This window comes from Medicago sativa, chromosome 3, assembly GCF_051527215.1.
Source record: "Medicago sativa cultivar Bolivia chromosome 3, Bolivia_mono, whole genome shotgun sequence".
Lineage (NCBI taxonomy): Eukaryota > Viridiplantae > Streptophyta > Magnoliopsida > Fabales > Fabaceae > Medicago > Medicago sativa.
The window spans coordinates 60,622,956-60,695,044 of NC_140751.1; the positions used below are offsets into that span (position 1 = coordinate 60,622,956).

At 34.3% G+C, this 72,089-nt stretch overlaps 2 protein-coding genes and 2 long non-coding RNA genes across 4 annotated transcripts; 3 read left to right on the forward strand and 1 right to left on the reverse strand.

Annotated features, from left to right (window-relative positions):
* Nucleotides 1-11,076: 11,076 nt before the first annotated feature.
* LOC146938814 (uncharacterized) lies at nt 11,077-13,123 on the forward strand. The gene is made up of 3 exons (XM_085749689.1): nt 11,077-11,572; nt 11,866-13,050; nt 13,119-13,123. Exons 1-3 carry the CDS (start codon nt 11,077-11,079, stop codon nt 13,121-13,123), a joined length of 1,686 nt encoding a protein of 561 aa, XP_085605815.1.
* Nucleotides 13,124-13,142: 19 nt separating this feature from the next.
* On the forward strand, nt 13,143-28,468 carry LOC146938815 (uncharacterized). The gene is made up of 2 exons (XR_015031423.1): nt 13,143-13,518; nt 28,191-28,468. It is a non-coding gene; the product is annotated as an uncharacterized LOC146938815 (long non-coding RNA).
* A 19,765-nt stretch (nt 28,469-48,233) lies between these two features.
* On the reverse strand, nt 48,234-51,021 carry LOC146938816 (uncharacterized). The gene is made up of 2 exons (XR_015031424.1): nt 50,299-51,021; nt 48,234-48,548 (listed from the first exon to the last, which is right to left on the reverse strand). It is a non-coding gene; the product is annotated as an uncharacterized LOC146938816 (long non-coding RNA).
* Nucleotides 51,022-64,007: 12,986 nt separating this feature from the next.
* LOC146938817 (uncharacterized) lies at nt 64,008-65,894 on the forward strand. The gene is made up of 4 exons (XM_085752719.1): nt 64,008-64,115; nt 64,265-64,345; nt 64,709-65,051; nt 65,254-65,894. The coding sequence occupies exons 2-4, from the start codon at nt 64,316-64,318 to the stop codon at nt 65,691-65,693; spliced, it is 813 nt and encodes a 270-aa protein (XP_085608845.1). The 5' UTR covers nt 64,008-64,115; nt 64,265-64,315; the 3' UTR covers nt 65,694-65,894.
* Nucleotides 65,895-72,089: the final 6,195 nt, after the last annotated feature.

Consider the following 72,089-nt stretch of genomic DNA (forward strand, 5'->3'; position numbering starts at 1 on the left):
AAATTTATTCTAACGGTCAGGATCTAATGATGAAAAAGCTGTTACAAGGTGTTATTTTAGTGGTGTAAGTTGGGACATTATATTTGGTTGTGTAAACTAAATGGCACCTATAAAAAGTTGTTGGGATGCATTAATCAAATAGTGGAGAACAAACTTTTTTACATCGGATATCAACCAATAAAAAAGAGTTTACATTGGATATTGTTTTTTGCACTAATGTAAAAATGTTACTATTCGTAAGTTTAACTCGGTTAATAGGAGTATTGTATAATATATACCGAAATTGGGGCTCACATCCTAAATATCTTATTTATTCATTTTAAAAGATAAATTTTTGGAATAATTCTTGAGTGGACACAAAGATTTGGACCCTCTATTTGGTCACACACAAAAAAAAGTGAACATGCTAAAATCATTTGAAAATTAATGATTATTTAATTGTTATTTTTTCTACTTTTTCCTTTTTATGTGTGTGTGACTAAATAAGGGGTCCAAATCTTTGTGTCCATTTCTCAAATTTTTGACCATTAACCTACTTGATTGCAAATTTCAAAATGCTTTCCTCAACAAAAAAAAAATCAAAATGGTAATATACCAAAAATTCAAAGATCAATAAATTAATTTAAAGTAAGTTCATTAAAAGGGGGGTGGCAAACGCCACCGGGGGGGTAAGTTAAGTAAGCTGTGATAAAAGTGGAAACTGAAAAGTGGGAAGCTTGCGTGGAAGCCATTAAAGGTGGAGCAAAGTGAAACATACCTTTTGTGTTATTTACAAAGACATCCATTATAGGAGGCATAGTGTTTCTTTGTTCAACTTTGTTATTTGATTCATCACTTTTGAAATGTCACATTACAAATGACACGGCAAAGAATCTTATATTTGATACCTGCGACTGCTACGTGATAAATATCATACTTGTACTTGATGTTAGACAAGTTACAATATGATATGTCCATATGCATCTTACAAATTATATAATATATGTGTCTGATGAAAAATATTTGGAATATACTTTTCATATTAACACTGCATATGCTCCATGGTCCACCATTAGTCAAGCTAGATTATTCGTTTTTATGTTTTGATAAAAAAAAAAATCGTTTTTATGCAAAACAGAAAAGTTGAGAATGATTGTGCAATATTCCATTCAACGCAAACAAAGAATCATGTTTTCAACCGAACACTTTTTTATGAAGGGAAAAGAAATAGGCACCATGCCACCGTCCAACATACATAAAGTCAATTTGCATACTTTAAACTGTGGTTTTATTATTTATTTTTTGCAATTGTGGATTAAATTATCTAAATTTCGATACTCTAAAATATATATTCAACACTATTTTCATCCTTAGATGAGTAAACATATTATCAGGGCTGGACCCTGGGGTGCAAGCAGCGCTATAGCACCGAGCCTCCCCAGGATATGGGCCTCAAAAAAATAATTATAGTCTAGTACCCCCCAATAAACCGTGCGGGTGTATATAGCAAGAACTGGATTTTTGGGGGTTTATATAGTAAAATATACCTACAGACAGGCCCAAAACATTGGCATTAAAGACTGGGCTGAAGTCTGTTATTGTTTTGGCCCTTTTGATGCAATTTGTTATATATACCCCATATAAAACCAAGCTTTCTATTTACACCCTCCCAAATATATCTTTCAAAAAATTTAAATAGAACATTGTTCTTTTAAAAAAATATACATCTTTATTTTACTACGGGCCTCATTTTACTTCCAGCACCGAGCCTCCATATTCGTAGGAACGGCCCTGCATATTATGACTAATCTTCTTTGGCATTTGATTTTGAACTTTCCGTTGTTATAGATGTGACTTTTCTTCTTCGAAAAAGCGGCATGCATGGAAGTGGTGTCGAGGAAGATTGAGTCGACTTTTCTCTCTTGATTGTGATGGTGAATAGCTAGGGAACTGAAGCAAAAAATATTGATATAGAAAAAACAAAACGGCAATTAGGTTTTGGAAGAGCTACACAAAATAAGGGTTAATTGGAGTAATGAAATAAGAATTAAGCATGTGCAAGGGAGCCATAATAACAAGAGATGTAGAATTAGAGAATTTTCGAAAAGTAATTAACCAAAAGAAAAAAGAATAAATTCTCAAGCATGAGCATTAATGAATTTATGGAAACCGTTAGATTAAAATTATATTAATGACTAGAATTTAGTGTCAAATTTAATTTGACACTTTGGAATCATTTGAAATTAGCAAGAAGCACGCGTTAGACAAAATTACCCTTGTGTTTAAATTAAAATAACATTACATTGGGGTAGGAATGTAATTTTGTTGTGTTCTCTCACAACTCCATCTTCCTCGGTACAACACATTTGAGTTAAAATCCTCTCCATTTACTAAAAATAAACGGACAATGTCATTTGGTGAGAGATAAATACGAAAAAGTATGTAGTAGGTCTTACTACTAAGTGGATCCCATCACTATCAATTATTTTCAAACTGTTTTGTGTCTTTATCTCTCTAAATGGAGGAAATGAAAATGATCTTGACTCGGCACATTTGACTTGTGAAGACAAAACAAAATTGTCTTTCGCCATAACAATTTTATGAAACATCCCCATCTTCCTTGGTGCAATATTTCACCACCAAAAAAACTTAAATTACATTCCTACCCACCAATTTTATTTTATTTTAATTTAAACATAGGGTTTTTGTGTCCAACTCAAAAAGGTGCATCTTGATAATATACACCTTCATAACATTAAGTGGGTGTGCACTAACATTTCGAAAACTTTCTTCACATTTCGCATTCTGCCCGAAGAGTTGATCCTTTCTCGTCAAATGAGTCAAAGGTTATGTGAGCTCTTATTAGAAACTTTGAAGGGTGGCATCCCTTGATGGTACATGAATCTGCATCGCCACCCTATCTTGGGATAGATGGATTTTTCTCAAAAGTTGATCCACTAATATTCAGGAAGTAAACACTAGAAAGTGACCATGACGAGCCTCTTCAACATTCATCAAGGCCACTCTAAGTCATTAAGATGGTATATCTTGATAATTTCAATGAAGTAACCATCTGCGTTTCAAACCCACACAAAGAGATGTTTGTGGAAACATTCCAGAATGGCTTGAGATAAATATGATTAACTTACTCATGATCTTCTGTCATGTAATTTTTGTTGTTGTTGATAGTGGTGGAAGCGTAGTGCTGAGATAATGGTAATGATGATAAATATGATGATGTTTGTAACACCCTGTTTTCCCAACATAAAAATTTCACATATAAATCAGAGTCATTCAACATAAACGGAATGCTACACTTCTTAAAAATCATAAATGGAATAAATAACAATTCATCCTTCATAAATTGGTCAACATAAATATTCAAAAACTTCGCAGCGGATTTTAATTCAACAACTTAATTAGTCTTGGCACGAAGGCCTCATCAAAACATCTCGTAATAATCCAAAAACTAAATCATAGTCATGTAAAATCATAAGCAGTACGTAAGGAATAGAAAATAGCCACAAAAGTTCCCATCCCGTTATGTATCAGAGCACCTAAAGACAAAGTGAGAGATAGCCACTCTTGACAACAATCAACAGCTACTTATTCTCGATCGCCTGCAAGTTACTCATACGAAGAGCAACATTTCCAAGCAGAAGGGGTGAGATTCACAAACAATAATGTTAAGCAAATAATTCAACAATTAAATTTAATAACATAAACATCATCAACATATCATAACAATGGTCATGTAGCATCATTATCATCATCATAATCAACTTCATAATCAACATCAATATCAACTTCATAAATCAACTTAACAACTTGACTCGACAATGCAACTTAACTCGACTATGCAACTCTATCATTTTACTTATGCATGTGGTACCATTCTAGGGCATAAGCCCTCGTCGCTTTTGAGCATAAATATACTCCAAGGGCATGTGCCCTCGTCGCTATTGAGCAAAAGCTCCTAGGGCATGAGCCCTCGTCTCTGATCGAGCATAAGCTCCAGGGCATAAGCCCTCGTCTTTAGGGGAGAATGACTAGCATTCCAGGGCATGAGCCCTCTTCTCTGACAATGATGATGCATGGACTCAACAACAATACTTGACGACCAACGACTTCGACGACATCGACAAACAACTTACTGTTGAGGCAAAATCCCTAATTAATTTTAAAGATAATAAACCAATATGATTAAAGAATTAATGGACTTTGATTATTTCCTTGGTATTTAACTTGTGCTCTTGAGTGTTTTACTAAGACAGGAACAAGGCTTAAATCATACCAAGAATCAAGTAATCAAAGGACATTTGATTTCAAGATCTAACACTGAGATCAGAAAGTTAGATCAGAATGTTGCTCAGAGATCAGAATGTTCGCACAAGAGATCAGAAGGTTGCTTCTATACAAGCCCAGAATCTCAAGAACATAGATCAAGGTCATGCAAGGCACATGTGACATAAATAAATGTCAAGAGAAGTACTTCTGCATGGATCAAGCAATAAAGGCATCTATGATGATTAAAAGATTAATGGACTTTGATAGTTCTTGGTATTTGTGCATTCTTGAGTGATTAACCAAGACACAAACAAAGTTTAAATCATACCAAGATACAAGAAATCAAAGTACATTTGAATTCATGAACTAACTCTGAAGTTCAGAAAGTTAGTTCAGAATGTTGATCAGAAAGTTGATCAGAACGTTCTGATGATAGTCCAGAAGGTTGTTCATAAGCAAACCCAGATTCATCAAGAACGTGAAGAACATGCAAGCACACTTGACATGAATTAAAGGTCCAGAAAGGTACATCTGCATGGATCTATCAACAATAAAGGCATGAACAAAGATTTATGTCAAAAGGATCTTTAATGTTCATCCAAGACTATGAACATTAAAGTACTAGGATTATTCCAATGAGAATATTATCCTAGATGTTGCATTCACTGCACTTCAGTCGTGTCTCTACTATTAGGATTGATTACATCAAACGTAGTCTTACAAATCATCCTTAAGTGAGCACAAATGAAACATTCTGATGATCAGAATGTTCACTTCTGCACATGCTTCCAGCCATGAACAGTGTAGTTGGTAAAAAGAAGAAAAAGGTAACAAAAGGAGATCTTGCATCAGAGATAACTTGTACTCTGAACAAAATTAAGCAAATCTCCTAGAAGCATGGGCCTGAAGCTGCAGACCACTATCCTCTCTTTCCTGCACAAAGTCCAAGACAGATTTGGTTCACTTTATCCTACTTTTCCAGCAACTTTTGAACATATGGAGAAGCTACTTTTTGGAGGATAAAACTCAAACAAATCTCACATCACGTGCTGGGCAAGGCCAGAAATTCATCCAACATTCATCCATGATGAACCCAGATGAAGAACATCATGAATTTCCAACATTCTGATGAAGAACACAGCAACATTCTGATGTTCATCCTGGGAACGCAACAACATTCTGATGGTCAGAATGTTCACCCAGATTTTCAAGTAAAAGCTTGGGGGGCCCAGGACACGTGGCATAACACCATTGGACACCCTACAACGGCTATTTGAGCCCAAAGACTCTATAAATACAGATCAAAGGCTCAACAAAACTTGCACCTTGCCAGAAGCATTCAAAAACAACTTGAAGATTGTTTAAAAGCTCTTGCAACAGAAATTGATCAATGGCTAAGGCTTTCATTTACTTAGTGCACATCAATACTCTTTGTTATCTCTTGCAAGGATAACTTCTCTTCCCCCTCCTCTGTTTGATTCTCAAACATTCAAACTCCACACCAATGCAAAGCATACAAGAAAACATCTCAAATATGTTTGAAGCTTTAGCATTCGAATTGGTCATCACTGAAGGCTCCTTCTACCTTCTTTGTAGTGTAAACCAATTCTTCCTTATCTTGTTACAGATAAGTTCTCCCTCCTTTCTTCTCTGAATTGATCATCACTGAAGGGTCTTTATACCTTCTTTGTAGTGTAAATCAATTCTTTTTGTTATCTCTTCTAAAGATAACTTCTTTTTCTCCCTCTTCTGTTTGTTCCTCAAACATTCAACCTCCAAACATCTTGTAAAGTCTCATCTAGCTTTAGGGGTACTAAAGTGTTAGTTTGGGCAAAAGGTGTAAAAGTCTAAGTGGGTAACTTAGCAAGAAGAAAAGAAAGTCTCATCTAGCTTTAGGGGTACTAAAGTGTTAGTTTGGGCAAAAGGTGTAAAAGTCTAAGTGGGTAACTTAGTAAGAAGAAAAGAAAGTCTCATCTAGCTTTAAGGGTACTAAAGTGTTAGTTTGAGCAAAGGTTGTAAAAGTCTAAGTGGGTAACTTAGCAACAAGGTGCAAGCCTGTTGAGGCTTAGAGAATACAGAGATGTAAGTGTTCAGGTGAACACAGATTGTAAGGTGCAGGATTTGAGATGTTATCTCAAGCATCATAGTGGAAACTCTCACAAGATTGTGAGGAGTGGACTAACCCACATTGGGTGAACCACTATAAACTTCTGTGTGTTGATTCTCTCTTCTCTATACTCTTTACTTACTGCAAACACAAACACACACAAACACATTTACTTTGTTAAACTGTTTTTGCACTCAGACACCAGAACATTCTGAAGTTTGCTTTAAACTGTTTTTGCACTCAGACATCAGAACGTTCTGAAGTCTGCTATTAACTTAACTATTCCAAGTTTCCACTTGAGAATCATTTTTTAAGTTGCAGGATAATTTTTAAAGGGTCACAATTCAAACCCCCCCTTTCTTGTGACTATTTTATCCACTTCAATTGGCATCAGAGCCTGCCTCTATGGTTTGAGCACTTAACAGTGTATGAGGAAAAGATCCAGAAAGAAGTGATGTCAAAGCCTGCAAATCAAAGTGCATATCACATATGCAACAATGTGGGATACTTCAAAACTGAATGCTCTCTGAAGAAGAAGATGCAAAGTTGGCAACTAGAGATGATCTTGAAGAAAAAGAAGAAGTCAGCACATGAGTAAAGACAAACACCAGAAGTGAAGAGGTAAGAAATTCTAATCCTTATCTTTTATATAAAGTGTTTAAAAATATCTCATATGACTCATGCATTTTATCTTAAAAGTATGAACTTTTGAAATAAAAACTTTTCTTGTATAAAGAAAGAAAATGTGACTCATGCATTTTAAAATATTTGAGAAACATAAGATCCTCAATATGCAAAAATTTGGAAGACTTAGAAAAGTCTGAATTTTTGAAACAAAATGATATTTCTAAAAGGGAAGTAAAATTTTGAAAAAGGACATATTCAACTTTATAAAGTCTGTTAAGACCTTTCAAAAAAAAGGCTGGTTTAGGTTTCATAACTTATCACTAACAAAAGTGAGAAGGTAAATAAAAATGATCATTTTGAAAAAGAATTCAATCATTTCAAAAAGACATTTTTATCCTAAATTAGATTGGTCTCAAAAGGTTGAGATTGGTAAAACATGATGTTCTTATTACAACAAATCTGATTATCTTAAATCAGAATGTGGTCATAAGAAAGAATCTCTCAAAAAGAGAAACACTAACCTTCAAGGACCCAAAGTAATATGGGTACCAAAAGCTTTGTCAATCTGTGATGCAGGAATATTTGCTTCCAAGATTATATGTGGAGAAAATGTTCAATCACTAGAAGACAAGCAAATGGAATTTGCAACTAGTTTTGATCACAACACAGATGATCTAAAACTCAGACTTATGTATTTCAAGATGCTGGGAAATACAGTTCAGAATGTTCAAGAAACATCTGAAACTGAAGATCAGAATGTTCAGGTGTCTGCAGATCAGAATATTCAGGAAAATTATCCTAATGCTGAAGCTACTCAATCCAAAAAAAATTGAAAGCTTCAAAGTGCATCCCTCTGTTTTCAAGCAAGACATCCCTGAAGAAACCTTCCAAGAAGTTGCAGACATTGCTAAGGAAGCTGGTCAGAAAGTTGATAAAGCTAAGAATGTTGAAGAACTTCAAAAGGAAGTTGATGTTGCTGAGAATGAAAGTTAGCAAGCTGAAGCAATACCTCAAATATTGAGATTGCAGCCAATAAGGTTCAGGAAGCTGATGCAACTACTGAAACATGAATTCAGAAAAGTTGATACAGCTACTAAAAAATGGAACTCAAAAAGTTGATGAAGTTCCTGCATAACAACTTCAGAAGGTTAATGAAATTAAAGAAGCTTCTGAAAAATACCTCAGAAAGCTAACAAAGCTGGAAGTCTTTACTGGAGAAGGATCCTTTAAATCTTCTACTGCTGAAACAATTTCAAAATTTGAAGTGATGTTACAAACATCATGTGTGAACCCAAGATTGATGAACAAGAAATTGTTCTAGAATCTGATATGGGAAATGATCCTGTGTCATTAAAGGATCAAGATATGCATGATGTTGCTAAAGCTCTAGCCACACACATGCTTAGTGAAAACACTACCAGAGGAATCTGATGAGGATGAGCTAGCTGGAAATCAAGCTGGTTTTGATCTGAATATAGAGGAATTCAGCTCAAACCTCAATGCAAGTGTCTTTGAGGACTCTCAGATGAAAAATGATGGAACAACTCCTTCAAATCAAGTTCAGAATGTTCAAGGAAACATTCTTCATGAACAAAGCATTTCATTTGTTGATCATATGTCTAAAACATCTGGATATGTTAAAAGACAGTCAGATTAGAAAGTTGGAAAGACTAAGAAGAAGAGAAGGCTACTGATGATCAAACTGCTTCAGAAGGACATCTTTATTGATGCTTGGAGTTCTCCATCCAAATGAAAAAGTATTTCAAAGAAAGAGAAGCAAGCTCTCTTCATTGAATCTCAAAGTAAGGAACATCATCCTATAAGGTACACATTTATTTGCACTATAATAAATATGATGATTGAATGCATGTTTAATATGTGCGTATATCAAATGTTTAAACTTAAATGCAATAATTGTTTCATACTTTGTTCATACTCCTTTCATGATGGAATGATACTCATTTACAACTACACAAGTCATAATTGATGTTTAAAATTAAAATCATTACATGATGTCTTATGTTTTAAATATGTTACATCAATTTGTGAATACTTATCTTTTCACATTTGAAATAAATGATTTTGATGCATTTCTATCTGAGTTATTGACATGAGTTGCAAACTAAATCATCATTGTTGATAGGGAGATTTATGTTTGATCATTAATGTTAAATCATGATTGTTCATTGATTTAAAACATAAAAAATGTTTAAATTTGTCAAACTTCAGAATAATCTGAAACAAGAAGATACTCACTTGTTTTTGATATGGTTTATGAAAATACCATTCTTCAGACATAATCCCAAAAGAATCTTATGTTTGAAATTCTCATTAGAAGATTTTTTATATACTTGATCTTCATGTTGATGCTGTGTATGATCTTGTTATAATCTTCAAATATTACTCTAAGGTTTGCATATTTTAAACTTATATTGGCCTTGCTTTGAGCATAAAAGTTTGTTTAATTATCTTACTTTAATTGCCAAAATTGAAGACAAAGATAAAAGTGCAAACATCAATATGTGTTGGATTTCAAACATGTGCAAAAGAATCTTATTTAACTCCAGTTAAAAGGATTTTTTGAAATCTAGTAGGTACTACTGATCTTGGTCTTTGGTATAGAAAAGGTTCTTGTTTTGATCTTGTAGATGCTAATTATGCTGGAGACAAAGTTGAGAACAAGAGTACAAGTGGCTCCTGTCAATTCTTGGGATAAGCATTAATTGAATGGTTTTGACACCATTGCATTCTCCACAACTGAAGTTGAGTATGTATCTGCAGCTAGTTGTTGCTCTCAAATTTTGTGGGTAAGAAATCAGTTGGAAAATTACTCACTAAGGTACACAAGTACTCCTATTTTTTTGTGATAATACAAGTGCAATTAATCTTTCTAAGAATCCTATTCAACATTCTAGGTCTAAACATATTGAAATAAAACATTATTTCATTAGAGACCATGATTAAGAAAAAATATTGCATTAAGCTTTGTTGATACTGAAAATCAACTAGCTGACTTTTTCACAAAATCCCTTGTTGAGGATAGATTCAATTTTCTTAAAGAAAAATTGTTAATCATGAAAAATCCCAATAAAGATTGATTACAGATCACTAAGGGCCTTAGATTAAACCCCTTGATGTCATCTGATGCAAATCAGATAGATCTATCTCAATCTGGACATCCATCAGAATGTTCCTGAGTTCAGAATGTTCGTCAGGTCAGAATGTTCATGAATATCAGAATGTTCAAAACCTGAAATCTGGGTCAGAAATCTCATGCGTGAGATTTTGTGTTGATTTTCTCCAGAAATATTTCTATAATCTTAAGCATTTAATGCTTGGTTATAAGAAGTTACATTTAAGGTTTAACCACCATGTAAAACCTTAACTATCAAATCAACCAATCCCCTTTCACTTATCAAAACGGCTACTTTCTTCTCTCTCTCCTGTTCGTTCCAACTTTTCCTCCTTCCCAATGTAACTACTACTTTTTCTTCTTTCTTTTCACGTTTGGTCTATATAATCAGTAACAACTCTGATTATTTCACATCTACTTCAAATCCAAACTTCTTTCTTCTCATTTCCAAAATTTCAAATCACTCTGTTCTTCATTTTTTCGAAGAAACATGGCCAGAACCAAAACCACTCCAAAGTTCACTGATGATGAAACAAATCAAGTGGAACGTTCTCAATCACCACCACCAAATGCCGCTGCTGGTCAATCTTCTGATCAACAACCTTTGAGTGAAACTCCTTTGCACATTGTTCTTCCAGATGTGATTATCCCTGCTTTTGATCCACCCAAATCTTCAAAATCAAAATCTTCTAAGAAACCCATTACCAAACCTAGACCCATTCCTACGAGACGATCAACTAAGATGAAGAAATCCTCAAAGGAACCAAAGGTCTCTCATGTGAATCTAGTCTCTGATGAAGAGAAGAAGACAGATTCAAGTGATGATGAAAAGGTAGAAGATTCTGAAGAGGAAATTGAAGAAGATCCTGAGGAAGAAATGGAAGTCCCTGAAGAGGAAGATGAAGAGAAAGTATAAGAGGACTCTGAACAAACTCTCATTGAAATGGTTAAGGCTGCAAGAAAAACCTATAAGAAGGAAAAGAAAGTTGCTTCTCCTTCAGAGGAAAAACCTTCATCTCAGCATGATGGTGAAAATGCTGCAGAAGTAGATGAAGAAGATGTAGAGGCTGATGAAGATGAAGCTTCTTCTAAAAATCATGGCAAAGAAAAGGATTTTGCTAAGGTTGCTGCAGTTATAAGGGCTCAAAGAGCAGAGAAGATTGCTCTCAGACCAATGAGCAGAACAAAATATTTTGAGTTTGGGAGTTTGGAAACAAAGGGGTGGAATCTGAAGGAGTTCACTGATCCACATGGATGGACAAACTTTGTATCTTTGCAAGAACACACATATGAAGATCTGGTTAGAGAGTTCTACACCAACTTGACTGTGAAACAGAAGATGAATGAAAATGAGAACTTTCTCATCTCATCTGTCAAGGGTATTCAGATCACTGTAACTCAAGACTCTCTCTCTCAAGCCTTGAAAATCCCAAATGAAGGTAATAAGCTGTTTTCTTGTTCATGGTACAACTATGTTAGAGTTAACCGTAATCAACTCATAGTCAAGTACACCAAAGAAAATCACACCTTTAACTCCACAAATCTAGAGGATGTCCCAAAAATCCTTCACAACATGGTTAGACATACCCTAGTACCCAAGTGTGGATCTTTTGATGTTGTCTCTGATATGGACATATGCATCATCTACCACCTCATGAACAAACCAAGCTGAACCTTTGCTTCATCATCATTCAACATATGATTGATTCCTGTTTGGCCTACAAACAAACAGTTGCTAGGTTACCCTATGGAATGCACCTAACCCCCATCTTTCAGAAAGCACAAGTGCCTCTTGAGGGAGAAAAACGTAAGCTTGACTTCATGAAGTTCACATCAAAGACTTTAGGTCAACTTCGCATCACCACCTCTAACATGCCATCCTTCACAACTTCTGGAACTTCTGGGTCTGCTAAGAGGATTTCTAATATGAATGTTCAAAAAACCAGAAAGAAGAGAAAGGTGGAGGAAATCAGAGATGAATCTCCTAAGATTGAAGAAACCATACCTCCCTCTTCACCAGAGTTGGAGAAATTCTCTGAAATCTCCAAGCTTGCAAAGGAGATTGCTGAAGAAGGAAGCTCTCATTTCAAAGCTTTGCCTGGAGAGTCACTAACTGAAGATGATGCTCAGAAGGATAATGATGCATCTCTTCAAAAGGTAGCTGAGAATGTTAAGCAAGCTATTGAGGCTCATAAAGGTATACCTCAAGCTGCTGATGGAAACTCTGTTGATCCAAATCAAAGAATTGAAGAAAATACTGAGAAAGAAACTCAGAATGTAGATGAAGATACTCAGGAAGTGGCTGAGATCTTAGCGTCAAACATGTCAATTGAGGGAGATGTTCAATTTGAACAAATGGAGTTCTCAACTGGGTTTGACCTTAACATTGAAGATGTCAATACTGACTTCAACAATGAAGTATTTCAAGATGGTCAGGAATCAACTGTGGCTCAGGAAGTTGTAATTCCTGAAGCTCAGAATGTTGAAGTCTCTGCAGCTCAGAAGGTTGAAGTTTCTGCTGCTGAACCAGGAGTTCAGAATGTGCAAGTTGCTGAACCTATTCAAGTTGATGAAAATTGTCCCTTTGTGGAAGTTGCTCCAACTGCTGAAGAAGCACAAACAGTTGATCAGAATGCTCAAGGTGCTGAGCTGAATCAACTTTTTGCTGATCAACACATTGATCAAAATGCTTCAAATGAGCCTGCTATGTCAGCAGATCCAATGCCTTTGGCCTCTGGATCTTTACCATCTGAAGAAGTTCAACGTATGGCTCAGACAGCTCAGAATGTTAACCTCTCTTCTTCTACTATAGGGTCTGTTGCTGGTGCAAGCAACTTTTTGGTCTCTGATCTCCCCACTCCAAACACCATTCCCTCAAACACTCCACCACCACCACCAATGAAAACCACCACTACAAGCAAGCTTCCCAACATAGCTGCTCTCTTTGGCTCACTCAATACCTTTGTGACTGCCAACAAAGAGAAGGCTGAAGCTTCTGGTGCTGCTCCATGTAACACCCGTCGTAATTATTTTATTTAATTGAATAATTGTGATGTGTTATATGTGCTTTTATGTGATTAATTATTTCTGTGTGTATTTCTAGTTGGGAATTATTAGAATTTGGTGTTAGAAGAGTAATTAATTAGACATTTTACCGTTAAGTGAGTAGACCTGTTATGAGTGGACTATATTATTTTATAGAAAGAATAGAATATAATAATAATATAAGAAATAATAAGAGAGGAAAGAGAAGGAAAAGAAAGAAAGAAACAGAGAGAAGAAGAAAGAAATCGTGAGAGAAGAAGAGAAGAGGAGAAGAAGAGGAAAAGAGGAAGAGAAGAGGGGGAAACTTGAAGATCTTTTGCTAGGATTGTTATCATTTGAGGTAAGGGGGTTAGATTTCAATCATAATCTATTTTGTTTTTAAACTTATAAGTGCTTATTTTGAAAAGTGATTAATTGTGAATTTATATGGTAAAATTCGTGCTTGTATTTTGATGTAATTTTGGGTATATGAAATTGATGTTAAATATGTTGTTGTTGATTTTACATACTTGAATTGTGGTTATATGAAACATTGTTGACTTTTGTTTAATTTGATGAAAAATGATGTTGTGGTTGTTGAATGATGGTTAAATTATGTGTATATGATGTAGTTGTTGTTGTGTTATGATGTTCTCATCAATTTATGCTATGGGTGTTAGAGATTACATGAGTTTATTCATGATTGGTTGTTATTGTTGTTGTTGATTGAGGTTGTTGAATTGTATATATTGTTGTTGATTGTGATGAATTTATATTCAATTGAGGTTGTTGTTGTGTGTTGTTGCTGGTGTGTTGTTGTGTGTTGTTGATGGTGTGTTGTGGTGTGTTGTTGATGGTGTGTTGTTGTTGTGTGTTGTTGATGGTGTGTGGTTGTTGTGTGTTGTTGAGTTTTGATGAATTGAATTGAATTTATGATTGGTGTGTTGTTGTTGTGTGTTGTTGAGTTTTGATGAATTGTGATGAATTATGATTGATTGTTGTTGTTGATGTTGTGAGGTGTTGTTGTTGATGAATGGAAATTTGGGTACTCATAATCCTTGAGCTTGTGATGATTTGTGTTGTTTATATTTGAAGTTTTATGAAAATGGTGATTTTGTTTAGAGGATGTTTTGGAGCAAGTTTTATATGATTTTGAGTGTCTTTTCATGTTTAGAAATGTTTAAACAAACCTTGGGATCAAATTTAAGCTTTGGGAAGTCAAAATTCGGTTTTTGGGTTGAAAATGAGGTTTTTCCCGAGACTGGACTGTCATAACTCGCAATGGCGAGTGATTTACTCGCAGTTGCGAGCTACGCAGTGACAGCACTTTCTGTTTCGCTTTCTTGCGTCTTTTTCGCATGTTTCTGTTTTGAATTGGCTTTCGGTGTAAACATGAAAGTTGTAGAGAATTTCGTTAGCTTTCCAATGGCGTTGGTTTGACGTGCAAATGATGTAGAGATTTTGAGTTATGATGAAAATACTCCAAGTAGGTCTTAGTAAAATTTATGAAAGTTCAGCATAATCCCGAATTTCAAATGAAATCTGGCATTGATGGGTGCAGAATTGGTTTTAGGTGAATACATGAAAGTTGTAGGTATGGATGTTAGCTTTCTAGCCGTTGGTTTGAGTTCAAAATGTTATATAGAGTTGGAGTTATGGTTAAATTACTGCACGTAGGTCACAGTGATAATGAGAGACGAACTTTGTCGAAAATAATCTTTAAGTCCAATTACTTGGCAAATCTTTGGTGGATAGTTTGGTATAATCAATTGAAGATGTGTGAATGATTTCTATGATGGAATAAGTTATAAATTGTTAATGAAAGATGTTGTTGATTTAATTATTGTTCCAGTAATTGTTATTGGATGAGATGAATTATTATGAAGCTGTTGTGAAGTTGAAGTGGTTGTTGTTGTTGTTGTCGTTGTCGTCGTTGTTGTTGTCGTAGTCGTTGTTTCCGTTGTTGTTGAATTATGTTGGGGGCTTTATGCCCTGGAGCTTTTTCTCAACACGATGATGGAGCCTTTGCTCAACCACGATGATGGAGCTTTTGCTCAAGAGCCTATTTACGCTCATATATGTTGGGGGCTTTATGCCCTGGTGGTACCACAAGCATGCTGAGTCGTCTGAGTCGTTTGAGTCGTCTGAGTCGTTGAGTTGTCTGATGTCGTTTTGTCGTTGAAGGTGAGAAAAAACACAAGAAGGGGGGTTGAATTGTGTTTTTGGAAAATTCTTCGTTTCTCCTAAAAACTGAACACACTGATCAGAAGCTAAGTGAGACAGCTTCTGAAGTGATAATCAGAATCTAAATGCAGCGGAATAAATCAGAGAGAGAGAAGAAGAACGACACAAAGCAATTATACTGGTTCCTTCCACAATCCGGAAGTAGTCCAGTCCCCCTTGCACTTCCAAGGAGATTTCACTATGAGTAATATCTGATTACAAATGCTCAAGCACACAAGCAAGAGACTTCCAATGCTCAAGCACACAAGCAAGAGACTTCCTTTGCTCAAGAACACAATCAAGAGACTTCCTGCTCAAGCACAACTGCAAGAGACTTCCTAACTAAACAAAATTACACAGAAAATTGTTTAAGGTTGAACACTTGATATACAATCAGAGGTGCTCACAATACAAATCAGATACAGACTCAATGGACTTAAGAATTTCTAAGATATGACTTTGAGACACAGAAATTCTAAGTGAATGCAGAACAATTTCAGCAGAGGTTTGGTACTTGTGAAAATCTTTTTGAGTCTTTCGTTCAGCGTTCTTGCATTACCAATTCTCTAGGTCTTCACTCCTTTATATAGAGGTGTGAAAGAGACGTTGTGAAATTGCCAGCACACCAAAGAGTCGTTGTTGAAGCTTGATCTTTCACCAATGATCTTTTGCCTGATTTGGTTGTTGTCCTATGAAGAACCAATTTGAAATCCATTCCTTATCCAAAGGAACATCTATGCAGGCGAGACCGTATTCTGGAGCTGTTTTCTTGTCTTGAAGTGCAGACACAAAACAGAGTAGTGGAGAACGTGGTTGTACAATTCGTACAAAGTACAATGTCAACGCTTTCGTCCAAATTGCAAACACATGCCTTCAAACACCTTTGAAATGACCGTTGCAAACTCCACTAATCCTTTGTTTGTGTTTTCGAATCCAATAGACAGCTTTTGCATTGATGATTCTTCAATTCTTGATTCTTTGCAAATCCAGTTGATATTCAGCTTCTGGTGAAATGGCTTCTGATGAGGCAGCTTCTGATGATGCAGCTTCTGATGAGATGACTTCTGCAGCTTCTGATGATGCAGCTTCTGATGATGTGACTTCTGGACCTCTTGTCTTCAGGAGCACTATTCTTCAGGAGCAGCTTACTTCAGGAGCGCTATTTCTTCAGGAGCAGCTTGACTTCAGGAGCGCTTTTTCTTTAGGAGCAAGTTGCCTTCAGGAGCGTCCAAGCTTCAAATTTTTGTTGTTTCCATAGCTCTTTATTTGCTCATTCAGAACCAATGATGATGTAACTTTATAATTATGGTCCTGTACACTTGAACAAATATTAGCTAATCCAATTTACAATTTTTAATACCTTGTTATCATCAAAACTCTTTAAGGTTTATTGTTAAACACATTTTGTTCCAACAATCTCCCCCTTTTTGATGATGACAAACAAAAGTATTTAAAATTGATCAATTGTTGTTAATCTAATTAACAAGTTGACTTTGGGGTTCTGAGGTTTGTAAGCTCAGAATCTGAGGTTTGTAAGCTCAAACTCCCCCTGAGTCTGATAGTCTTTAAGGTGAGGTTTGTAAGCTCCCCCTAAGTTCTATCCAGGTTAATTAAATTCATTTTGCGCGCAATAATTATTATCAGAGCTTAAAAGCAAAACTGAATCAATGAAAGAATTTACTTATAGATAAGAAGAATGGTTCAATTAACTTTACTTGAATTTTGATACTCCTTCGTTCATTCATAGCTTATACCAATAAGGTAAAAACATAGAAGTTTTTCAAAAATTTCAAATGCCATTAATGGGGCTCAGAGCCTTTAAATACTTGTCACATATACTCCCCCTTTTGTCATTATCAAAAAAATTAAAAAAAAATCTAAGCACAAAATACAAAAAGATATGAGAAAAACTCAAACGTGAGAGAGTATACTAAGCAATGAACTAAATAAATCAGAGCAAAAATCATGTATATTCAATTGTCAGAAGCAGCTAAACAGTCAGAATCAGTAAGCATTCAGAAGCAAAGAGAATTAAAACAGAATGGTTTCAGAAGCAAGGACTAGGAATTCAAAACAAACAACAAACAAAAAGAAAAACACAAGGGTGTGCAACTAAGTGTTGGTTTGATGTTGTTTCTTCATCTCCTCCATTTCTTCAATCTTCTTCTGCAACAGTTCTTCAAGCTGTTGTTGCCTCTGGAGAAGAGCCTGTTCCCTTTCCTTAGCTTCTTGCTGCTGCTGTGCCATCTGTTTCTTCAGAAGCTTACACAACCTTGCTTCTCTGGTCAAGTAATCCGTTTCTAAAAAGAAAGGCTGGTTTGCCAGGAGCAGTGTAGAACTTCTTATTCTGAGACTCTGATTCAGATGCTCCATTAACTTCCTGACAGAAGCTTCCTTGCTTCTGATGCACTTAGCCCTTAAGCTTTCAATTAGCTCAGTTGCCCGGTTCTGAAGTGATGCCCAGGAGTCTTCATATGCACTTGTGAGATCAATTGTCCTTCGTTGATCCACAAGATTAAGCAATTGACTAAGGATTGTCTGAAGCTCAGAGTTGATATATCCAGATTCCAGGATGTTTGTGGGTGGATGTTCAAGGATTTCAAGATCAGAATCACTGATTTCTAAGTCTTGAATAGGGTTAGGAACTGGAATGGTAAGGTGTGTTTGTGTGTTAGAAGATGAGGGCTGGTCAGAATCAATGTGTGTGGTGGAGGTTGAGGCTTGAACATTGACTAGAGAGATGTCAACATCCATGGGAGTTGGTTCAGGAGAGTGTTCAGGTAAAGGTTGAAATTCAGTTTCAGATGGTGGTTGTTGTGGTGAAGTTGATGTTTGAGTGTTGAGTTGGGGGTCAATGGTAGCTGTTGGTGATTGTGGGGGTGTTGTGGGTTTATGTGGTTCAGGTGTTTGTTGATGAGGGTTTTCTGAAACAACATTTTCAGAAGCAGCTGCTTCTGGAGTTGTTTCAGAGGCTTTTTCTGAGGTGGATTTGTCTATGGGTAACTCACCTGAGTAATGGAGAGCAAGATTGTCTAAGACAGAAGTGTCTTCTATTGGTTCAGGTACAGATGTTGAAAAAGGTGAAATGGGGATAGAGGTGACTGGAATCTGAATTACCTGATCTGCAGGGCCAGCTTCAGAAGTGATCTCTTGTGGATCAGCAGCTTGAGGAACTACTTCTGAAGTTCCCTCTTCTGGAGCATTTTCAAACATGAGCATCATATCGTCTTCCTCATTGTCTTCAGTGGGCTTACCAGCAATGGCTCTTACTTCAGCCAATTTATCTTTGTAGAACCTATCACAATCTTCCAATCCCAAGGCCTTGAGCTTTTCATCTCTTTGATGAGTGTATTGTGCTTTTAGATCCTTTTTGTCTGCAATAAGTTCAGAAGCACGTTCATCTGCCATCCTTTTCCTTATTGGAGTCATCTCAACCATAGGACTCACAAGTTGAAGGGGAGCCTTCTTCTTCTTCAGCTTGGGATCAGCCTCTTCTTTTTCCATTTCTTCGAGAGCTTCCTCCAGCTGCTCTTGAGTGATTACCAAGTCTGCCTTACCTTTTCTTCTCTTCTGAGGAATAGAAGCAGCACCAATCTTCTGCATCTTTCCTTTAGTAGGAGCAGCATCAGATTCAGAACTAGTTCTGGCCCTTTTTCCTTTAGGTGCATCAGAAACAGCAGCTTCTGACACAGCAACTGCTTTGGCCTTCTTGCCTTTTCCTTTAGCAAGAGCAGCTTCCTCCTGAGACCTCGCATCTTCCTCCAAGACGTACTCAGCTACTAATCTAGCTAAGTGTTCAGGATTACTTTCCTTAACTATGGAAGGAAAGTCTCTGATAATCTCAGATTCTTCTGTGGTCAACTCCAACCATTTCTCATCTTTAGGAGCTTCTTTGAAGAACTTCATAGAGTGTAAGCTCCTGCTACTGATAGTCCTTTCAGCAGTAGAGACTTTGAAACATTTATCAGAAGCACTCCTTGTCCTTTTTAAGAACTCCAGCACCCTTCCTTGATGAAAGATTTCAGACAGCAATCTTCCATAGGGTACTTGTTTTCTTCCTCTGATAGTGCTTTCATTTATGGCCCAGCAGAGATGATCCATTACATATCTTGGGAAGTTTATCTTTTCCAAAATAGCCATGAAGTAAATTGCTAGCTTCTGTTGATTGTTGGGTTGGTCAGATCCTCCTGCTCTTTGAAAGAAGCAATCATTACTGAATTTCACCAACATCCTGTTGTGAATCTCCATTTCAGAAGGCTTTGCATCCTTCTTCCCACCCAAAAGAGTGTTGTAGTAACCTTGTAGCAGGACATCTTCCTTCCTGACTATTTCTTGGAATCTTCCCTCTGCATGCCTTCTACAAGCTTTAGCTATAACTTCCTCAGTGATGGTTATAGGAATGCCCATCACTTCAGACCTTATTTCTAAGCTGTCAAATGATGTAGGATTCATATCCATGACCATTTTCCCTTTCTTTGACCCAGCTTGTTTGCTTACAACTTTTGCAGGCTTTTCATTGTACACTTCAGCTTTTAACCAAAAGTCCTTGACCAAATTCACATATGTTGGCCCATTTAGCATTCTGAAATACTCAGACAGCTCCTGTGTTTCTATTAAGCCTTCCATGTTTACTTCGTACTTCTTGAGTGAAGTAAAATCCACTGGTGACTCTATTTGGACTATCAAGGATTCCCATGGAATATCCATAGTCTTTTCTTTGTAGATGGACCCAGATTCTGATACGCTCTGCTTGTTTGAAGTAGATTCTGAAACTTTTCGTTGCGAGCTTGATGATGCCATTTGATGATTGACGAAGATTTGAAGAAGATGAAGATTTTTAGGGTTCTAAGGTTGAGAGAATGCGCTTACTTCGCAAACGGTTTGAGAGCAAATGTGTTTGTTGTGAGTGAGTAGTGTGTGAATTGACAAAGTGTTAAAAGTAAAACGATTGCAATTCAAAAGAGACAAACAAACATAACATTAATGACAAAATTGGGGGCGCGTGAAAAGTACTTTCAAAGCTTTTAAATCATCATTGCCCTTTTAGTTATACACCAACACATACAGGCCACGTAAGAAGTTCACAGAGTAACTACCAAGTTAGTGGGCCAGAAGTTACTTTAAAAAGTAACTCCTAACGTTTCCACTAATCCAACTATTCAGAAGCAACAAATCCAGCTTCTGGACTTCAGATGCTGATGTCATCATCAGAAGCGAGTTTTCCTCAGAACCTCAATAAAGAGCTTCTGATGGACTACTGCTTCTGAACTAACTTCAGAACCTAAAATCCTATTCAGGAGCAAGCAAACATTTAATCAGACACGAAGTGCATGTTCAAATTTTTCTTAATAAAATCAAATCTTTCAACAGTTAAAGGCTTAGTAAATATATCAGCCCATTGATTTTCAGTATCAATGAATTGTATATCTAAAATTCCTTTTTGAACATAATCTCTGATAAAATGGTGTTTGATTTCAATGTGCTTAGCTCTTGAATGCAAAATTGGATTTTTAGACAAACAAATAGCAGCAGTATTATCACAATAAATGGGAATACTGTTAGCAGTTATCTGATAATCTTCCAACTGATGTTTCATCCAAAGTAGTTGTGTACAACAACTTGCAGCTGAAATGTATTCTGCTTCTGCTGTAGACATAGCAATAGTTGTTTGTCTTTTGCTAGCCCAGGATATAAGATTATCACCCAGAAATTGACAATTGCCACTGGTTGATTTTCTTTCAATCCTATCACCAGCATAATCAGCATCACAGAATCCAATTAGCTTATAATCTAAGGATTTCCTATAAAGGAGTCCAAGATTAGTTGTTCCCTTCAAATACCTGAAGATTCTCTTGACAGCAGTCATATGAGATTCTCTAGGATCTGATTGGAATCTTGCACACAAGCATACACTGAATAAAATATCTGGCCTAGATGCAGTGAGGTATAACAAAGAACCAATCATACCTCTATACAGCTTCTGATCTACTTTAGCTCCTTCATCTTCTTTGCTCAGGTTGCACGTAGGATGCATTGGAGTGTTCATCACTTTACAATCTTCAAGTTTGAACTTCTTCAGAAGCTCCTTTGTGTACTTTGATTGATGAACATAGACTCCATCTTTGCATTGATTGATTTGAATGCCAAGGAAGAACTTCAGCTCTCCCATCATGCTCATTTCAAATTCATCCTGCATTAACTCAGAAAATTCCTTGCAAAGAGATGCATTAGTAGAACCAAATATTATATCATCAACATATATTTGCACAACAAGAATATCTTTCCCAAGGGTCCTTCTGAAGAGTGTAGTGTCAACCTGTCCTCTCTTAAAATCATTTTTGATTAAGAAATTACTTAGTCTATCATACCAAGCTCTGGGAGCTTGTTTCAAGCCATATAGTGATTTCTTCAATTTAAAAACATGGTCAGGATATTTAATATCCTCAAATCCAGGAGGTTGCTTAACATACACTTCTTCTTCTATGACACCATTGAGAAATGCACTCTTGACATCCATCTGATATAATATTATGCCATGATTAACTGCATAGGAAAGAAGTAACCTGATTGCTTCCAATCTTGCAACTGGAGCAAACGTTTCAGTGTAATCAATGCCTTCTTGTTGACTATACCCTTGTGCAACAAGTCTGGCTTTGTTTCTTGTTACTTCACCTTGCTCATTCAGCTTGTTTCTGAATACCCATTTTGTTCCAATAATGTTCTTGTGCTGAGGTTTGGGTACCAGATCCCACACATCATTTCTTTGAAATTGATTCAACTCTTCTTGCATAGCTAGGATCCATCCATCATCTGAGAGTGCTTCATCAACTGTTGTAGGTTCAATCATTGAGATTAGTCCAATCATTGACTCTTCTTGTCTGAAATGTGATCTTGTTCTTCTTGGACTATCTTTGTTTCCAATGATTAGCTCCTCAGGATGTGAAGACTTGTGTTTGAATGTGTTTCTGGGAGGATCTTCTTGATGTGAGCCATCTTGTGCTTTATCAGAAGCAGTTTCATCTTGCGCTTCTGATGTGGGTTCAGCTTCTGGACTATCTTCAGACTCAGCTATCTGATCAGGTTCTGGAGTAGCTTCAGGAACCTGTATCTCTGCAAAACTTTCACCCTGCTTTGAAGTTTTATCTTCAAGCTCCTTGTCATCAAATTTAACGTGCATAGATTCTTCAACACAGAGTGTTTCTGAATTATACACTCTGTATGCCTTTGACCTTTCAGAGTAACCTAAAAAGATTCCTCTTTGGGCCTTGGCATCAAATTTCTTTAGGTAGAGCTTGTTGTTCAGAATGTAACAAGTACATCCAAATTGATGAAAGTAAGAGATATTGGGTTTTCTTCCTTTAAAGAGTTCATATGCTGTTTTCTCCAAAATAGGTCTAATATAGATCCTGTTTTGAACATAGCATGCTGTATTCACTGCTTCTGCCCAAAAATGTTTTGGTAAATGGTTTTCATGAATCATGGTTCTGGCCATTTCTTGTAAAGTTCTATTCTTTCTCTCTACAACTCCATTTTGTTGTGGTGTTCTAGGAGAAGAGAATTCATGGAAAATTCCATGTTTTTCACAAAAAGCTTCAAATGGCTCATTTTCAAATTCTCCACCATGATCACTTCTGACTTTCAAAATTTTTGATTCTTTTTCAGATTGAATTTGAGTGCAGAAGCTACTGAATACATCACACGCAACATATTTACTCTTTATGAATTTCACCCAAGTCCATCTGCTGTAATCATCAACAATGACTAATCCATATCTACTTCCATATAAGGATGCAGTACTTACTGGTCCAAATAAATCAATATGGAGTAATTCTAAAGGTCTTGAGGTTGAGACAATGTCTTTGGTTTTAAAAGATGATTTCACAATTTTCCCTCTCTGACATGCACCACAAAGTGCATCTGAATGATAGTCAATGTCTGGTAGCCCTTTCACAAGTTGTAACTTACTAAGCTTAGAGATTAACCTCCAGTTAGCATGTCCCAACCTTCTGTGCCACATCCATTTCTTATCATTCACTGATAGTAGGCAGATCACCTTCTGATCAGCCAGTTCAGAAAAATTGATTTTATAGACATTGTCAACTCTCTTTCCCTTGAACACAATGGATTTGTCTTTCTTGTTGATTACTGTACAGTTGGGTTTTTCAAAAAGCACATCATAACCATTATCACAAAATTGACTTATGCTCAAAAGGTTATGTTCAAGACCATCTACCAACCATACATTATTAATTGAGGTAGAGGAATTACCAATAGTTCCTGTACCTATGATCCTGCCTGACTGGTTGCCTCCAAATTTCACATTTCCTCCCTCTTTCATTGTTAGGCTGAGGAACATGGACTTGTCTCCTGTCATGTGTCTTGAGCAACCGCTGTCTAGGTACCATGATCTTTGCTTTGGCACTGCTCTTAGACATACCTGCATCATTGACATTTTTAGATTTAGGTACCCATTGTTCTATGGGTCCTGGAAGGTTAGTACTTAAGGCTTTACTCTTCACTTCTTGTACCTTGTGCTGTGAGTTGGGTTGCTTCTGATTAACCATCACCTTAGGTTTTGGTACTTCAGAAGCAGCAACTGTCTTCTTCTGAAACTTAGACTTCAGAACCCCAGATTTTGGTTTCACCAGACTCTGAGGAATAGGTTCTGATCTTTTCAGGATCCTAACCTTTGAAGTTTTGGAATCAGATTTGATCATAGCCTTTGACTTAGAGTTCTTTGGCTTTGAAGTAATCTTAGCCTTAAAACTGGAAGCTTCAGGTTCTGATTGAACAACAGTTTCCAACTCAGCCCCTTCTGGTACAAAGAATGTTTTCAGACCTTCCTTGATGCATTCACAACAAGACTTTAGATTGGTTTTCTCCAGTTTCACTTCTGGAAAACCAATTCCTCTGCCATTGTTCTTGTAAATGCTATAAATCATAGAAGCCACTCTGCTTCTGTCAATGCCAGATATAATGAAGTCTTCAAGAGCAATTTCATGATTACTTAAAGGTTTTTCATTACACTTTTCTTGTAGCTTCTGACATAAGAACCTGAGCTGGTCTTCATATGTTTTACACATGAAGTCAAAGCCCCTAAGTCCCTGTTCAGAAGCTTTCAGATCCAATAGAGTTGATTTTTGCTGTTGTACCAAATCAGCATATTTTTCTTTTAAATCCTTCAACTCATTGGTTCTTACTTCAAAATGTGTAAGAAGTTCTTTAAGTGACTCAACAAGTTCATCTCTGGGAATTTTGGAATATACCTCATTTTCATCTTCTGAGTCTGAATCTGATCCAGCTTCTGAAGTTGCTGTTGCTACCAACCCAACAGCTACCTTTGCATCTTCATCAGCTTCCTCTTTATCAGATCCAGATTCACTACCCAAATCATCCCAGGTTGCCATTAAACTCTGCTTAATCTGCTTCTTGAGTTTGCTTGGTTTGAAGGTAGACCTCTTTGACTTGTCCTTTGACTTTTCTCTTTGAAGATCAGGGCATTCAGCAATGAAGTGACCTGGCTTCTTACAGTTGAAGCATCCCTTCTGATCTTCTTTCCTTGAGCTTCTGGAGTTACCCCTTCTGGAGAGAAACTTTCTGTTCTTCTTGGCCAGATATTGAAGTCTGTTTGAGAGCATGGCCATTTCTGCAGCATCTGGTTCAGAATCTGAACTTGACTGTTCTTCCTCTTCAGATTCAACCACTTTGAGAGCTTTTGATGACTTGCCTTTGGATGGAAGAGCTATTGATTTACTCTTCTTAGTAGACTCATGTTCATTAAGACTTAACTCATGAACTTTGAGAGAACTAACAAGATCTTCGACACTTAAAGTGTTTAAATCTTTAGCTTCCTCAATGGCAGTCACTTTTGGTCTCCATCTGGCAGGTAAGCTTCTGAGTATCTTGCTTACATGATCAGAAGCAACATAGCTCTTCTTTAGAATCTGTAGACCAGAAACTAAGGTTTGAAACCTTGAGTACATCTCCTCAATAGTTTCATCATCCTTCATTTTGAATAACTCATACTGATGTACAAGCAGGAGAGCCTTTGCTTCTTTGACCTTCTTGCTCCCTTCATAATTTGAACAGAGAGAAGCAAACATAGCTTTAGCAGTGGATTTGTCACTCATCTTCATGTATTCTGCTTTGGGTATGGCAGTGACAAGAGCTCCTCTGATAATATGATGCTTCTTGTAAAGTTTCCTCAGTTCTGGAGTATGTTTCTTTCTATCCACAGCAGCTCCTTCTTCATCAAGGACTAAACTACCAACGCCGTCTTCCAGAATATCCCACAATTCTTCATCTAGGCTCATGATGTAACTGTAAAAATTGGTCTTCCACCAAGAGAACTCTTCAGCATCTCCATTGAACTTTGGAATTTTTCCAACACTGGTTTTCTTACTATCACTATAATCATGTGAGACATTTTTATAGCTAGTATCACCATCAGGAGGAGGAGTAGTCATGTTTTTCTCAGATCTTTGACTGTTGCACGGTTAAGTGATACACAACAGACCAAGGCTCTAGATACCAATTGAAGGTGAGAAAAAACACAAGAAGGGGGGTTGAATTGTGTTTTTGGAAAATTCTTCGTTTCTCCTAAAAACTGAACACACTGATCAGAAGCTAAGTGAGACAGCTTCTGAAGTGATAATCAGAATCTAAATGCAGCGGAATAAATCAGAGAGAGAGAAGAAGAACGACACAAAGCAATTATACTGGTTCCTTCCACAATCCGGAAGTAGTCCAGTCCCCCTTGCACTTCCAAGGAGATTTCACTATGAGTAATATCTGATTACAAATGCTCAAGCACACAAGCAAGAGACTTCCAATGCTCAAGCACACAAGCAAGAGACTTCCTTTGCTCAAGAACACAATCAAGAGACTTCCTGCTCAAGCACAACTGCAAGAGACTTCCTAACTAAACAAAATTACACAGAAAATTGTTTAAGGTTGAACACTTGATATACAATCAGAGGTGCTCACAATACAAATCAGATACAGACTCAATGGACTTAAGAATTTCTAAGATATGACTTTGAGACACAGAAATTCTAAGTGAATGCAGAACAATTTCAGCAGAGGTTTGGTACTTGTGAAAATCTTTTTGAGTCTTTCGTTCAGCGTTCTTGCATTACCAATTCTCTAGGTCTTCACTCCTTTATATAGAGGTGTGAAAGAGACGTTGTGAAATTGCCAGCACACCAAAGAGTCGTTGTTGAAGCTTGATCTTTCACCAATGATCTTTTGCCTGATTTGGTTGTTGTCCTATGAAGAACCAATTTGAAATCCATTCCTTATCCAAAGGAACATCTATGCAGGCGAGACCGTATTCTGGAGCTGTTTTCTTGTCTTGAAGTGCAGACACAAAACAGAGTAGTGGAGAACGTGGTTGTACAATTCGTACAAAGTACAATGTCAACTCTTTCGTCCAAATTGCAAACACATGCCTTCAAACACCTTTGAAATGACCGTTGCAAACTCCACTAATCCTTTGTTTGTGTTTTCGAATCCAATAGACAGCTTTTGCATTGATGATTCTTCAATTCTTGATTCTTTGCAAATCCAGTTGATATTCAGCTTCTGGTGAAATGGCTTCTGATGAGGCAGCTTCTGATGATGCAGCTTCTGATGAGATGACTTCTGCAGCTTCTGATGATGCAGCTTCTGATGATGTGACTTCTGGACCTCTTGTCTTCAGGAGCACTATTCTTCAGGAGCAGCTTACTTCAGGAGCGCTATTTCTTCAGGAGCAGCTTGACTTCAGGAGCGCTTTTTCTTTAGGAGCAAGTTGCCTTCAGGAGCGTCCAAGCTTCAAATTTTTGTTGTTTCCATAGCTCTTTATTTGCTCATTCAGAACCAATGATGATGTAACTTTATAATTATGGTCCTGTACACTTGAACAAATATTAGCTAATCCAATTTACAATTTTTAATACCTTGTTATCATCAAAACTCTTTAAGGTTTATTGTTAAACACATTTTGTTCCAACAGTCGTTGTGATTGAGCTGTTGTTGTTGTGATGTGGAGTTGTCATAATATAATAAATAAATGATGACTGTTGAGATGTTGTTGTTGTTGAGATGTTGTTGTTGTTGATGATACAATTGATGTTATATAAAACAAATATATTTATAAGTTGATGTAGTTGTTGTTGAGTTGTTGTTGTTGCTTTGTTGCCGCGTTGTGAGTGAAGTTTGGTTGATGAATTATTGTTGACGACTTGGAGGAGTATTTGGTGAAATTGTTGAATGTTGTATTTACTTGAAATGGTGTATATGTACATTGGTGAATCTTGTCGATGGTTGTGAATGATTGAATTATATTTGATTGCATGTCTTACTTGCTTATGCTTATACACTTGGTGATTCTAGTTGTTGATAATTATTTTGGGTGATAGTGATGAGGTGAGAAATGTATATGTGTATATATATATATAAGATGTGGTGATTCCTTTGATAATGATGTTTGCTTGTGTATGACTTGAAACGATGAATTATACTTGTTGAGCTAGTATGCTAAATGAAGAATCAGGTGAGTAATCCTTTCATTGTTTTATGTTGATGACTTGATTAGAGATTGAATATATTTGATATGTTATGCTAGTAATGTGATAGCTAGAGATGTATGGAATGGGGGATAATAATCATGTGATGATAATATTCTAGGAGGGATGATTATGTATATGTGTTATGCATGAAATATTTGATATAAATGATTATGTTTGTTTTATGTTGATTATGATTGATGTGAAGCTTACCCCCAGTGGTCGTTTGGTTGACCGCCTACCTATTTGTATGAATGGGTAGACGGCGTGCAGGATTAGTTTTGTTGCTTGCTTGGTGAGTGCTTGAGGATAGCGGAGCTACCTCGTCTATCTGTTTCTTGGAGTCTTAGATTAGGCTCTGATTAGGTGTCGGTCTTATGTTTTGTTGAACTTATGTTGATGTACAATTTGAAATGGAATTTTAAGTTGTTTATGTTGAGGCCGTTGTGCCATTTTGTTGATTAATGAAATGTTTTCCGCTGCGATGTAATTCAAATTATTTGAAGAAAGGTTGATTTAAATAAATAGTAATTCTACGCTCTTAAGTTTTTCTTAGTTTTAGGCCCTAAGTAGGTCTAGTGATCAATAGTTATTGGAGTTTAGAAACTTCACCTTTTGTTTGATCACATGCTTTGAATTTCTTTTTGTTTTTGAACCATATATTCATGTAATTGTACTTCATGCTTTACATTAATGAATGATATTGAGTTTGGTTCAAATCTGCATATTTTTATTTTATGCAATGAATTATGAAATTGAGGGGAAGCTTTTTAAAGTTCTTAAAAACTCTGCATAATGGGTTATAAAAATGAGGGGGAGCATTAAAATAAATTTTCAAGCTCTATTATTCTTCATATATATAATCAAAATCCTTAATCCTAAATCATAGGTTTATCATCTTCAAAAAGGGGGAGATTGTTGAGGCAAAATCCCTAATTAATTTTAAAGATAATAAACCAATATGATTAAAGAATTAATGGACTTTGATTATTTCCTTGGTATTTAACTTGTGCTCTTGAGTGTTTTACTAAGACAGGAACAAGGCTTAAATCATACCAAGAATCAAGTAATCAAAGGACATTTGATTTCAAGATCTAACACTGAGATCAGAAAGTTAGATCAGAATGTTGCTCAGAGATCAGAATGTTCGCACAAGAAATCAGAAGGTTGCTTCTATACAAGCCCAGAATCTCAAGAACATAGATCAAGGTCATGCAAGGCACATGTGACATAAATAAATGTCAAGAGAAGTACTTCTGCATGGATCAAGCAATAAAGGCATCTATGATGATTAAAATATTAATGGACTTTGATAGTTCTTGGTATTTGTGCATTCTTGAGTGATTAACCAAGACACAAACAAAGTTTAAATCATACCAAGATACAAGAAATCAAAGTACATTTGAATTCATGAACTAACTCTGAAGTTCAGAAAGTTAGTTCAGAATGTTGATCAGAACGTTCTGATGATAGTCCAGAAGGTTGTTCATAAGCAAACCCAGATTCATCAAGAACGTGAAGAACATGCAAGCACACTTGACATGAATTAAAGGTCCAGAAAGGTACATCTGCATGGATCTATCAACAATAAAGGCATGAACAAAGATTTATGTCAAAAGGATCTTTAATGTTCATCCAAGACTATGAACATTAAAGTACTAGGATTATTCCAATGAGAATATTATCCTAGATGTTGCATTCACTGCACTTCAGTCGTGTCTCTACTATTAGGATTGATTACATCAAACGTAGTCTTACAAATCATCCTTAAGTGAGCACAAATGAAACATTCTGATGATCAGAATGTTCACTTCTGCACATGCTTCCAGCCATGAACAGTGTAGTTGGTAAAAAGAAGAAAAAGGTAACAAAAGGAGATCTTGCATCAGAGATAACTTGTACTCTGAACAAAATCAAGCAAATCTCCTAGAAGCATGGGCCTGAAGCTGCAGACCACTATCCTCTCTTTCCTGCACAAAGTCCAAGACAGATTTAGTTCACTTTATCCTACTTTTCCAGCAACTTTTGAAGCATATGGAGAAGCTACTTTTTGGAGGATAAAACTCAAACAAATCTCACATCACGTGCTGGGCAAGCCCAGAAATTCATCCAACATTCATCCATGATGAACCCAGATGAAGAACATCATGAATTTCCAACATTTTGATGAAGAACACATCAACATTCTGATGTTCATCCTGGGAACGCAACAACATTCTGATGGTCAGAATGTTCACCCAGATTTTCAAGTAAAAGCTTGTGGGGCCCAGGACACATGGTATAACACCATTGGACACCCTACAACGGCTATTTGAGCCCAAAGACTCTATAAATACAGATCAAAGGCTCAGCAAAACTTGCACCTTGCCAGAAGCATTCAAAAACAACTTGAAGATTGTTTAAAAGCTCTTGCAACAGAAATTGATCAATGGCTAAGGCTTTCATTTACTTAGTGCACATCAATACTCTTTGTTATCTCTTGCAAGGATAACTTCTCTTCCCCCTCCTCTGTTTGATTCTCAAACATTCAAACTCCACACCAATGCAAAGCATACAAGAAAACATCTCAAATATGTTTGAAGCTTTAGCATTCGAATTGGTCATCACTGAAGGCTTCTTCTACCTTCTTTGTAGTGTAAACCAATTCTTCCTTATCTTGTTACAGATAAGTTCTCCCTCCTTTCTTCTCTGAATTGATCATCACTGAAGGGTCTTTATACCTTCTTTGTAGTGTAAATCAATTCTTTTTGTTATCTCTTCTAAAGATAACTTCTTTTTCTCCCTCTTCTGTTTGTTCCTCAAACATTCAACCTCCAAACATCTTGTAAAGTCTCATCTAGCTTTAGGGGTACTAAAGTGTTAGTTTGGGCAAAATGTGTAAAAGTCTAAGTGGGTAACTTAGCAAGAAGAAAACAAAGTCTCATCTAGCTTTAGGGGTACTAAAGTGTTAGTTTGGGCAAAAGGTGTAAAAGTCTAAGTGGGTAACTTAGCAAGAAGAAAAGAAAGTCTCATCTAGCTTTAGGGGTACTAAAGTGTTAGTTTGAGCAAAGGTTGTAAAAGTCTAAGTGGGTAACTTAGCAACAAGGTGCAAGCCTGTTGAGGCTTAGAGAATACAGAGATGTAAGTGTTCAGGTGAACACAGATTGTAAGGTGCAGGATTTGAGAGGTTATCTCAAGCATCATAGTGGAAACTCTCACAAGATTGTGAGGAGTGGACAAACCCACATTGGATGAACCACTATAAACTTCTGTGTGTTGATTCTCTCTTCTCTATACTCTTTACTTACTGCAAACACAAACACACACAAACACATTTACTTTGTTAAACTGTTTTTGCACTCAGACACCAGAACATTCTGAAGTCTGCTTTAAACTGTTTTTGCACTCAGACATCAGAACGTTCTGAAGTCTGCTATTAACTTAACTATTCTAAATTTCCACTTGAGAATCATTTTTTAAGTTGCAGGATAATTTTTAAAGGGTCACAATTCAAACCCTCCCTTTCTTGTGACTATTTTATCCACTTCACTTACAACTTTAACGACATCGACAAACAACTTACAACTTTAACGACATTGACGACAACAGTGGTGATGACAACAACAACGACTTCGCATCATAATCTCATGTTCATCAATCATAAACAACATCATATAACATCGTATCAAATATCAACAATTCATCATGCATCTTTGTAAAAACAATAAATTATTAACAACATATTTTCATGTCGAATCAAGGCTACTGGAAAGATATCACAATTATCAACAACTTTCATGTTTACAACAAAGATCAATTCAAAACAGAAACATATGAACAAAACGCAAAAACATGAAACAGAGAATGCTGTCATTGTGCAATTTCGTTAAGACCTCCTTGGAGTATTTTCATCATAACTCAAAGACCAAACATCATTTTCATGTCAAACCAAAGCCACTAGAAAGCTAACAAAATTATCTAAAACTTTCAAGTTTATACCTAAGACCAATTCTGTACCGATCAATACCAGTTTTCATTTCAAATTCGGAAAAGTTGTGCAGAAAGTCCATAAAAATTCACTGTGACCTACGTGCAGTAATTTGACCATAACTCAAGTTCTATAAATCATTTTGACGTCAGACCAACGACATTAGAAAACTAACATCCATACCTACAACTTTCGTGTTTACACCTAAGACCAATTATGTACCGATCAATACCAATTTTCGTTTCAAATTCGGAAAAGTTGTGCAGAAAGTCCATAAAAATTCACTGTGACCTACGTGCAGTAATTTGACCATAACTCAAGTTCTATAAATCATTTTGACGTCAAACCAACGGAATTAGAAAACTAAAATCCATACCTACAACTTTTGTGTTTACACCTAAGATCAATTCTGCACCAATCAATATCAGTTTTCATTTCAAAATTCGGGAAAAGTTGTGCTGAAATTCATAAAAATTCACTGTGACCTACGTGCAGTAATTTGACCATAACTCGAGTTCTATAAATCGTTTTGACGTCAGACCAACGGCATTAGAAAGCTAACATCTATATATTATTAATATATAGTCCATACAACCACATATATATTATTAATATATTAATAAAACTTAGGAAATCGCGATGTTTAATTAGAGATATTAAAAAAATTAATAATTAAAACTGATCCCTCGTTGTAGTTACTAAAATGGGTCTCGTGTTACAATTGTACACTCCAATGGATTTTTTAGTGATACATTTAAAAAAACAGAAAAAATTGAAGTATGATTAATCATAGTATATTATAATATTGTTCTTGTTTTAGTATTGACGATTTAAACAAAGCTAATATATAAAAATAATCATAAATTTTATTTACTAATATGTTTGAGTGTGAAAAATATTAATATGCGTCCCGTGAAAAATATAATTAACGTATTATATAATAGTGTTATCGTAAATACAAAATCATATTATGCTATAACAACAACACTTGTTAGTTTCCTCTATAAAAATAAACTTGTTACAGAAAAATGAAAAAAAGTTGGTAAGAAAAAGATAAGAGAGGAGAGTAAGATTGGAAGAGAAAAGTTTATTATTAAAAAATAAAGGTGAGATATTAAAAAAATAGAGATATTAAAAAATCACTAATTAAAACCGATCACTCGTTGTAGTTACTAAAATAGGTCCTATCAATTGTACACTCCAATGATTTTTTTAGTGATACATTTTCATAAAAAAACAACGGATAAAATTGAAGTATGATTAATTATAGTATATTGTAATATTGCTCTTGTTTTAGTATTGACGATATTAAAAAAGTTAATAAATGAAAATACATTTCATAAATAAATATATATTAACATATTGTCGTAAAAAAAACATATAATGAGATATATTTTTGTTAATATATAGTCTATATACTCATTTGTATTTTATCAATATATAATTCCCATTAAATTTCAGAAATAATAATATATTAATATATTCCCATAAAACAAACATATACTCATATATATTTTTATTAATATATAGTCCATACATCCACATATATTATTAATATATTAATAAAACTTAGGAAATCGTTGTGTTTAATTAGAGATATAAAAAAAATACTAATTAAAATTGATCACTATGTACACTCCAACGGGTTTTTTTTAGTGATACATTTAAAAAAAACAACAGAAAAAATTGAATTAGATATATATTATTAATATATTAATAAAACTTAGGAAATCGCTGTGTTTAATTAAAGATATAAAAAAAATACTAATTAAAACTGATCACTCGTTGTAGTTACTAAAATGGGTCTCGTGTTACAATTGTACACTCCAACGGGTTTTTTAGTGATACATTTAAAAAAAAACAGAAAAAATTAAAGTGTGATTAATAATAGTATATTATAATATTGTTCTTGTTTTAGTATTGACGATATGAAAAAACCTAATAAATAAAAATAATCATAGATTTTATTTATTAATATGTTTGAGTGTGATTAATCATAGTATATTATAATATTGTTCTTGTTTTAGTATTGACGATATGAAAAAACCTAATAAATAAAAATAAACCCATTTTTTTTTATTAAAATGGGTCTCGTGTTATAATTGTACATTCCAACGGGTTTTTTAGTGATACATTTAAAAAAAACAACAGAAAAAATGGAAGTATGATTAATCATAGTATATTACAATATTGTTCTTGTTTTAGTATTGACGATATGAAAAAACCTAATAAATAAAAATAATCGTAGATTTTATTTATTAATATGTTTGAGTATGAAACATATTAATATGTGTCTCGTGCAAAAACATAATTAACGTATTATATAATAGTATTATCGTAAAATACAAAAGTGTAATCTGCTATAACAACAACACTTCTTAGTTTCCTCTAAAAAAACTTGTTAGTGAAACCAAATTGAAAATTAGTAGAGAAAATGGAGTTAAAAATGAAGAGAGAAAATGAAAAATGAAGAAAGTTGGTAACAAAAAGATAAGAGAGGGGAGTGAGATTGAGAGAGAAAAGTTTATTATATAAAAATAAAGTTGAGAGAAAAGTTTATTATTAAATAAATAAAAATGAGAGAGAAAATATTATTATTATAAATAAAGAAATATGAGAGAGAAAAGTTTATTATTAAATAAAGAAAGGTGAGAAAATGAGTTTTAGTAAAGTGAATTTTAATAGTGGGAAAACATAATTTTAGTCATACATTTAAAAAAACAAAAGAAAAAATTGAAGTATGATTAATAAATAAAAATAAACCAATTTATTTATTAAAATGGGTCTCGTGTTAAAACTGTACACTCCAACGGGTTTTTTAGTGATACATTTAAAAAAAACAACAGAAAAAATTGAAGTATGATTAATCATAATATATTACAATATTGTTCTTGTTTTAGTATTGACGATATGAAAAAACCTAATAAATAAAAATAATCATAGATTTTATTTATTAATATGTTTGAGTGTGAAAAATATTAATATGTGTCCCGTGAAAAAACATAATTAACGTATTATATAATAGTGTTATCGTAAAATACAAAAGTGTAATATGCTATAACAACAACACTTGTTAGTTTCCTATAAAAAAAAAAACTTGTCAGTGAAACCAAATTGAAAATTAGTAGAGAAAATGGTGTTGAAAATGAAAAGAGAAAATGAAAAATGAAGAAAGTTGGTAAGAAAAAGATAAGAGAGGAGAGTGAGATTGAGAGAGAAAAATTTATTATTAAAAAATAAAGTTGAGAGAAAAGTTTATTATTAAATAAATAAAAATGAGAGAGAAAATATTATTATTATAAATAAAGAAAGATGAGAGAGAAAAATTTATTATTAAATAAAGAAAGGTCAAAAAATGAGTTTTAGTAAAGTGAATTTTGATAGTGGGAAATGAGTTATAGTAAAGTGGATTTTGATAGTGGGAAAAGGGTTTTAGTAAAGTGGATTAGTAAAGTGGATTTTGATAGTGGATTTGACAAAAATAACCTTAAAGTTGTAAAGGAAAAAATTTGGAAGAAAATTAGGTATGGGTAGTTAAGTAATTTTGGTAGATACTTGTTTCTATATTGTTTCTATATGATATAATAGAAGATAGATAGATAGATAGATAGATTGCCCCACAATTACTAGTGCTTCCCAAAAATTCTTTATCTAATGATACTTTACGCCTTCTCTATCACTGTCAGCTTCCACCGAAAGTAAACCTTCTCTCTCTAACATAGTATTCTCCTCCTTCTCTCTAGAAAACAACCACCTCCCACAGCCTGCTTCATCCTTTCTCTCCCTAAATCCAAACCTCTTTCTTCTTCTAGATGTAGATCCGGTGGTTAGTGATGCAGTCACCCTCAAGGCTGTATCACCTCTCCGACGGTGGGGTCGCGACGCCGCGTCTGGTCCTCCTGTTGGCCGGCGTTTCCTTTCCGACCGCCGTCGTCTCGCCTGTTTTCGTCCTCCTCTGTTTTCGGTTCCGTTGTTGCAAGGTTCTGTGGTTGGTGAACTCGTTTCGGAGCTTGCTCCACTTGGTTGTGCCGGTTGCGTTGCCGGTTTTGGTGGGGGTATAGGTGGTGTTCACCGTCTGCGTTGCTGTTTGTGTTGCCGGTTACCGGAATCTGGTGGGGGTCGTTTTGTTTTCTTTGGTTTTTTGGATCCGGATCTGATGGGTTGCCGGTTGCGTTGCCGGTTGTGGTTGTTGTTTTGGATCCGGATCTGTTTTTGTGGTTGTCTTTTTTCGTTTTCGTTGTTGTTTTTGTTTTTGTTCTTCCGTTTTGGCTGTGTCGGTGGGTTGTTTATGTTTTTGTTCATCCATTTTGGTTGTGTCGGTGGGTTCTTCCGTTTTGGTTGTTGTTGTTGTTGTTTCGATGGCTTGGTGTTGTTTTGTGTTGGCGATCTCTTCTTCCCTGGATGTTACTCGAAAGGGTTTGGTGTACAGACGCTTCGTGTTGGCGGTAGCTGTCTTTAATGTACCTTCATTCTTTGTGGGGGATGGTCGTCGTTGTTGTCTTGTTCGGTTTGTTTGTGTCTTGTGTTTTTGTTCCTTGTTCTTTCTTGGAGAGGGGCTTGTGTTGGTTTCACGCTGGTTTTTGGTTTTGTTCTTTCTTCCTAGTCGTCCAAGCTTCTGTGCGCTTTCCCAACCTCTCTTTAGGTCTGCAAAGGGTCGTGCAGTTGTGGTGGTTCCTGTCCCTGGATGGGTGGAGGTTTACTCCTCCGCGACGTAAGCTGGTTCATTTGTCCAGAGGGTGGCGCTGAAACAGTGTTCGTGGTGGTGCTTGTCTGGTTGATTTCGTGGCTTGTTTTGGTTTGTTTCTGTTCGAGCTGGATCGATTTGCACTACTGTTCAAGTCTGCTTTGGTGGGTCGTGAGTTGAGGGGTGCCTTGATGATCTGTGTTGGGAGTCTGGTGGGCCGATCGCTTATGATTCGAGATCGGGAGCTAGTTTTTTGACTCGGGTTCTATTGGCTTTGTTGGTGGCTCCTCCGTCTTACCAGTAGCTGAGTGGTGGTCGCGTCTGATCGTTTGCAGCAACATTTCATTGCCAGGCTGCTTTATTGATCTTTGTTGGTGGTGTCAGATTTTTGTTTTGTTTTTTCTTAAGGTGTTTTGGGGGTTTTTATTTTTCTTATCGGTGTAATACTTGGGATTTAATCCCCTATATATATAATATATTTTGCCATTCAAAAAAAAAAAAAACTGTCAGCTTCCTCTTCAAAAGCAGACATGGCCAAGTGGGGTTGGATTGGCATGGAATTTTTCTGACCGAAATTCTTGGGATTATTTGGACTAATAGGAAGTGGAATATTGTCATTAGAATTGTCCCCTTTATCCTTGCCACGCGTGACACAAGCCACATCCTCTCCCCTAACACTTTCGGAACCTGAATAGTAGGAAGCTGTTGACTTTCCAATGTCGTCAGCCCAACGACCAGCTTCAAAACCATCATCTTCTCCGGCAAAAGAACCCGCCGCCTCCGACCCAGCAACCATACCTGAAGCTCCGGCCAACGGAGGACCACCTCTACCATGATCAGGATAAAGCGTTGATTCTTCCTTTACAAACACAACATACTTCCTCCCTCCCGAAGCTAGAACCAAGGGAGCAGCCACCGGAATCACCGTAGAGATTAGAACACTCACCCTAGTGAATTCAAAAGTATCATGACAGGAAACAGAGCCATCTACTTCTAGCACTTCCCTAAAAGCTGCACCCACTTGCTTAATCACCGTAACATCACACAAATGCACCGGGATACCAGTAACCCGCAACCACACACACCGACCCGGGGGAGGTAAATCCTCTGACCATTTTGTGAATCCCAAAAACCATGAGAGCCACCAGTCTCTTCTCACTATCAATGATTCCTTAAGAAGGCTAGATGTAGTAGAGCTAATCAGAGCTTGCTTCCCACCCAAAGAGGCCACCTTAATATTTACAATACCAGCAATAATTAATTGTTCACGTACCGCTTGTACAGACATATGAGACCGTAATAGACCAACAACACAATCCAACAATTCCTCCAACCTCCCATTGGGCACTTCGCAGACAATCTCAGCCATCTCCTGGCTATAAATCTTCCCAATGCAGTTACGAACAGCTGGGCCTGCCGCCACCGCCGAAGCGAAAGTTACTCCCTCCATTGCCAAAGCCACACCAGAAGAAGGTGGGTTCCTGGTCGGATTCACCGCTGCCGCCGGTACCCCAACCACCGACTCTCTTGCAAACATCGAAGCATTAACCTTAAGCTTTGTTCCCCTAACCGATATATGACCAAGCTTAATGAGAAGCTCCTCCCCTTGACCTTCATCTGAAAATCTAACAAACCCAAATCTGTTTCCATCCTTGTTTCTTTTAGAAGGAATGAAAACGTCCTTGACTTTGCCACACCCACCAAACACCTTCCACAATTCTTCTTTCTTCACATCATCATGGAAATTTGAGAAGTAGAAGAAGATAGAATCACATAACCGCGCCTGGATGAACTCCGGTAGAGGATGATGGGCAGGCCCGGCCCTTGGGGGGTGCAAACAGCTCAATGGAGCTGGGCCTCCCCAAGGTATGGGCCTCATATAAAAATTTATAGCCCAGTAAATAATAATAAATATATTAAGCGTTAGTTATGTTTCAAGTTAGCTGAAGCGGCCTAGTGGTACAGTTGCAAGCTGGTAATGCTTGGGTCATGGGTTCAACACTCAGATTTCATTTTTTCATTTTTCTTCCTTTTCTTTCCTTTTTGCTTCTATAATTAATATTTTTAGCCTTGGGTCATGGGTTCAACACTCAGATTTCATTTTTTCATTTTTCTTCCTTTTCTTTCCTTTTTGCTTCTATAATTAATATTTTTAGCATGACAAGGCTTTGACTTAGCCATTATTTTTTTATGGATTTGAAGTTCATCTATAATCTCTTCAATTTAGCCAAATTCTTCTTAACATATTTGATTATATATTCACAAATGAAAACATAATATAATTTTTTTTTCTTCTTATTTTGTTAGAACACTTCTTGTAATTTTTGGCCCATGCTTATTGTATAAGATAGTTAAACTCTAACAACAAATATTATAATTTTTTTTATTTGAAAGAACAAACATTATAATTATTCTCTAAAAAAAATATTATAAACCTTTTATTTTTGGCTTTGTACAAACTAAGGAAAAATATAACCTAGAAGATTGATAAAGATATTCGCTTGAATTGTATTTTTATATTATTGATTAGAATATTGATCTTTTATGTTTTAGTTACAATAAACACCTTTTTTTAGTCTTTAACGATCTTATTTTCAATTAAAATGGATAATTGCTATTTAAAAAAATGTTTTTATTTTATTAGGGGGCCTATTTTTATATGAGAGCCGAGCCACCAATTACCTAGGGACGGCCCTGATGATGGGTGTTTCCTCCCACCGGAGCTTTCTTCCTCCTAGTCATAAGGAATCAGTCCCGACCCTGTGACTCCCTAAAAGAAATTAATTTACTAATCGTAGTCATTCTAAATTCTAAATGTTGTTTAAGGTGGTTGTTTTCTAAAATTCATCCATGTGATGAACCATTCCGTAAAAAAAAGTATGAAAATAGACAGTGGACCATTATATCCAAAAATGAATATGCAATTGTCTAGTTGACCGAATATAAAAACAAGCATGTGATGAACTCTCACCAAGTTAAGGTATGGGAGCTTTATTTTGGATTTAACCGTAGAATCTCTATTTGTTTAATTCAGTGGTCTTTAATGCTATTAGTTACATGGGAAGTATAATTTCTAAAATTAATTGAGCTCTCGTGGTTTATGAAATTTTTAACGAGGTAATTCGGTGATTAGAGTGATTTAATGACCCATTGATAATTTGTATTTTTAATGTGCCATTTTTTATTTTTTTTTTAGGGAATGTGCCAATTTTAGAGTGTTAACATAGTTAGGATCTCTTTCAATCATGTGATATTTTGCACTCTAATTTTTTCTTTAAAATATTTGAAGAACTTTAATTTTTTCCTTTAAAATATTTGAATATAAAAAAATATTCTACTACTAACTAAAAAAAATGATTGAATTTTATCTAAAACGTTATTACGTGAATCTTAAATTTAGCCTTAAAAACAAACTACCATCTTCTTCATTTGTGAAAAGAGGAGAAACGTGTTCATAGTTTGGAGAAGGAAAAAAAAAATGTTTGTGTAGCTAGAAATTCAATCCAATTTAAGAAATTGTCTTTAGCTTTAAAACTCAACTCAAATAAATAAACTACACACAAACAAAATAATATGTTCAAGTATATATAAAAACTAGCTAGGAAACATGTGTCAAGCACGGGCTAGAATTACGACTATTTTCTTATTTTATAAAATCTAATTAAACAACAAATTCATTATTTTATACACAATAAATAGAACACATCGTTATCGTATTTTCGATTTCACATTATATACAAATATCAACGCATATACAGTTATTTGGATTTTCGTATCGTTAAACATGTTGTACCTAATTTTGACCTTATTTGACTACGTTACATAATTATGGACGCATATAGTCACACAATTGATTATGATATGTTAATGTGTCAAATGTGAGTTAACGTTACGTAATATGATCATCCAATCCGGTGAAGACTCACCCAAAAATCCCAACATTATGATAATATATTTTGTTAGTTTTTAGTTGTCAACTGTTTATTTTTTTTTATCTTAAACTTTAGTTATTGGATGTCATTCTCTTTCATGCTATATTTTTTTTGTTATTCAACCTCAACTACTTCAAACTCCTTCACTTTTATTCTTTGGTGAAATTTGACAATGAAAAAAAGCATATGTGTATTGTTGATTTTACAAAATAAATACTTATTAGAAATTTAAAAAAAAATGTGGCGCTTTTTTAGTTAGTCTAGTATTTTGGTTAAATAATTACTAAAAAATGTCCAACTCCTTAATCGAACCAGTAAAATTATCAACAATTCACTATATTCATTATACGCTCCCATAAAAGCACTCACTCTTTTTTTTCCTTATCATTTCTCTCATGTTCAAATTATTTTTTTTATTTTTTTTCCTTTTCTAATTTATTTCGTAACTTCTCATGAAAGAAAGGACATAAACCTCCCTCCATTAAATCACTACCAACTCACCATTTTTACCATGATATGTCTTCATCTAATTTTATTTCGCTTTGTTACCAAATCACAAATGCGGAGAGTCTCACACTTCAAGAGAGAGATGTTAACATGTCTTATATGAGTTAAAGTTTCAAATTGGATGCAAGAGAATATAAGGACAAACATATAGTTGAGATGACCCATAAATCCAATGCCATTAAAGATTTGGATGAAGATGTGATATTAATCTCACTTGAGTAGTTGCTCTTTGTCTAATGTGATTATCCAACCTAGTTTACGCTCCCGCAAAAGTCCTAACATTATGATGAACTGTTTTCTTCGATTTTGGATTTCATTTGCTTAATCCTTTATTTATCATGAAAGAAAGGGATAAAAACTCTTTGTATAAAGCCACCATCAACCCACCTTTTTTAGCATGTCGTGCATCCATTTAACTTTATTTTATTATGTCTCTATATCCCGGACGCAAAGAGTCTCAAACTTAACGGAGAGATGTCAATGTGTCAAGTGTGAGTTGAAGTTCTATATTGGATGATAAAGTAGATGTTACATATAAGTTAGATGACCAATACACCTGCAGTGGCGGAGCCAGACAAATTTTTTTGGGATGGCCGCTATGCTTCAAAGAAACAAATTTATCAAATTGATCTAATCATAGTGTTAAAGTTTCAAAATCAAATATATCTCTCTATGGTATAGTATGAATAAGGAAACAAACAGTTCAAAACTATTATAAATAAATATTATAATTGAGAAGCAAAACAAGTTACTGGATGTATTTTTTTGACAGAAAAGGAATTTCATTGATTAACTTCAAAATCCTTACAAAGAGAAGTCATAATTTGGTTAGGAACATGGCCTTTCCATACCATACAACCAACAGAAAGAGATAAGCAGGCCAGGCTATGAGCAACAACATTGCTATCTCTTTTAACAAAGCTAACACTAGCATTTTCTAATCATACATTATATCTAAACAATCTATGATTAAATCATCTATAGCAGCAAATTTTACAGCACCATAAAAAGACCTTACTACTGTCTCAGCATCCATCGCGACAATGAGATTCTTGAAGTTTCTCTGCTCCGCCCACAACAAAGCACCAACGCAGACCCATGGTTTCTGCTACTAAAGGAGATACTACAACGTCTTCTCTCCTTGTTTCAGAAAATAGGACAAACCCACAATTGTCTCTACCAATCAATCCCCAACCTGTTTCATTTGAGAAACACCCTGCATCAACATTTATTTTAATGAAAACATAAGTATTATAAATAAATATTACAACTGAGAAGCAACTTGCAAGCAGCTCAAAATCTCACCAAAACGTACACAACCCCAAAACATTCCAAAATCAAAGCAAAATGAATCGGTTTGGAATTAAGAAAGTGTGTGATTAAGAAAATTATTATTTCAGCATAATTATTTCAGCATAATGATGAATGAATCAGATTGGAATTAGTTAAAAAGGAATTACTAAAGTTAAAAAGGATTAAGGAATTAAGCAACTTCCAAACAAAAGAAGATGATTACCAAACAAAAGAAAAGTAATTTACACTTACTCAATTAGGGTTTGTGAGATGGAGACAGATGAAGATTCATTTCAGAGATCGCACTGAAAGTGGGTAACTGAAAGGTCGTGGCGTGATTGCGGGCTTCAATTTCGACGGAGAGGTAGAGATGGCGACGAACACGGTCGCGGTGCGACTGGGGATGGGTGATGGATGGAGGTCGCACTGAATCACCAGAGGAGAAGAAGGGGTCACGCTTCAGCCTTCAGAAAAGAAAATGGCATGTTTGTAATTTTCAAATTAGCTCAGGGGTATAATAGTACTTTCAACCCTAAATTAATGGGATGGCCATGGCCAACCCCAGTCCACACGTGGCTCCGCCACTGTACACCTGATGACTTAAGGTTTTGGTTCATTATGTGGTGTCATTTTTCAGCTCCTTCAAAAAATCCACAAAATTACCAACAACTTTTGGACAATATGTTTGACCGAGCAATCCCAATTAGCATGAACAATTAAACCAACAAACTCTTTTAGTAAAAAAAATCAAGATGAGAGATGGTTTGGGTATAAGGGATATTTCATTTGTCATTATTAATTTGAAATAAAATTTCATTTTCTTGTTCATTGTGATTTTCCAACTTACGGGTTTAATCTAGTAGTAGAAGGACAAACTTTGAATTTCGAGATTCTGACTTAGCTAGTATCTTTGGAGATAAGTAAACATAAATATATTTGTGAGTGCTATTTTATTTCTAAGACTATCCACAATGGTGGGTGCTTCACCTATTTAACACCATAATAAATAAGCACCCCATTGTGGAGCAAATAAATAAGGTGCTTGTAGAGAAGGGTGTCTATATAAGCACCCTATCTTTCTTCACTTTTGATAGGGATCCGTAAATAAATTGTATAAAAAAATTGTTGAAAATTCGTAAAATTGAAATTGACAAAATCACTGAGTTATTGCTAAAATTTAATTTTGGATATCATTCAATTCTCCTTTTAAATTGTGTTTGTTATTATTATTTCTTTTAAAAAAAAAGTTCCTTTAGAATATGTCAAATAGACTTTAGGGTGTGTCTATTTCAAGATTTGTAATATGATTCCTAGGAATGTGAGATTAGAAATGCAACATTTTCATGTTTGTTTCAAGTTTTGAAAATTTGTTCACATGCATGTTATATTCTCAGGAATGTTATTTACACATGTTTTCTTATACTGTTATTCTCATGTTTAAAGGATGGGAATCTAAAATTTCCATGGTAATAAAACTCAACTTGCTATAAATTCTCACTACCATTAACATTTATTTCCATTTTTATTTTTTTAATTAATTAATTTCTAAAATATTCTAGGAAATCTAAATTTTTACCAAACAAATGGGTAGGAATGTCCTTTCAAGGAATGTAATTTCTTGCCTTGAAACAAACACACCCTTAATTTTTCATAAAATAAAGTGAGGCTTTTCAAATACTACTATCATAATCTACAATTGACAATTTAAAAAAAAATTGTTTTTTATTATAATTTTTTTAGGTGAGTTAGACTCTGGAGTAAACATCAAGATCAAGATATGTCTTATGACTCAATGATCACTTACAAAGTTACTCTCTATCAAAGAGATTCTCACGCTAATAGTGGGGTTTGAATCCACGCCCTTGAGGTTGAGTCAACTCATTATTAGCCGAGCCAACCTTGATTAGGAATGTTATTATTAATATTAATAGCAAAAATAGTGATTCAAAACATGATATCATATAATGGTAACATTTAAATAACATTTTTTTCATCTCACCCAATAAATGAGACATTTAATAGAATCATTTTAATTTAAATGGCCACATTAATGACTCTTAATTTATTTTATCATGATTATACTTAATAACATGAAAAAAAATAAAAAAAATGAAAAATATTAAATTATTCAAACTGAAGTATTCAAAATTTAATGATATTTTTTTTAAATTTAGCGATAATTTTTCTAAGTACATGAAATATTCCTTTTTAAAAAATGATATGAAACAATACTAAAAAACTTAAAATATTTTTGTTTTTAGTTTATTTAAAAAAATATTCAATAGTTTTTTCTAAGTAACCTCAATTATTTAAATTTCGACAGCACATCATTTTTTCTTTGCAATATAATTTAATATTTTTTATTTCGTTTAATTAAGGGTTTCAATTAAGGATCTTATTTAAAGAACATTTATTTTTTGTCTGACCTATTAAACGACAAAGTTTAATATTTTTAGAATCAGCCCAATTAAAATGACACATAAAATTCAATTATTTTAAATTATAAAAATATAAAATTTCAAAATTTAATGACAATTTATTTTTTTTTAAATTTTTCAAAATTTTTTTGTTGTAAATTAAATTATCTCTTAAAAGAATTGAATATAAAACATTAATAGAAAAGGTTAAAAGATTAAAATAATTCAGATTTTTTTTGTACAGATAGAAAAATGAAATATTTGAATTTTAAATGTCTCCAATTTATTTGTTATAATATACTTCAATATTTGTTTGTTTCCATATTTTTTTTGGTCTAGTTGTTTCCTTAATTAGGGTCTATAATTAACACTATCATTTTTTTTTCTTTTTTCGTCTGATCCATCGATGACGGATACTACTCACACCCTAAGTAATCAGAGTTACACCCCAGGATGTAAATTAGTTATATAGACGTAAATTCAGTTTACATAGTTTATGTAAATTGAGTTTACATAAGTTAAGTAAACTAAGTTTACGTGAAGTGTTCAAACACATTAGCTACATATAAGTAAATTCGTTTTACGCAGTTTATGTAAACTGAATTTACTTAGTTTATGTAAACTCAATTTACATAAGTTAAGTAAGCTAATGTAATTTCAGTTTACACAGTTTATGTGAACTGAGTTTATTTAGTTCATATAAAATGAGTTTACGTAAAACGAACATCCATGGTGAAATTAACAACATTGAAGAAATCATGGAACAAACGGTAAATTGAAACTTGAATGAATTTATGAAATTCACTTATTTGTATGAATATAGTACGTATCAATGAAAAATATGTTGATTCAATCTTTAATGGGTTAAATATGTTTTTGGTCCATATAAAATTGCGACCTTCTAAGTTTAGTCCTTACTTAATTTTAATAGCTTTTTTAATCCCTACAAAAAAAAAATTACTTATAATTTTAGTCTCTGCTAAAATAAATTTTGTTTAATTATCCTTAAACTCTTAAATTTTTTAACGATTCTTTTTATACAAGTTTAGAACACTATGAAAGGTTCATTTACTAAAATCTATAATTTTTTAACATGAAATAAATTAAATATGAATTTTTTAAAACGACAAAAGTTTAAGATATAAGTAACAAAAATATGGACGTAGAAATCAATTTTTTACGATATTTTTTTCGGAGGACCTTTTAATAACGTTCTTAACACGCCTGAAAAAAATTGTTGAAAAACTTAAGAGTTTAAGCATAAATTAAACAAATTTGGATTGAGTAAGGACTAATATTGAGTGCAGAAATTTTTTGTAGAGATTAAAAATGCTATTAAAATTAAGTAAGGACTAAACTTACAAGGTCGCAATTTTGTAGGGACCAAAAACATAATTAACCCATCTTTAATTTTGGTAGTTATTGATTGCACATCCATGGTGGTTTGTGGGTGAAAAAGGATAAAGGTTCAAAGTAATGATGAAAATTTAAGAAATTTACATAGAGAGGGCAATTTCGGTATTATTGTAAAATTTAAAAAACAAATTGGTTGTAGCTATAACTATATGGGGTGAGACTAGAAAATGTCTCCATCGATCAAGGCATTTTCATTCTAAATAATTACATGACACATTTTAACCTTCATAAAATCATTTTAATTTAAGTGACATTAATTACTCTTAAATTGCTTATCATTATTATCCTTAATAAAAAGGAAAAAAATTAATATTTGAGAATTATATTAATTATTAAATTATTAATTATACAAATACTTGATAATTTTGTGTTTTTTTTTGACAAAAACAAAACGATATTCATTCATTCAAATCGATAGAGTACATCATATACAAATATCGCTAAAAACGTAAAGGGTGAATCTGCGAACAAACTCACAACACCCAAGTTAATAGCATAAAATGGAAAAATGCCTACAAATTCACATGCTTTCGGATCTGCAACGTTGACGCCCAAATCATTGGTGAATTTGTAATCGACTGATGTCGATCTTTCAATGGGAACTAAACGAACACCACGATAAGACGCGAAATCAAACGCCGCACAAGACGACGAACAACACAATGCCACACTTAGACGACGAAATCACAAAAAAACACAAAAGAGAAAACTTGATCTATGTGAAAACCACTTATTTCGATTGAAAGAAAAGGGAAAAAAGATGTAGAGGGGTGATTCTAGGTCAAAAAATGACCTAAAACCACCTCTCCTCGATGGACGAAGGTGAAAGAAAGTTTAGAGAGAAGTTGGAGTTTCTCTCACTAAAAAATATATGTTTATGATGTGTTTATTCTGATAATTTTGTGTTAATATAATTCATTTTGCCTAGTTAAAAATACCAAATTCATGAAATTTAGAAAGACAACAAAAAAACAAAAAAGAAAAAAGACATGACATTGAGACAAAAGATTAAAAAATAATACAATTTTTGATTGAAATGGTGCGTGGAATTGCTTGCAAGTGGAAATTATTTATAATAAACGGTAGATAACAAAATTTAACAATATTATTTAATAGTCCCCCCCAAAAAAATTATTTAATAGTAACTATCTCATTGACAAATTAAAGTAGAAAAATTCATATATTGATTGTCAAATAACTAAGATAAAATGACACTTAAAGGATTATGTTTTATCCGGTCAAAAGAAATAAAAAAAGAAACCATGATGATTGTTTAATGGCTGATTGAAGCAAAATTTAGAAAGACAACAAAAAAAACAAAAAACAAAAAAGACATGACATTGAGATAAAATATTAAAAAAATACAATTTTTGATTGAAATGGTGCGTGGAATTGCTTGCAAGTGGAAATTATTTATAATAAACGGTAGATAACAAAATTTAACAATATTATTTAATAGTCCCCCCCAAAAAAATTATTTAATAGTAACTATCTCAATGACAAATTAAAGTAGAAAATTTCATACATTGATTGTCAAATAACTAAGATAAAATGACACTTAAAGGATATGTTTTATCCGGTCAAAAGAAATAAAAAAGAACCATGATGATTGTTTAATGGCTGATTGAAGCTTTTGATACATTTTATTGAAGAAACTATGATAAGTGAAAAGCAGTCATAGTAAAACATGACGATGTTTGTAACACCCACGTCGTGGCTTTCGATATCCCGCTAGGTGGATACGAAAGGTTCCCGACCTAAGGGGAACGGTTTAAGCCGCAAGGGACCCCCACGACAATAGTAGGAACCGAAACACATCGGAATGAGAGGGATCCAGAGGCCGTGTAGGTATGGGACTACATGGTTGAAGGAAGGCTTATAAGAATTGTTAGGTACTACCCATATCAACAAGATGCATCTTCTTTTCGGGAGCTCAATCCATAGGAACTCCACAGTTAAGCGTGCTTGGCTTGGAGTAGTACTAGGATGGGTGACCTACCGGGAAGTTTCTCGGTAAGCATGTGAGTGAGGACAAAGTGTAACACCCCATTTTCCCGAAATAAAAATTTCTTAATAAAAATCAGAGTAATTCAATGTAAACGGAATGTCACATTCTTTTCTTAAAAATCATAAGCTGAATAATAAATATTAATCCTTCAAAATCCAACAACGTAATATTTAAAACTTTGCTGCAGAATAGTTTCAATATCTTAAATAATCTTTGGCACAAGGGCCTCAACATAAAATCTCATAAAATCTTAGTTCAATAATAGTTCATGAAAATCTTCTTAAAATAATACGTAAGGAACAGAAAACAACAACTAAATTCCCATCCCGTTACGTATCAGAGCATCCTAGACACGATGTGAGGAGTCTACTCACGAACACAGCTAGCCTTTATTACCTGCACATTACCCACGGTCGAGGCAACATATACGCAGAAGGGATGAGATTTCTCAAACAATGATATTTAAGCATATAAATCATAAACTACACTTAACAACCTAGACATCATATAATTCAATAATTATATCTAACATCTTAAACTTCATTAACTAGCATCATTAATCTTCCTACATTAGTCATATACTTCATCTTATATCATCTTAATCATAGCATCATATATCATCTTAATCATAGACATAAACATCATCATATAACATCAGTTATTAATCATAAACATCATCATACATCATCAAATAATAATCACAAACATCATCACATATATTAATTACAAACATCATCACATATATTTAATCACAAACATCATCACATATATTAATCATCGACATCATCACATATATTAGTTACAAACATCATCACATGTCGTCAAATATTAATCATAAACATCATAGCATTATCAAACATAGCATTATCATAACAACTTCATAATCAATCATCAACATCAACTTCGTATTCAACTTATAACTCAATCTTAACAACTTGACATCTTAACCTCTTAACAACTCGACATCTTAACCTCTTAACAACTCGACTCGACTATGCAACTTCAACTTCTTAAAATCATCTTAAATCATCTTGATATGCAAATGCATGTGGTACCAATCAGGGCATCAAGCCCCCAACATATTTGAGCGTAAATAGGCTCTTCAACAAGTGAGCATAAAGCTGCCGGGCATCAAGCCCCCAACGTAGTTTGAGCATAAAGCTGCCGGGCATCAAGCCCCCAACATGAATGAGTATGCATGAACTCAACATCTTAACAACTTACAACTTGAACTTCTTGAACAACTTATATGATTCCAATAATTTGGACGACTTCTTATGACTTCACAACTTAGACTGACACTTACAACTCAAATAAGATCAACAACAACATATAAATAATTCATATCATATCAACATCATAATACAACATCATCAAATATCACATCCTTAAATAACAAATCTTAAAAGCACACATATTCAAATAGCACATCTTTATATAGCACATCTTTAAATCACATATCTTAAAATATCACATCTTTATATAGCACATCTTTAAATCACATATCGTAAAATATCACCTCTTTATATAGAACATCTTTAAATCACATATCTTAAAATATCACATCTTTATATAGCACATCTTTAAATCACATATCGTAAAATATCACCTCTTTATATAGAACATCTTTAAATCACTTATCTTAAAATATCACCTCTTTATATAGCACATCTTTAAATCACATATCGTAAAATATCACCTCTTTATATAACACATCTTTAAATCACATATCTTAAAATATCACCTCTTTATATAGCACATCTTTAAATCACATATCGTAAAATAACACCTCTTTATATAGCACATCTTTAAATCACATATCTTAAAATATCACATCTTTATATAGCACATCTTTAAATCACATATCTTAAAATATCACATATTTATATAGAACATCTTTAAATCACATATCTTAAAATATAATACATCAATATTCATCATCAATTAATTCATCATTATCCAAGAATTATATAATAAATAATAATAACTATTTATCACTATTATTATAAAATTATGAGAAGTCACACATTACTAATTGACATAATAAATCATAATTCTCAAATCTTACAAACTAATCCTACAACATGTTAATTGCAATCTAATGATATACATACTTAATATTAGTGAAAGATAGTCTCACCCTTACCTTATACGCTTCCCTTCCTAAGCCAAAGCTCTATACCTCAAGTTTGCAGCTACGGTGCTAGTACAATTCTTCACACTCCAGTAATTATTTTGAAGATTGAACCAAGTGGTGGAGGCATATGAATCTAAATGGTATAAACAATGTGTAAACTCAATGGAAAAAGGCGTGAGTTTGCTGATATGGGAGGGAGGCTATATACTTCTTATTGGAAATAATTGATGGAAATTTGTAATAGATAAAGATGTCTCACATGGACCCATAAGGAAGCAAAGCCCGGGAATTAAGCAAGGAAATAAGCATATAATGGGAAACATGTTTTCTCTTGCGGTCCCACTTATAACATAAGATAGATAGATATTTTCCCCTTTTTCTTCTCTTTCCTCTCTTATTCTTCTATTCTTTCCCGTGACTTCTTTCCTTCTTTTCCTACCTCTCCTTATTATATTCTATTATAATAAAGTCCACTCACAAAAGGGTTACTCACTTAACGGTAAAATAATAATAATAATGGTCACTTACCGGCTCACAACTAATTAGAAATATTACTACTCACTCAGCTTAGTAAAATGTCTAATTATCTAACACCGAATTCTAATAATCCCAAACAAAATACACACAGAGACAATTATTCACATATGAGCACATACAACACGTAACGATTATTCAAATAAATTATACAAAAAGACACTAAACTCGATAAAATAAATAATTAATAAAATAGGGCGTTACACAAAGCATGCTGAAAAGACTCGTGTTGGTTTGTGGGGTTAGTCGGCAATCCTGTAAGCAGTCTGGGATGTTACACTTGGTATCAGAGCAGACCTCTCCCAGTACGGTGTGGTTCGGGGACGAACCAGGCGGAAGCTGGTGGGCATGTAACACCCACGTCGTGGCTTTCGATATCCCGCTAGGTGGATACGAAAGGTTCCCGACCTAAGGGGAACGGTTTAAGCCGCAAGGGACCCCCACGACAATAGTAGGAACCGAAACACATCGGAATGAGAGGGATCCAGAGGCCGTGTAGGTATGAGACTACATGGTTGAAGGAAGGCTTATAAGAATTGTTAGGTACTACCCATATCAACAAGATGCATCTTCTTTTCGGGTGCTCAATCCATAGGAACTCCACAGTTAAGCGTGCTTGGCTTGGAGTAGTACTAGGATGGGTGACCTACCGAGAAGTTTCTCGGTAAGCATGTGAGTGAGGACAAAGCATGCTGAAAAGACTCGTGTTGGTTTATGGGGTTAGTCGGCAATCCTGTAAGCAGTCTGGGATGTTACAATGTTAAGATGCATTCTTATTAGAAAAGGTTTGTCCAACTTAGATGATATAAACCAATTGTATGCAACCTTGGTGATGTTTAACATGTCCGGAGATGTGTTTAAAAGCATCAATTAAGATTCATCAAATAAGATTTCATGTGTAATATACCCATTGTGCAAGACAAATATTCATAAAATAAGGGGGGGTGTATTCAATTGGGATTTTGAAGGATTTTAAAAGACTTTTTTATGATGAAAAAGTCATGTGGTATTCAATCAAAACTTTTGTTCAAATTAAAAAAAGTCTAGTGGTATTCGATTAGGATTTTCTAGACTTTTAAAACAAAGTCTAGAAATCTTGTGGTATTCAATCAACACTTTTTACAACTTTAAAAAAGTCTTGTGGTATTCAAAAAATATATGATTTCGACGGATTGTTAAAAAAATGGGATTTCTATGGATTTTGATGGACTTTTCAGTGATTTTTTAGCTTTAAAAAGTCTTTACCAACATCATAAGATTTCTATGGATTCTCATTTTTTATTTCTTTTTTGTTTTTACATCTCCCTTATCTCCTTCCCCTTTCTCTCATGTCCTTCTATCAAATATGTTTTTTATGTAACTTCATCTCTTCCATTTCCATTTTCACAGTTTGTTATACCATTCATATTTCTCTCGCTGCAAAACACAAAATGTGAAACTCCCACACAATAACTTTCTGACATCTACCGAAGTTGTTACTAGGTTGAGTCACGACCAGGTCGCTCTCTTTAAGACGTTTCGTGGCACTACCCAAAATTGTGCAAGGTAAACTATCAACCACGGCGCCTCAGGATAAAACAAGCTCAGCTACAACTGTTCGATTAACTACTGCACTGTAGAAAATCGTTCAAGAATTATACCTTCAAATATGGTACTAAGACCATTCTTTAATACTGAAACCACTTTAATATGGTGTTTGTAACGTCCTGATATTTAATTACTTATTATTATTGTTGTTGTTGTTGTTGTTGTTGTTATTATTATTATTATTATTATTAGTAGTAGTAGTAGTAGTAGTATTTATTTACTTTCAACTCTTTTATTTAGTTGTTGACCTTTTCAAACCAAAACACACCATCTTCTTCCTTGTGATGTCCACAGCAAAACCCCTAAACTTATTTCTTGATCGGAGCATTTTCACCGATGACCACCGTGCCGGAGCTAACCTCCACCGCGTCGGGAATCATCTCTGCCGCGCCGGAAAACGTGATTGTAACCATTTCACATCCTTTCTTTCTTTTTGGTGAGCTTCATCTTCAACCTTGTCTCTAAATTAATTTTTAAGAGCTTTAATTATTTATTTTCGGATTTTGGTGATATGCATAAAATTAGACATGCTGTTTTTGTTCTATTGATGATTTTTAAGCTTCTTAGTAGGGTCTTGGTATATATATTAGACTTGGTTGTTGTTAGAATCCTATTTAGGCCTATTTTAGACTTGAAGAATCAAGGTTTATATCACTATAATGTTGAAAGTATATTATTTTAGTTTGAGTTGAGATATGTTATAGATTTTGGTTTTTGGAAAATAATTTGGAAACTCTTGATCTTGAAAGGCTTTTAAGCTAGTTTTAAAGTGGAATTTATGGGACGAAAACTTATAAAATTTATAGGTCTGTTGGTTGAGTAGTAAGAAAAGAGCACAATTCTTTTAAATACATGTAGTGTTTTTATGATAATTTGAAATTGAATTTTGTGGTCTAATTGATTAAGGGTTTGAAATTGTTTTGATGAAATTTTGAGTACTTGAGATTTAATAAAGAGAGTTATGTGGAATGATTTTTTTTTTTTTTTGAAAGTATCAAGAGGAGATGAAATGATTTTGACTATTATATTTTTATTTTTGGACAAAAAGTTTTGGAGTATATAAGTTTAGCATTATGTTTTGTTTACTTGTGTTTCTTTACCTTATTCTTGATTCTAAATTGGAGATACCACTAATGTAACACCTCTTTTAATTTAAAATAAATTAAATAAAATTGATAAATAAAATGTTAGTTTTTAAAAAAAAATTAATAACATCAGTTTTCTATCCCTATGATTCTAATATCTCATGATCTCCATCAGAAAATTTCTATATCACTATTCTTATTCAATCCGAAGTTACATAATTCATTTTTTTTTTCAAGATAAAATATATTAAGGAACCCACCAAAGATATGAGCAACATTCACAGAGTTAAAGAATCAAGGACTATACTAGCATTAGGACTACATGGCTCACAAACATCAAACTTAAATCAAGCACTGACAGAACAAGGATAAACAAACCGGTTGTACAAAACTACTAATGTCCAGAAAGAAAACAAATTAAACCAACATAAGCATAACCCGAGACTCATTCCAGATCAGTCCACGCCACTAAAATTTGAACTCTAGGCTAATGTAATTTCAAGATCAGCTTTTGTACATATCATATGACAAACCAATTAGACCATTAAGCCAAAACTATGCATCATATCAAAATCTCAGATGAATTATAATTGTAAAACATAATCATATTATCCATGAAAAAAAATCTTGTCTTTGAAACAACTTATGATTCCCTGCCTTCCAAATAATGCAATTACTCGCGAACCCCAGGTTACATAATTACCTATATTATCATCTTATCCATCATTTACTCGCTAATCAACATCTCAATACTAAATCAAACATAATCAAATTCGAAAAACATATCAAAATTGAAATAAGGCTAAGAATCAATTTTTTTTTTCTTTTTTTCATCCAAATTGAAATACATGGTTACAATTACAACTCACCTCACTACTAACTAAAATCCTCAAGTCTATTGGAACCTAAACAACATATATTCGAGATTCAAATCAATTCTTAAACAAACCATTCCAAAGAAGAGTATACAAGTCATAAAGAACAGATTGAGTCATAAGATTTGAGTGTATAAAATAACTAATCCACAACAAAGCTAATACTCGACTGATTATCAAAACTGATATCAAAATATTAAAATCCTAAAATCTTATGCTTAACAACTTCTTATCTCAAGTAATTTAGATAACCTAAGCACACTAGATTCTTGCTAACTCGGTCAAAAAGAATCAATGTCAAACAAAACAAATATCACACATTGCACAAAGATCAAACAAGACTCAAAGATCACACACAATTCAGAGTTCACACAAACCAAAAGCAAAGTGAAAACATAACCTCAGATCCTATTGGACTGACCAGGCTCTGATACCACTAATGTAACACCTCTTTTAATTTAAAATAAATTAAATAAAATTGATAAATAAAATGTTAGTTTTTAAAAAAAAAATTGGCATGACTTGGCTATAAAAATCATCATTTTTGCATGTCGCCAAAATTATTCCTGGCAATTGTTTATAAGACCAGCGAAATATTATTACCAGGTATAATTTTGGCGACATGCAAAAATGATGATTTTTATAGCCAAGTCATGCCAATTTTTTTTTTAAAAACTAACATTTTATTTATCAATTTTATTTAATTTATTTTAAATTAAAAGAGGTGTTACAGTGTTAGTACCATTCTATTATGGTGCTAAGACCACTCAAATATGGTGTTTCCACCATTCTAACCTTTAAGTTCTCCAAACTATCAATATGGTACTATGACCACTCAAATATGGTGTTACCACCATTTCTCCTCAAATAGAAAAATATTGTTATAATAATTATATACCGTTAAGATCATTCTTGATTCCGACGGGATATTATTATTCCAAATAGGGACTATGATCTTAAAAGTACTCTTTATTCCGAAGGGACATATATTACCGAAGGGACTATGTTTTTAAGACCATTCTTAATTCCGAAGGGACATTAAACCGAAAAAGGGACTATGGTCTCAAGAACACTCTTAATTCCGAAGGGACAGAAAGGAGTAGAAAAAGGAGAAGGACTTGTTAAACAAGTCGAAGGAGGGAGAAGAGAGCAAAGACTCGTCAACACAAGTCAAGAAAGGGAGAAGAGAGAAAGAGTTCCCGACAACTCAATGAAACTCTTTGGTGTGTGGAATGCACTGTGTGAGCTCTCTATTTATAGAAAAAATTCACAACTAATAAGTGAGAAACTTTGGGAACAAGTAATATATTACTTTGTCATTAAGTAATTCACATATTAGATCTAGTACAAAAATATCTCAACTGAGTATCAAAATATATTATATTTAGTACAAAAATATATTATATTATGTACCAAAATATATTTCAGATCAAGCACTAAAATATATTAGATTGCGTACCCAAATATTTCAGCAAAACTTGGGGACTAAAAAAGCACTTTCTAATAATGATTAAATTAATTATTTAATTTATCATTTCCAAATAATAAAATATATATCAATATATATATTTTTTCTCTAGTGTTTATGTACCCCCATTAATTAGAGGTACACCCCCACTATATAAACACTACTAATGTGTGTGTTCCATCCGATGTGGGACTTCCACTTTTTTCAATTCACACAACACTAGTTCTACCCAACATGAGAATTTGTGTTTAGTCTTTTTACTCAATTTCCACACATGTTCCAACAATCCCCCACTTAAATTTAAAAAATGGTTTCAGAAATAACGTCAAAAACGTCTCCATAAGATTTGCTAGTAAACAAAGGTGTCGCCTACAACTTGAACCTCTGCATAGCGAGTAAAATTCTGATTAACAAGAGTTGCTTACAACATTGAACTCTTTCTAAGACATAGAACCCACACACAAACCTTTTCATCAGGTGTATTCTAAAAGTCCGTGCATTTATGGCCTTGCACATGTATCCCTGGTTTTAACGAACGCTCTAGGTATTCTGACCTGAATTCCATAGAAACCGGCCTCAGTTCCACATTCGTATAGGTGAGTCTATCAAGAGTACTCCTGTAGATATGTACTCCACTCCACATAGAGTATAGATCTCATTAAGAGTTTCTATTATCTCATCCTTCTGTCACTGCAGGATTCATGCTTTCTTACCTTTGTAATAGCATGTTCTATCACTTGTGACTTGTTATTACCCATTGAACCTATTTCTTGGGATCTCCAGTCATGTAGGTCGGGTTACCATCACTTGTGACCTTTAAGCATTAGTCCCATCCTATTGGATGTGTTTAGGACTTTCTTTCTAGTAATTCCTTTCGTCAAAGGATTGACTAATTCTTTATCAGTACGTACATGATCTACTTTAACCGTTCCTTTTGAGAGTAGCTAGCTCTCTAATACTTTATGTGTTCGTGACTTAATAATCGTCTCTTACCATTGTGATAACGATTCTCAATTTTGTAATAGCTGCAGACTATCACAATAAATTAACACTTCTGAAAACGGTTTTATCCACTAAGGGTTCTCAATTAGCAAACATCTTATCAACTTGCTTCTTCACTAGTTTTCTCTAGTGTTCTCATCCCAGATTAATTCCATAGTGGACTGAGTCAATATCATTTGTTTTAACAAACAACTCCTCTAGTGATGCTTAATGTGCAGTCACTAGTCGCTAAATACTCATCTGAAGGATGTTCTATTTTATATATTGTACAATTTAAGTACAATAGGTTACTCCTCATGAAGTAATCCTAGAGTCATAGTCTTTTTAAGGCACCTCATGACTCTTTCTATAGCATGACAATGCTTCTCATCCGTCTACTAGTAAACCTGCACAAGAGTTTCACAACATCGGCAATGTCGGATCTAATACATTCAGTGGCATACCTAAGTGTTGCCAATGATGCTCGTATATTCTCTTTTTCTAACTCCATCTCAAGTGTTCTTACACTTGGATCATAATATATGAATGCAAGTTTACGGTGAAATAATTACATTTCCTTTAGATCTTCTCGACTTTGTGAGATTTATCAAAAAAGTTCTCTTTTTTGATCTAGTAATCTTGAAACCAAGAATTACTTCAACTTTGTCTAGGTCTTTCTTATCAATGTTGTTGATAAACAATGATTTCACATCATTCATAACATGAATCTTTAAATCAAATATGAGCAAGTCGTCTTTATAGAGACATATGATCGTGCAAATATTATTTGTCACTTTCATTCACTTTATACTCATTCGATAACATTAGAATGTCAAATTTTTCATGCCATTCCTCAGGAGTTTATTTTAGACCATACAAATAATTATCTAACTTACAGACCATGTTTTTCTTGTCCATGAATCGCAAAACTTTCAGGTTGTTTCATATAGATTTCTTCTTCTAGTTCACCATAAAAAGAGGAAACTTTCACATCCATTTGGAGTACTATCGAGTTATGAACGGCGGCTAAAGGGACTAGTACTCTTATGATTTTCGTGACTAGTGAATGAATGTCGAAGAAGTCTATATTTTTCTCTTTGTCTAAAACCTCTGACTACAAGGAAAGCCTTGTAATCATCAACCGTACCATCAGGTTTTAGTTCCTTTTTCCAAAATCCAAATACAACCTATTGGTTTTGCAACTATGAGACAAGTCAACCAAGTGTCATGTTTTGTTAGACTCTAGGAAATTCATTTCATCGTTTATTGATTTTGCCATAATTCAGCATCCAATGAGGATATAATTTCTTTAAGGCTTAATGAATCTTCTTCCAATGTATAAACCTAGTTCATACTCTTTAGCAATTTTAGCTTTCTTACCTCCTTGAGGTTCTATAACATCTCGTATGATATTTTCATAACTATTTCTAATTACATGAATGTAATTAGATATAGTGCCCCCACTAGTTCTTAATTTTTAGAAGGGAATTTATTTTGCCCCCCACTAATGTCATGCTCCCATTAGAGCCCCCACTAGTGCCCCCACTATTCTTTAGTTAAAGGGGTAAACATTTACATAGAAATCGACATCTTTTAAATTCTATGATCACTTTAACATTTAGGTCATAAAACCTATATGTTTCGTTATTTATCGCATACCCGATGAATACATATTCATAGGCTCTACTAGTGAGTTCAACTCTCGGGGTCCAGAATCCAAATATAGTTCAGACAATCCCAAGTTCAAAAATAAGACAAGTTGGATTGTCTTTTCTTCAAAAATTTCTTAATTAGAATTTTTGTTCTTAGACTTGGGTACTCTATAAATTTCAATTTTCGTTATAAAAATTGAAGAAGCATATCAATTTTATTTTCCAAAATTCACATTCATCAATAAATATGATAAAAATATCATTTTATCATTTCTAATTTATGTGTCATCAAATTCACACATATCATAATTTATTATGTTTAGAGATTCATATTCTCTAAATTCTGATTTATATGAACTCTTGGTTCATATATCTTGACTGCAATAAATAAAATTGTCTAATCATATAACGTTGGAATTAAGTCTAAGTTACTCAAGTTTAAAATTAAACACTTGTTCGTGATCAATTTTGATATGTCAAATATTAAAATCACACAACTTATAAAATAGAAGGAGATTTTAATTTCAAACATGTCATCAAAGGCGCAGTCTTTTTCCATAAAAATGCATGATACACAAGTCTCTCTTTAAGTCTCAGTTAACTCAATCTTATTCAATAGAAATCTGAAATTCAGATTCTTTTTTATTTTTATACGAAACATATAACAGGGACCATTAATATGGTAAAGTTATCCACATGTTCCTTGATACATTCAAACTATTCAAAAAGTGGCTTTGATTAGAATAAACCGATCACAAGCTACTCCAAGAGTTGAAGGGTAGCAAAGCACTTTAGACTACTGTCCGTAACCAAGCTTACTGGTTTACATTGTTCATTGCATAACTATCATTCTCCTATGCAAAAACCCAAGCTATATAGATGTACCGAGGGACAACTTTAATTATCCACAATTAATTTAATGCTTTACCATTAAAAGTGATATGTGAATTTCTTAGTGTTGTTGTTATAACAACATACAATTCATTGTTTCAGTCGAAAGATGTAATTCTTATAGCTTGATTTATTCTTAATGTATTTAGGGACAATTGAACTTCAATAAGTAACTTCTCCGGTAGACATAGCATATCGAAACGTCTTAAAATTGTTATTTTTTGGATTTCCAAATTATTGTATTTGGATTTCCAAATTCTATTATCTACCGAAGTTGTTACTAGGTTGAGTCACGACCAGGTCGCTCTCTTTAAGACGTTTCGTGGCACTACCCAAAATTGTGCAAGGTAGACTATCAACCACGCCGCCTCCAGGATAAAACAAGCCCAACTACAACTGTTCGATTAACTACTGCACTGTAGAAAATCGTTTGAGAATTACACCTTCAAATATGGTACTAAGACCACTCTTTAATATTGAAACCACTTTAATATGGTGTTATTACCATTTTATTATTGTGCTAAGACCACTCAAATATGGTGTTTCCACCATTCTAACCTTTAAGTTCTCCAAACTATCAATATGGTACTATGACCACTCAAATATGGTGTTACCACCATTTCTCCTCAAATAGAAAAATATTGTTATAATATTTATATACCGTTAAGATCATTCTTGATTCCGACGAGACATTATTATTCCAAATAGAGACTATGATCTTAAAAGTACTCTTTATTCCGAAAGGACATATATTACCGAAGGAACTATGTTTTTAAGACCATTCTTAATTCCGAATGGACATTAAACCGAAAAAGGGACTATGATCTCAAGAACACTCTTAATTCCGAAGGGACAGAAAGGAGTAGAAAAAGGAGAAGGACTTGTTAAACAAGTCGAAGGAGGGAGAAGAGAGGAAAGACTCGTCAACACAAGTCAAGAAAGGGAGAAGAGAGAAAGAGTTCCCGACAACTCAATGAAACTCTTTGGTGTGTGGAATGCATTGTGTGAGCTCTCTATTTATAGAAAAAATTCACAACTAATAAGTGAGAAACTTTGGGAACAAGTAATAGATTACTTTGTCATTAAGTAATTCACATATTAGATCTAGTACAAAAATATCTCAACTGAGTACCAAAATATATTATATTTAGTACAAAAATATATTATATTATATTATGTACCAAAATATATTTCAATTAAAGCACTAAAATATATTAGATTGCGTACCCAAATATTTTAGCAAAACTTGGGGACTAAGAAATCACTTTCTAATAATGATTAAATTAATTATTTAATTTATCATTTCCAAATAATAAAATATATATCAATATATATTTTTTTCTCTAGTGCTTATGTACCCCATTAATTAGAGGTACACCCCCACTATATAAACACTACTAATGTGTGTGTTCCATCCGATGTGGAACTTCCATTTTTTTCAATTCACACAACACTAGTTCTACCCAACATGGGAATTTGTGTTTAGTTTTTTTACTCAATTTCCAGACATGATCCAACATAACAGAAAACAAAAGATACAGTTTCAAGAAAACAAGAAGCTGTACAAACCAGCAGCTCCACTCAGGATTTTAGAAGATGAATTTGGATGCTCCGAGACGCCAAAGCCAGCAGGAGCAGAACTCTGTTAGCCATCAAATTACACCTGAAAACACCGAAACTATCATGCCATGTCAACATTTTAAATGTGCAAAAATCTCAATAGAAAGGACATCACTGCTACGTGAGGTGAGATTGAGGTGCCCATCTATTTCTTTATGGGTTGAATTTCTTTATGGACAGGCAGCAAGATTATACCTTGGTGATGGACATATTATGTCTGCTACTGGAGTTCAACAAGGCGACCCATTAGGGCCGCTCCTTTTTGCTCTTGTGCTACATCCTCTTATTCATCAGATTAGAGATAGTTGCAAGCTTCTTCTTCATGCTTGGTACCTTGATGATGGGACTCTTGTAGGGAATTCAGAGGAAGTGGCTAAAGCCCTAGACATCATTCGGGTTTTTGGGCCAGAGTTGGGTCTTGAATTGAATATTCGTAAGACTGAGATCTTTTGGCCTTCATGTGATGGTACTAAGCGTCGTGAGGGGCTTTTCCCAGCGGATATCGGGAGGCCGACGTTGGGGGTGAAATTGCTCGGAGGGGCTGTTAGCCGTGATAAAGGTTTTATTGAGGGGTTGGCCATGAAGAGAGCTTCCAGGGCTGCTGAGTTAATGCATCTTCTTCCTCATTTACGGGATCCTCAGTGTGAGCTCCTTCTACTTCGATCGTGCATGGGTATTGCCAAACTTTTCTTTGGCTTACGGACATGCCAACCTTTTCACATGGGGGAGGCGGCTATGTTGTTTGATAAAGAGTTGCGTGAAGCGGTTGAGAACATTGTGGTTGGTGGAGGTCCTTTCTTCGGGGACCTTCAATGGAGGTTGGCTTCTTTACCTATTAGGTATGGAGGGTTGGGTTTGTACTCAGCATCAGAGGCTTCTTCGTACGCTTTTGTGGCTTCTAGGGCACAATCTTGGGTACTACAAGATCATATTTTGAGAGATAGTGGTTTGTGTGGCATGGACTCGGATTTTGATAAGGCTTTGGATGGTCTTCGTGGTGCGATTCCAGATTTCGATGTTAGCAGTTTTACTAGTAAAGACACCGTCCCTCCTAAAGCACAACATGTTTTGGCGAGTGCTCTTTTTAGTAAAATTGTACAAGATATGGAAGTTAAGTTTAACATGACCACGAGACAGAAGGCAATTTTTGGATGTTTGCAAGCAGCACATGCTCAAGATTTTCTTCTAGCTATCCCGATTGATGGGTTAGGTCAGCATATGTCACCAGTGGAGTATCGTACTATCCTTAGATATCGTCTTATGATTCCACTATTCCCTATTGATGAGGTGTGTCCTGTTTGTCGTAAGGCATGTCTGGATACTTTTGGGGAGCATGCCGTTCATTGTAAGGAGCTTCCCGGTTTTAAGTACAGACATGACTTTGTGAGGGATGTACTTTTTGATATATTCAGACGGGCAGGGATATCAGTGAAGAAGGAGGCGCCTGTGAACTTCCTGACTGACCCACTAGATAGAAGATCAACACTCAGGCCTGCGGATGTCATGGTGTATGGATGGGTAGGTGGTAAACATGCTTGTGTAGACTTGACTGGGGTTTCACCACTTGTGGGACTGGGTGTCGGACCTTTTACCGTAGGACAGGCAGCTCTAAAGGCTGCGTCAAGCAAAGTGGCCAAACATGAGAAAGCGTGTTCTGATAATCAACATGCTTTTATACCATTTTCTTTTGACACTTTTGGTTTCCTAGCACCCGAGGCGGTTACCCTTCTACATTGAGTCCAAAAGGTTATGCATAGTAATGTCATGTCTCCTAGGTCTATGCATGTTGTATTCACGAGGATTGGTTTTGCCATCCAAAAAGGTCTAGCGGCGCAGCTTGTTGCCCGCTTGCCTTCTATTCAAGTGTAAACTTGTTATTTCGTGCTATGGATTAAAGCTTAAACGAGTTGACAAATTGTGAAGCACCATGTAAAAAGTAAAAAAAATGAAAAGGAAGCAGCTGAGAGACAGAACACAAATATACGGAAGAACAACTCATTAATCACGAGTCACTATCTTCAAACCAAATGAATGAACACTTACCGCCCATGCAAGCCAGCAGAATCAAAACTCATAGAATCAATCTGAGAAACCAACTTCTTCAAAAAAAAATCTGAGAAACCAAATCGGAAAACCCCAGTCCACCGGTATGATTGTCTTTATCTGATATCCTTAAAAAGCTCCTAGATACTCCAGAAAATTGGATCTTGTACTTCACAAAATGCTCTTGGAAGTGAGGAAAAGCACATAATAAAATTGCAATAATCCGATGTAAAAGAAATTTAGCTCCACATTGTATAATAGTGCTTTCCTTTTGGCTTAATTATCTCATGAGGTTCCATTATAGTTGACATTTTTCTTGCAAAATAGCATCAACACAATAACAATATAAGAAAATTGAATGCATATATATCTTCATTTAGTGTTGCAGGAGGAGAAAAAGTGAATCATAGATACTATGGTGTTACCGGGTATGTATTAAACTTGGAAAATGCTATTTATCTAGAAAAATAGCATCAAAAATTTTTCAAGACACATGTGGCAAGTTTTAATTGCATGATTTATTTGTCAACTTCCTATTTTTCAGCCACACCTCTTTGAATTGTGGCAAATAGTGCATTGTAATTGGTTGCTCTTTATTCTTGAAGAATTCTTGATGTTTTTTTTCTTGATATATAACATTGCTCATTAAACTTATCTTCTTGGGTAAATTTGTTTCTTAAAATATTTCAAAAATTACATTTTATCGATGGGCAAAGATTCGTTTTGGTCTTTCAATAAGTAATTTTTGAGTTGCTTGTGGCATTGAAATTGAAAATAATGCAAAATGAAGCAAAAACTTGAAAATATGGAGGGGTTAGGAAAAGAGTTTCTCTTGGTTTATTTGTTTAGTGTCTGTTATGATATAAGGGCCGGTAATAAAAAGCCCAAAACAAATCATCACCTAACCCTTTCAAAAAAAATCATCACCTAACCCTAGTGTTTTTTTCACCTATAAATACCTCATTCTAATCACCCACCAGCCACCTCTCCCCCTCTCTCAGACACACCTTCTTATTTCTCTTTAATTTTCTTGCTCTACCTCTCACTCTTGGATCTGTTTATTTTCCTCCTCAGACGGATTTGTGTTCGGGTAGGTTTTTTTTTCTTCTCTCTCTTCTATTCTATTATTTTCTGTATTTGCAGATCTAAAGATTAGTTTATTTTTTTATTTTGTTTTCGTTTTTTTATATTTTGAAGGATTGTTTTCGATCTTCGTTTTTATTATTTTCTTTGTTGCAGATTTAAAAATTAGATTTTTTTAGTCCGTCTTCCTCTCTTAGGCATTCCATTATGCGGGACATTTCAACGAACTCTCCGAAGGTATGTGTCATTTTATTTTCTGAAAGAATTGGTAAGTTTTGATGTTATTAATTTAATGGGTTAATAGTGTTTGATTTCTCTGATATAGGTTATTTCTGGTTTTCCTTTTCCTCTAAAAAATTTCATTTTTATTCCGTAAAGATTGTTTTGGTTCCTAAACCAAATTACAAAATTTATGGTACTTTCTTCCATTGTAACGATTTTATACAGTCAAACTCCATGAAGGGACAAAACCAAAAATCTTACGTGATCTAAACGAAAATTTTTACAAGGAAAAATCGAAAATGACATATATTATAGGTGTAAAACACTGTTAACCCGTAATTAATTTTTTGGAGTCAATATATCCCTTTGTCTTTTTAGGAACTTTTTCATGGCGGTGGTCAAGGCCAAGATCTGGAACAAATTATTGCAAATGCTATCATTCAAAGAGCTCCTGCTATTGCTCAAGCAATTTTAGCTGTTTTGCCTCCACAGCGTGTATATATGCCAGATGCTGCCATGGTTAATGGTGGTGGAGCAAATCTACATGGGTTTGTGATGGCGAATGATCAATTTAAGAACATGTGGTATGCACTTGGATTGGATTGTGCTCCTGGACCTGATCCAAGTGTCTTCCACGACCTTGGGCTCATGGGTGATGGATTTGATGCAGTTTTTGCAATTGCCCGAGAAAACTACCTCCTAGGCCGAAGTGGTTTTGGTGGTATGATTTTTTTAATCCTCTTCCTCTCTGTTATTTTATTTGCTTGATTTGCAGTAATAAATATTTTTTTTTTTTTTGCTCTACCTATTAATTTATTTGTTCATCTGCAGATTTAAATATAAAAATTACTAGTATTTTTGGCTTCTATTTTCTTTTATTTTCTTGGTTTTCTGATCTAAATTCTTTCTATTTTGATTTGCAGATCCAAAAGCTCTTGATATGTTTGATGGAGATGGAGTTTCCAGGAATGGAGTTGGTGGAGTTGTAGAAGGAGTTCGCAATCTTGTGTTAGGGGTAGTAGAGGGGGACCTCAATAATGGAGGTGGGGATGGAGTTGGTGATCCTGTGAGTGGGGATGGAGTCGAGGCAGCCAACGTTCCCTTTGTAATCACACCAAAAATGAGGGAGAGGTTAACTCCTCCCCTCGTATTCTCACCAGAATTGAGGAAGACGTTTATTCGTCATTGGTTCGAGAAGGGAACTGAAGGTGATAGTCCACCTTCAGACGCAGGCTTTCGACGATATGGACTTGGTCTGATTTTCAGCATAGCTCTAGACTGTTTTAACCGAGGTTCTGCTTTCCAAGCCGCCATTTATGCATCCGGTCATGTTGGTGCTTCTACTCGTGCCACTACTGATTGAATAGTGGACCAAAGATTATGTTTCATGCTATTTTATGTTCATTGTATGATATTCATGTGTATGGACGTGAATCCGCGTATAATAATAGAAAGGCTTAAATGAGTCTGGCGCCTTAGACCACTCAGTCATCCTGACTATTTGATGATGATTTTGTGATATATAAGTACAAGAACGGAATAATAAAATTAAATTCCATCGTTATGTGTTGTGAGTATATTACCATTACTTAATAACTCTTCTGAGCACAATGAACTTCATTCTCATCGTGTGTAAATAATGAAAGTAATTTAGATTTTACTTGTCCAAAAATTTATTATATTATTTCCAGAAATCATATTTAGTTAAGCTATGTCTCTTCAAGAGTTTAATTTGTTAAAGATTTCACTCAATTAAATTAAAATGGTGTCATTTAGAGTTACGTGGGATCTATACAAATAAAAAAATTGTTACTTGTTCTATTCAATGTGCCCATTTGATTCAATTGCAAGGCAATTGTAGATTGAAGAAGTATTACAAATGTTATAAGATATACCGATGTTTTAAAATCGTTCAAAACACCGGCAATGACTAATATTGTCAACTATAAGTAGAAGTTTAAGGTCTTCTACACACGCTGTCGATTGTCAGTGACTTGATTGATGTAAGAAGTTTAAGGTCTTCTACGTAGGCTGTGTTTGGTAACATCAAATAAGAGACGCTGTCGATTGTCAGTGACTTGATTGATGTAAGAAGTTTAAGGTCTTCTACGTAGGCTATGTTTGGTAACATCAAAAAAGAGCTTTTAGCTTTTAGCTCATAGCTTATAAGTTCGTCTGACAAAAAATAGCTCTGTTTGGTAACACTTTTTACAACGAGCTTATAACTTATTTCAGGAGCTTATAAGCTATTTTTCAGAAGCTCCTTCAAGTAGCGTTTGAGCTTATAGCTTTTAGCTTCTCATTTTTCCTTCCATTTTTACCCTTATTTTTCAAAGCAAAATTCAACTTTATCCTTTATAATTAATATTTTGGTAATTGCATCTAACCATTGCATTAGATTACTCGATAATTCTCCAATGTTTTTTTTTTTTAACGATAACGTAATAACATTGTGTATAGATTTTTTTGTACTTTTTTTGTCTTACGATAACCTTTTTTTCACGATAACTTAACAACACGTGTTGGTAATTTTTTTCCTCTTATGAAAGCTACATATTTTTAGATAATATTATTTATAGATAATACATCTTGGTAAGTCAATTAAAAAATATGATAATACATTAGGTGTTTTTTTATTATGTTTAACATTTTTTATAACGTATAAACACTTAATAGAATATAAATTTTAGCTAAGAAAAATTAATTTATATTATAAATTAAAATGTCCTTTGTTTTATCTTGGTTTTCGGGTGTCAAACATTGATTACGTTTGAACCTTTTAAACCGGTGATATCTTATTTTTTCTTGGGAAGGGAAAAAATAAGCAAAACCCTTGAGAATCGAGGTCCGGGAGTTGTTTTCGCTACGGGAAGGTGTTAGGCACCCATAACGACTATAGTATCCTATAGGAACCGTCTTTACTTTCTACGCGCGCGCTTTATTTTTAAATGCTATTTGAAAGTGATATTTACACCTAAGAGCTTACTAAGTCAAGAATGGGAGGGAGAAGAAAGTGTTTGAATTTTTCTTTTATTTGAATTGAAGGAATTTTGATTCCTTGCCTACGTACCCGTTTAAGGGATCAAATCCACCGTAGTTCTCTTCCAAAAATGTTTTTGTTTTTGTTGGTTGATTTTAAGTTTGAAAATGAAATTTTGAAGAATGAGAGAGAGAGGCCTCAAGGGCGTAAGATTGTGAAATTGTGAGGTTGAATTAATTATTTTGCAAAAGAAAGTCAAAGTATGATTAAAATTCATTAAGTTTTTATTTAAGAAAAGAAAAGGAAAATTCAATGGGATTTTGATCCCAAGGTTTATTAAGAAAAATATTTGAGTGATGTTGTTCATATTCTTTTGGAAAATTGATTTTTCTAAGTGTAAATCCTAAGCATTCATCTAAACATTCAATCCTAAACATACATCTAAACATGCATATCCTAGCCATACATCTAAAAATATCTATGTGATGTGTGTGCATGTGTCGGTGCTTGTGGCGGTGTACATTATTAGAGTCCATTGTCCTTTACATCATTGGCCTAGATACATGTTATGGTCTTGCAAGAATTTAAAATTGCATAAAAAGTAAAGTACAAAAAAAATCCTAAGTTTTTTACATTCTAGCTCTTGGTAAAAATTAAAGTGCAAGAAATTAAAGTGAAGGAGGAGATGAAATATGGAATGCTCATGATGTATGAAACAATGAACAAATGGTTAGTAATAATAGGCATAGGGTAGTAGAAAAATTGGCAAGGAAATAAAGCATAAAACATGGTAAAAATGCAAGAAAAAGTAGCAAAAATGCACTTAATAAAACACCAAAATTCTAAGGCAAATGCAAGAGACTCATAACTCTCCATTTTGGCATTTTTCAAAGGGTCTAGGTTCAGCCCCAATGTGAGAGTTATGAGAAAATGACAAGTCAAGAAACCATGGTATTTTATTAAGCCTATTTTGCACTAATTCACATGTTAAAGAATCAAGTAATTTGCCATATAAGGAGTCAATTATCACATATCACAAACCAGCACCCAAAACACCAAATCAATCACCAAACAATACTCCAAAATTATTCAACAAACCGCAATTATTATGAACCCAACAATTGGAATTAAAACATGCAAAAAAAACTTCACAAAATTGGACAAAACAACACAAAATTCAAACAATTTCTCCATGTATTTTCTCTAACAATTTTCAGCATACAAAATTAACAAGAAACAATCCTAAATCGTTCAACAAAAATTGCAACAAGAATTCACCAAATTTTACAAGCTTTTCATCAAGATTTTCAACAAAAAGTACAAGAAAAAGCATTAAACCAAGGCAAAATAATTTTCTAGCATTTCTTGATCAATCTTGACATGCAATATATCAAAATTGATCAAAATATACTAGAAAAATTATAGGAATTTTCTTGGAATTTTTCAAAGAAATTTTAGGCATGCAAAGGTGTATTTAGCGAGAAATAGTGTAGTAAACAGCAAGAAAATAAGGAGAAAGTAGTAACAAAAGTCCAGACCCAAGGTAAATGGATACTGGATCATCCAAACGCGTGAGGAGCGTTGGATTGATCCAGCTAGATCTAACGGTTGAGGCACAAGAAGAAGAAAACCAAGTGAACCGGTCCGGTTCAAGCGAACCGAACCGGTTCGTTTACACCTATAAAAGCCATTTCCGGTTTATTTCCTTCATAATTCCTTCTTCTTCCTCTCTCTACAAATTTTTAGTGAGAGAAGGTCTGCAAATGCAGCCTTCTTCTCCGATCCACCTCCACCGGTCCGGCGAGGTGGCCGACCACCGCGAGGTGGCGGCACCACCGCGTCAGATTTTTTTTTTTTTGCCCGATTCAATTTTTTTTAGCTTTTTAACAATCCTTTTTCGTTCTAATCACGAATCCGGGCTTAGTTTTTCAAGAAAATCAACGGTGAAGCGTAGATCTAAGTTTGAAGTTTGAAAATTTTTGAAACAAAAACCACACAAATCTTTAGATGTAAGCGCGAATCTACCTTGAATCTCCGCAAAGAAGGTCCGAAAATCTCTCCCTTCTCCTCCAAATCGCCGGCTGGCCGCGAGCTCCCCTCCCTTTGTGTTGGCCGAAATCGGCCTTGTCCTTGTTGTTGAGGATGAGTCCGATTTTGGCTTGTGGTGGTGATGAACAGTACCGAAAATGGCTATATATGGGTCTTAGGATGATTCTTTTGTGATAATATTGTTGATTTGATGATTTTTGTGGTTGTTGTGGTTAGTTAGGGTGGCCGAAAAAGTTTGTTGTGGTGGTTAGAGTGGTGGTTTGGTGATGAATGTTCAAGAATGTTCTTGAATATTCATGAGATTTTTGTGATTTTGATTTGTTTTGATGGAGAGAGAAAAAATGAAAGTGTTTGTGATGATGTGTAAAAAAATGAGTAGTGTTTTGACTTTGACTGATGACTGGGCTTTTATAGATGATGTGTATGATGACTGGGCCAATGGAATAATGACACGTGGCACTGGACTTGTAACAAACTCTTGTGGACCAATCTGCAATTAACTGAAATAAAAGGACTAAAATGCAAAAATGACAAAAAAGGACTAAAAATGTAATTAAAAATAAAATTGGTAAAAAAATGTAATTTGAAAACAACGTAAAGTGAAACGATTAAAAAATGACAAAACGGACTAAAACGAACCAATTACTTAAATGAGGTACTTTAAAGAGGTACTTTAAAGTAACCTCTCTCTGCCGAAATTTTGCGTGAAATGACCAAAATGCCCCTGGGGACTAAAACGACTTAAAATGACTCAGATGCAATTTTAAAATGATTTTTTTAACAGAGAACTAAAGCAAGAAGTTATACAAGCAAATTAATAGACTCAGAGACAATTTTAAGAGATTTAACAGGACTTTAACACATGAAAAGACTAAAACGCCCCTAGGGGCTAAACTGACTTAAAATGACTTCAAATGCAATTTTTTGAAATGGATTTTGACATAGGATTGAAATAAGGACTTATTCAAACCAGTTGAAAAGACTCAAACAATTTTTCAAAGATTGAAAGGAATTTTAACATAGGAAATGACTAAAATGCCCTTTTTCATGAATTTTGCAAATAATATTGAAATAATATGCAGAGAAAAATGCAATTAATCAGAGACAAATTCAAAGGACTTGAAATGCAAGGAAAGAAGAATTGAGCTAGTATTTTTAGGTCCAAAATTAGGGTATAACAGCTGCCCCTATTTAAGTTTCTTTGTCCGGAGAGTCAAGAGACGAGGTCTTTGACTTGACGGGACGAAGATACTTAAATATTAACATTTGCACTGTTTTTGGACATAAAAATACGCTCTTAGATTTTCAAAACATGAATGCCATGCAACATTTTGATTATGAATGCAAGACAAGCAACTGGAGTCTAACAGGGCATGTCATATCACTGGGGATTTAGGTAGACATTGACAGGGTAGACAAACCAGGGGACAAATGATAGGTACAAGCTGTTCTTTGGATCGAACCTGCCACTTGACCGAGAGATACAAACAAGAGATGGGTACAAGCTGTTCTTTGGATCGAACCTGCATTTGACCAAGGAAATACAAACAAAAGATAGGTACAAGCTGTTCTTTGGATCGAACCTGCCACTTGACCAATTAAAACAAACACCTTGCATGCGAAATTTTATACAGTTTGATGAAAAACATTTAAAAACTTTGCAAAAATTCAAACCATATCAAAACTGATAATCACATGGATTTCTCCTTATTTTACATTTCAAAACTGAGAAACAACAGATTATGCATGAGAAATCAATCATATTCCAATCGAAAGACAGCAAAAAAAAAAATCGAAATACATACAAATTGAAACACATACTAACCCGTATTCGATTTGTGGAGATAATTAACATTGAGATATTTCTGACCAGAAGTTTAATGGGAGAAATGAAAGAAATTTTTGGTTGAGGTTTTGAGATGAAAGAAGCGCGCAGGAGGGAGAGAGAAGAGGATAGATGATAGCTTTGTTTTGGTTGGAAAGGGTGAGAGAAAAAAGGAATCTGTTTTTGAATTAAAGTGATGACAATTTTTTGAATTAAAGTGGTTATGTCATCTATTTGTACTTGCAGTAATGAAATAGATGCTTTCCCTGATATATTTTCGTGCTTGTACCATATCTACCCTTTATTTAATTGAATCAACAATGTAATGAAAAGGGCAGAAAAGACACATTGTGGTAATAAACTCAGGAGCCTCCCATTTCAAAATTTGTTACCATCTTACCCTTCAACAAAGTGAAAAAACTGTGCAGTCAAAAAATTAGTGCCAAGGACAGTTGTGAAATTTTGATAGGCATTTGTTTTCTCATATAGTTAATAGATATATATATATATATATATATGCTTCTTACGTCAATTTCTATTGCACCATCACTTACCAATACTTGGAAAATTTTCAGCAAAATACACAACACTTCCCCTTCTTCATTCTGTTCATATAACTCATTCTTCTCCAACTCATTCTTCTACTATTTTTTATTATAACTCATTCTTCTCCAACTCATTCTTCTACTATTTTTTATTATCTATCAACTTATATATTTTCTATGGTATTTCCTATGGTATATTCAAATTATTTATGGAATATATGCATTTTTTTTTTGTGACAAAATGGAATATATGCATGTTGTTGAATATATGTTTTTTTGGTAGATTTATTGATTATGTGTGCAGTTATAGTTATACTAGCTAGAATGACAAAAAAAAATGTATGGTCCAACACTAAGTTT

Coding starts and splice junctions, on each gene's coding strand:
- LOC146938817 (XM_085752719.1), top strand. CDS start 64,316: ATGCGGGACATTTCAACGAACTCTCCGAAG. Junction 64,346..64,708: donor TTTCAACGAACTCTCCGAAG/GTATGTGTCATT, acceptor TTGTCTTTTTAG/GAACTTTTTCATGGCGGTGG. Junction 65,052..65,253: donor AGGCCGAAGTGGTTTTGGTG/GTATGATTTTTT, acceptor TTTGATTTGCAG/ATCCAAAAGCTCTTGATATG.
- LOC146938814 (XM_085749689.1), top strand. CDS start 11,077: ATGGTTAAGGCTGCAAGAAAAACCTATAAGAAGGAAAAGAAAGTTGCT. Junction 11,573..11,865: donor CTTGAAAATCCCAAATGAAG/GTAATAAGCTGT, acceptor ACAAACAAACAG/TTGCTAGGTTACCCTATGGA.